This window comes from Tenrec ecaudatus, chromosome 14 (genome assembly GCF_050624435.1).
Source record: "Tenrec ecaudatus isolate mTenEca1 chromosome 14, mTenEca1.hap1, whole genome shotgun sequence".
NCBI lineage: Eukaryota > Metazoa > Chordata > Mammalia > Afrosoricida > Tenrecidae > Tenrec > Tenrec ecaudatus.
In genome coordinates, this window is record NC_134543.1 from 16,985,304 (window position 1) to 17,057,392 (window position 72,089).

Sequence of the window (72,089 nt, forward strand, 5' to 3'; positions counted from 1 at the left end):
GGAGGCCTGGTAGGGCTTGATAAAGAGCAATGTAACTATGAGGAATTGCTGAAACCCAAATGAAGATTGAGCATGATAGTGGGACAAGAGGAAAGTCAAAGGAAACAGAGGAAAGAACTAGGAGGCAAAGAACACTTATAGAAGTCGAAATATAGGCATGTAGACATGTAAATGTATTTATATATGATGATGGGGAAATAGATCTATGTGCATATATTTATAGGTTTAGTATTAAGGTAGCAGGTGGACATTGGCCCTTTACTCAAGTATTCCCTCAATGCAAGAACACTTTGTTCTATTAAACTGGCATTCCATGATGCTCACTTTCCAGGCATAATTACTGAAGACAAAGTGGGTACATAAGCAAATGTGGTAAAGAAAGCTGATGGTAACCAGCTCTCAAAAGATGTAGTGTCTGGGGCCTTAAAGTCTTGAAGATAAACAAGCAGTTTGAGAAGCAACAAAGTCTACATGGAAGAACCACACCTGTGTGCTGTATTATCATAGGGTGTCGATAAGATCAAGTATCAGGCATCAAAAAAATCATATCACTGTGAATGAGGGGGAGTGCAGAGTGGAGATGCAAAGCCCATCTGTAGGCAACTGGACATCCCTTTACAGAAGGGTCACAGGGAGGAGAAGAGCCTGTGAGGGTGCAGTCTAGCACCAAAGAAACATACAACTTTCCTCTAGTTCTTTAATGTTTGTTCCCCCCAACTATCATGATCCCAATTCTACCTTACAAATCTGGCTAGACCAGAGGATGTACACTTGCCACATATAAGAGCTAGACACAGGGGTCCAGGACCAATAAGTCCTCAGGACCAACAATGAGAGTAGCAATACCAGGAGAGTAAGGAGAAGGTGGGGGACAAAAGGGGAACCAGTCACAATGATCTACATATAACCCCCTCCCTGGGGGACAGACAACACAAAAGTGGGTGAAGGAAGACATCAGAGAGTGTAAGACAATGAAAAAACTTATAATTTATAAATTATCAAGGGTTTGGTAGGGAAGGAAGGTTGGGGGGGATGAGCAGCTGACACCAAGGGCTCAAGTAGAAAGCAAATGTGAGAATGATGATGGCAACAAATGTACAAATGTGCTTGACACAATGGATGGATGGATGGATGGATGGATGGATGGATGGATGGATGGATGGATGGATGGATGGATTGTAATAAGAGTTGTAGGAGCGCCCAATAAAAATATTTAAATATTTTAAAACTGTTAGATAAACCTGATTTTTTTAGGAATTTCTTCTGTTTTGTGCATCCTCAAAATTCCACTGTTATTTTCTTGTGGAATCTATTTTATTCTTCAATTTCATCTCTCTGTTAGATGCAGGTGTGATTGTTAGATATTGATTTCTTCTGCTTAAATTCACTTAGAGCCTGTTAAAATATTATGGAAAGATATTAGACCAAAATTTTTAAGCACAGCTGATATCGTTTCATTTCCCCACCTCAAAAACCACAATGTGACCCACCATCTGTGTTGTGTCCCTCTTCTGTTTAGTTCTGTTCTGTTCTGGTCATCAGAATCTGCTCTGCCACCAAATGCAGTAGTAAGACCATGTGGGCAAATGTTTTGCTGCACACCTGGATTTTTCTATCGAAAGGCCAATTTTAAGGCCAAAAGCCATATTGCACATCAGACATCAATACAAAAAATCCCTTTTCCCAAAGATATGTGAAAAGACACCCGTGAATGGAATTTAAAGTAAATCAAGAGTTCAAAGCATGACCTATCTCATTAAAACTCCCTCACTTTTTGAGGAGCAACATCACTAAAATATGAAGACTTGTTTTCTATGCAATAAGCAATGTTCTGAATTGACTCCAGTGTCGGTTTGAACGTAACCACTGAGCTGCTGTTACTAAACATGTTACAGTCACTGAAGACTTAGGATATGCCAGGCCTCTTTAGGAAATTATTTCCACAGAAAGCTTATGTAATCAGCACTTTTTTTCTTTGGGGAAAACAGCCACAAACTGGCCCCAATCCCCTGCATCTAGATACTTTAGACTTCTAAAACTTTCTCCATTTGCAGACCCTTTTCATCTGAAAAATATTTTTGTATAACATAAGTGTACAAATCAAATATTTGCTGACAATCAATTATAAAGGAATTTATTTTAAAATAATTTTTGTTGTATGTATAATTTTGCTGCTATTGAAGAGTAAAGCAAATTTACATACTAATGAGACAGATCTATTTATTTTCACACAAAGATTTAAACATTGGTGGGATAAGGCAGGATGTAGAATATCTTAAACATTTTTCACGGTTAGTTGAAATGTTTATTTTATAAGCTTCCATGCTGATAGCATTGGTTAGCGTGCACACACACACACACACACACACACACACATATTGTCACTGCCATCAAGTCAATTCTGGCTCATAGAAACGCTATAGGACAGAATAGAATTGCTCCTGGGAGTTTCTGAGACTGTAACTTTGTGGTCTTAGACTTTCTCCCACAGAGCGGACTGCTGGTTTGAATTGCTGACCAATATGTAACCACTCCAGGGCCAGGCTCCCTTTACACAAACAAGTATCACAGAAAGGCTGAAGTAGGTTTAGGGCTGATCCAGAAATTGTTGGAAATTCTGTTCTAATCTCAAAGCAAAAGTCACTTAACAATTTTTTAGGAAACTCAAATTTTAACCCTGTGCTGCTTGATAATGAGACATAGTCATCTTAAACTTTTGATGGAAGATGCTTCGTGGTTTTTATCCCAGTGCAGTATGTTTTATGACTCCAACATAACTTTTTAGAATCAAAATATGAAGGGGAATATTTCTGAAACTATGGCTCCAGAACTTCAGATGATCAACTATAATTCTTACCATTAAATCTTTGCTAAAGTTTTTTCAATTATAAAATCCACTGTAGCTTCCACCACCTTCCACCCTATTCTTCATACTTAAATTTTTATAGTAAAACTTTCCATTTTGTTTTTTAACATAAATTAGTTACAATTTTTCCTTTGAAGCAACATGTTTGTATCATTGAATTTTTAAAAACATGCAACAAATAATGGTTGTAAACCAAAATTCATTATGACAAAACAAACAAAATTATCTGTTGGCTCAGTCAAAAATACACAACATCATCTTCAGTGATGTGGTAACAAAACTTTTACTGTTACTAATATTGTTGCAACACCTGCATTCAGGTGCACAACCCCGGTGGGATGTCGTGACCCACAGTCTGAGAAGCTTTGCTCTTGACCTTACAGCTCAGACTGTTTACAGTTTTCTCCTTTTCCTCTCTCCTCTTCTTCAAATGAAAAGCAGTACAAATGCCAAAGAGGCTCAGTAGGACATAATTAAAAGAAAATACTTTGCTTTTCAGTGAGAATGATTACTGACAAAAATTGAAGATAGATGGGAGTTAAAAGTTCATACAGACCTGAGTCAGTTTCGGAATGTCAATGAATAAAAATAAATGTAATGACCAGTTATCAGAAATTACTTTGCAGATTCACATACACTATCAACCATAGATCTGGGAACAAATGAGAATGTCGAAGCTAATAATTTGTCATTTCTCATTAGACTGACATTTGAATATTTGTCTAAAGATTGAAATATTAACCATTTAACCCAAAGATAGAAATATTATCATCTTCTTTTTAAAATTTTTATTATCATCTTCTCTATTGCAGAATAATCATATTAAATCTAGCTAACCACTCAGTTCTGGACATTCCTTATTAAAGAGAAATATCTATATCTATATATCTATCTAAACTATATATGTATCATATAATATATATTATATGAAGTGGTATAAAGGTATTTATTCCCTTAAATTAAAATGAAGAGTTGATTGCTTTTCATAAGAAAAGGGCTATTTAGAAGGATAGCTCATATAACTATAAACTGAACCTACTTATGCATGTCTGTAATTTAGTTGAAATCTATCTTTCTCTAAGCTGATGATCATATTTGAGGTTTCATTAGAAAAGCACCTGAGCCATGGGTTACCTTCTTTTTACTAAGCTTTGCTTCGGAAGTTGGCCAAATATATACAACTTAATGGCATGCTTACGGCAAGCATAGCATGAATTCCGATAGAATGGAGTAACTAAATCATAAAATGAATTGGAGAAACCTTTGCATCTCCTCCTCTAGCCAGTATGCATAATGACAAAGGGAAAATTTATACTAAAGCGTTTTATGTTAAGAAGCTAAATTAATCTTTCCGAAATGGAAATGTTCATTACTATATACTTCTCTATTTTGAAGATAGCATATTTTGACCCTCCAAATGAAGTTGAAACACCATGAATTAATTCATCATGATTGCCAGAATGAATTTATTAATTTGCAATTATAAAATGTATGAAGTATTGTAGGAGCTCTTGTGGCATACTGGTTATCTATTGGGCTGCTAAACACAAGGTCAACAGTTCAAAAACTACCAGCCCCTCTGCTAGGGAAAGAGTAGGCTTCTATGCCCATAAAGAACTACAACCTCCGAAACCTCACACGATAGTGCTACCCTGATTTATAGGGCTCTTATGAGTTGGAATTGACTCGATGGCTGTGAGGTTTTCGTTCTTATTTTTGTAAGTATGAACATGAACATAACTTTTTTTTTCATTTAAACAAGAGCAGTCCTTCACATTTTCTCTATTTTTCAAGTCTCATGCTGGCCTTTGTTTAATGCCTCATGTACACAATGTAAATTAAAAAATTGGAAATGCCTCATTGTCCACTGTGATTACAAAGCTGATCCAGCACCACAGCAAATTCATTATGGCGAGGAGAAGAGTCATGAGACAGAGCTATTGATGTCTACACAATCCTAAATCAGGAGGATATCCAAATCTAGTTGACCTAAAACAGCTGTGTACAACTCCTGGGCTAAAAAAACTAAGAATAAGAGTCCACGCTGGGGACAACAATCTCAGGGCATTCCGAAATCTCCTTCTGGGGGTGGTGTGGTGTAGAATATATATATACATATACATATATGTGTGTATATATAGTATATATATTATATATATCGCCAATTCTTGAATGAGCACAAAACAAACATTTGGTATAATCATCTCCTATGCTGTTTGCTTCATTTTTCAAATGTCCTTTTTACTTTTCCAAATTACTTTGAACTTTTATAAAGGAAATCACATTTTCACATTAACAGTAGCCACAGTTTCCAGTTAGGTGGGGGATGCGGTCAGGAGCCATGACCCAGAAAATGCATGGAGGCCCTATTCCAAAGGAATGTTAAGAAGTATTTTGGTACTTTGACAAATAAAAGTAAAAGCCTCTGGATCTAATGATGACAGATCTCTGCTGTTAATTAATCAACTTGCCTCAAAATAGAGTTCAGCAGGTGGAAATAATTATCAGTTAATTGTCTTCTGTTTATTGCTCTTTAGAGATATAAATCCAACTACTGGGTTCATTTTACAGTATTTACTAAAAAGATTAACAAGGAATAAATCAGAAGCATGGATGTTGTTATGGTAACAATATTTATTTTCTTTATAAGGCAATGCAAACAGTATAAAATAACAATTTATTCATTTATTGGCCTATTGCATGTATTTGCTTTTTATTTTAAAAATGTATTTATCTTTTGTGTTTTTGATTTATCAACTGTTTAAATAATTTTTAGAAAACATAGGAAGGACTTTGAAGCATTATATATATATATATGTGTAAATATATTTACATATATAAATACATAAATATATATATATATACAGTATAAATCCTAACAAGAAGAGAAGGAGTGTCATGGTATTTCAAAATGGTGACAAATATACCCCAAGTATATACACCATAACATACAACTCTATTTTCACTACCTACTCAGGGCTAAAAATCAAAACTACTTTAAGTGTATGGATATTCTAATTAAATGCATGCATGTTTTGTGTATGTGATATTAATTCTAACTCTGGAATTTACTAGTTGTGTGACCTCAAGGTTCCCATTTATGAAATAAAGATAATAACCATCTTATGAGACTATAAAACAAGAATGCATCTAAATACCTAATGCAATTCTTAGTATCTAATACATTCTCAGTGGAACATTTTAGTATTATTATGATTATTATTCAATATTATTATAGTTTCACACACTAATTTTACAATAATCATAATGTTTTAAAAGTTGCCTATTAGGAAAATTCTTAACTTTATTGCAAAGCTATTAAAATAATCAGAACCAAACAACAGCTTCCTATCATTCATATTTTCTAAGAAGATAAACACGTAATCAAATCACAGAAGTGGACATATACCAATAACATATAGAAGCATGTCCATATATTTCCTACAAGAACTGTGCTGAGGTGTTTTACATTTACATCAAGACAAAACTATAACCTTTTCTTACTTCAAATATTAATATTGTATCTCTTCCTCAGTGTCTTATAGCATTATTGTATTTGGCAGGAATTCGCTAAATAACAACTGTGTTGGCTGAGTACTTGTTGAAAACAACCAAACAGAAAAATCTGAATATATCATCAGATCTTTGTACTAAAAGAAAAGAATATAAGTAAGATTTTTTGCCCTAGTCATTCTATAATAAATGAGTTCAGTTTGTGGGTATATATGTGTAAAATATACAATGGTTGCTCTAAATGCTTAGAAGTTTAAAAAGAAAAAGATGGCGGAAAAACATTAAGGTTTGTTTTGTATTTTTTATTTGACAAATGGATATTCATTTCTAAATTCTTTCAAATAAGACATCAAACCCACTCTCTCAATCCAAATGTCTATTGCTCCCTCTATGTAATTCTATGACACCTACCAAAGCTAACAGACGAAGTAAAACTTTCTTCCTATTCATTCTTACAAAACAGCCTCATTGCCATTCAGTGGATGCTGACTCCGAAGAGACCTCCAGGACACAGTAGACTGGCCGCTGGGGCTTTCTGAGGTGAATTCTTTCTGGCAGTCGAGAGCCTCTGCTTTCTCCCTCAGATTCATTAGCCACACAGTATTTGTAGTATAAACAACTGTATTGGGCATCAGCATGATGAAAGCATGAATTTCTTTTTCTCTTCGAACACATTATATCTTCCTCTAGAGGAGACATAGTGATATAATTCATAGGAAGCTATACAACATAGTTTATTAATTTAATTAAAAATTTTAAATGGACAAAATGAATGTTGTTTTAAAATACATATTTGGAATGAATGTGTTGGTCTTGTAGCTGTTACATCTTCAGGAAAATATGGCTATGAATGCTGATTTGCGTACTGCTTTACTACATGGATAGACCCTTTGGTTTCCTTTATTAAAGCTTGGTGTCCTTTGATTTGATAAATAATTATCTCAATCACATTATAAGATTTGTATAAAAATCCCTCAATGGAGTATGTATACAAATAACTACAAATTATAAATACAAAACTGTTGTTTTTGAGGTGATTGTTTATATATATATTTATATATAATTGTTTCTTAATTAAAAAATCATTCTATTGGGGGCTCTACAGCTCCTATAGCAATCCATACATCAATTATACCAAGCATATTTGTATATATGCTTCCATCATTATTTTCTAAACATTTACTTTCTATTGAGCCCTTGGTATCAGCTCCTCTTTCTTCCCTCCCTCCTCTCCCCACCCTCGTGACCTATTATAAATTATACATTATTATTATTTTCATATCCTACACGCACTGCTTTCTCCCTGCCCCCATGGTTTCTATTGTTTGTTCCCCTGGTGGTGGGAGGGGTTATGTGTAGATCATTACAATAGGTCCCTCCTTTCTCCCCTCCTTTCCTCTTTTCCCCACTTTCCCTTTACCCTCCAAGTATGTATGGCTCCTCCCATTCCTGATCCTGGATTCCTTGCCAGCTCTTTTCTCTTATCTGCACCCTTGCACATGCGCCACTCCAGGCAGCAGCGAATGGTAGGACTAGGGTCGTGATAGATGGGGGGTCAGGAAGCCTCACGGATCCAGAGGAATGTTGTGTGTTTTATCTGTGCTATACTGTGCCTGGTTGATTCATTCCTTCCTTGGGTTTGGGGTCTGTGTTCTGACCCCCTTGTTCTCAACAATATGTTTTTTGTTTGTCTGTGTGTTTTGGATTTTCTGATGTGGGTTACTTGTTCCTGTTGACACCTCATGATTGTATAGGCTGGTGTGCTTCTTCTATGTGGGCCTGTTGCTATTTGGCTAAATGGCTGCTTGTTTTCCTTCAAGCCTTTAAGACTCCAAATGCTATAACTTTTGATAGCCAGGCACCATTTGCTATCTTCACCACATTCACTTATGTACCTATTTTATCTTCAGTGATTGTGCCCAGAGGGTGAGCATCACAGAATGTCAGGTTATTAGAACAAAGCATTCTTGCACTCAGGGAGGGGAAGAACAGAGTACAACACTAAACATACAGGTTGGGGGAGAGGGGCCGGCATGCTAGGCCCACACAGGAAGCAAATCAAGAAGGAAAAAGAGAAAAGGCCTATCTACACCAGTGGTTCTCAACCTGTGGATTGTGACCCCTTTTGGGTCAAACGACCCTTTCACAAGAGTTGCCTAAAACCATCGGAAAACACATATTTCCAATGGTCTTAGGAACTGAGACACCATTCCTCTATCTGTCTCCAGGTGAGTCTGCCCACATGCAGATATGCCCACATACAGGTACCTACAAAATTTCATTTATTTGTAATTAGAAATAAATATTTCACAGTATAGAATTACATAGTTTTTGTGATTATCATTATGCCTTAGTTATGTTCAATTTGTAACAATGAAAATATATCCTGCATATGAGATATTCACATTACTCTTCATAGCAGTAGCAAACTTATAGTTATGGAGTAGCAACAAAAATCATTTTATGCCTGGGGGTAACCACCACATGAGGAGCTGTATTAAAGGGTCACGGCAGTAGGAAGACTGAGAACCACTGATATAGACCCTATAGTTGCACACCAAGCCCTCAGGATGATGTCCTGCACAGAGCTGCTAAGGGACAGAGAGGACTGTGGGGTCAACAACAGCTTGAGGCATGACGTTCCCTCACGGGAGCACACTGCAACAAAGGACAATACTGGGGACACACTGTGGGGAGTCAGTCCAGTCTGAATACCCACAGTGGGCAAAGCAGGGAGGGAAGATAACACATATGCAACGGGAGCAAAGCCAAGCCATAAAGCCCCTGAGGAGCCCCCAAAATAAACTTCAGGCTAGGAGGGGCAGTTCCCAGAATTCCCCCAGGACCAGTAGGGAGAATGTCATACAGGTCAGCAGACAGACCTGGAACTATGGATCCTTTTCTGTTTTGTTTTTGCCAGTTATTATTATCATTTTTTTCTCTTTTTAATCAGTCTTCTTTTGTTTTTTTAAATTATTTTATTGGGGGCTCGTACAATTCTTATCACAATCCATACATACATCCATTGTGTCAAGAACATAAGTACGTCTGTTACCATCATCTTTCTCAAAACATTTGCCTTCTACTTGAGCCCTTAATATCTGCTGCTCATTTTCCCCCTCCCTACCCACTCTCCTCCACCCCATGAACCCTTCATCATTCATATATTATTATTATTTTGTCATATTACACTGTCTGACGTCTCCCCCTGCCCTCTACTCTGCTGTCCGTCCCACAGGGAGGAGGCTATATGCTGATTCCTATAATCAGTTCCTGCTTTCTACCCCACCATCTCTCCACCCTCCAGGCATCACAGCTCTCATCTGGTTCTGGAGGACTCATCTGTACTGGATTCCTTGTGTTTCCAGTTGCTATCTGTACCAATGTACATCCTCTGGTCTAGCCAGATTTGTAAGGTAGTATTGGGATCATGATAGTGGTGGGGGTGGGAGGAAGCATTCAAGAACTAGATGAAAGTTACATGTTTCATTGTTGCGACCCTGCACCCTGATTGGTTCATCTCCTCCTCACAACCCCTCAGCAAGGGGTGTCCGGTTGGTTACCCTTGGGCTTTAAGTCTCCACTCTGTACTCACCCACATTTTCAATGATTTGACTTTATGTCCCTTGATGCTTGATACCTGATCCCTTCAACAACTCCTGGTCACACAGGCGTGTGTGTTTCTTCCATGTGGGCTTTGTTGCTTCTGAGCTAAATGGCCACTTGTTTATCTTTGAGCCTTTAAGACCCCAGATGCTATATCTTTTGATAGCTGGGCACCATCTGCTTTCTTCACCACATTTTCTTATGCATATGTTTGGCTTCATTGATCATATCAGGGAGGTGGGTATCCACTGATATGGTTTTTAGCTTTTTGATGTCTGATAACTAGTCCCTTCTGCACCTCGTGGTCAGACAGGCTCGTTTGCTTCTTCCTTGTGGGCTTTGATGCTTCTCAGCTAGGTGGACACTTGTTTATCTTCAAGCTTTTAAGAACCTAGACACTATGTCTTTTGATTGCTGGGCACCATTAGCTTTCTTTACCACATTTGCTTATGCACACGTTTGTCTTCAGTGGTTGTGTCAGGAAGGTGAGCACCCACTCATATGGTTTTTAGCTCTTTGATGTCGACAACTGGTCTCTTCTACACCTCATGTTCAGCCAAGCTGGTGTGCTTCTCCCATGTGGGCTTTGATGCTTCTCAGCTAGATGGCCACTTGCTTATCTTCAAGCCTTTAAGACCCCAGATGCTATATCTTTGGGTAGCTGGGCACCATCAACTTTCTTCACCACATTTGCTTATGCACACATTTTTCTTCAGCAATTGTGTCGGGAAGGTGTGTATCATGGAATGTCAATTTATTAGAACAAAGTGTTCTTGCATTGAGTAAGTGCTTGAGTGGAGGCCCAATGGCCATCTGCTGCCTTAGTACTAAAACTCTTAACTATATGCGCATAGATCTGTTTCCCCACAATCTTTTATTTTATTTTTGTTTGGTCTCAGTTATTGTTGGTCTGCCTACTTACTTTATATACTTGAGAATAAGCCAACCTGAATATCAGATGAGGCACCTAATTTTACAACAAAAACTACATTAAAAATGTGCTGGAATACTCGGCTTATACATGAGTATATATGCTACTTAAAATAGGCAATGGGAAGCAAGCTCAAGGAGAAAGCAAAGGGACTGATGGTTCTGGAGGAACTTAGGGGAGGAGAAGGTGGTGAGAAAACAATGCCATAGACAGGATAACAACTAGGGAATTAAAATCAACAATGAGGAGGATGCAAAGATCATGGGGTATTGAAACAATAGCAATCTAGCTGGGAGGAATTACTAAGAGGCAGAAGGGCGAACATGTTGGTGGGGTAAGAGGAAGGTAAAAGGAAGCAGAGGAAAGCTCTAAGAAGCAAAGCTGTCCCTGGGTTGGTCAGCGTCTGGGGTCTTAAAGGCTTGAAGATAAACAAGCTGCCGTCTAGCTGAAAAACATCAAAGCCCACATGGAAGAAGCACACCAGCCTTTCTGACCAGAAGGTGCAGAAGGAACCAGTTATCAGACATGAAAGAACTAAAAATCATATCAATGGGTGCACACCTCCCTGATATGATCAATGAAGACAAATGTGTGCGTGCATAAGCAAATGTGTTGAAGAAAGCTGATGGTGCCCACATATCAAAAGATATAGCATCTACTCTGCTAGGTGCCTGAAAGTCCCCAAATTCTTAGGTTTCCTCTACATAAATAAGTGTATTTATCTGCAAAGGATGCCTCAAGGGAGCCCACTCAGCTACATAAGTTTTTTGTGGTGGTTACGATCTAAGCCAGACCTTTCCACAGCTTTGAAATAATTGTCATTTTTTTCAGTTCTGGAAATCTCTTTTACATTTACTTGTACCAGAACCCCCAAGTCCAGATATTGTCCCTCTTCTATGGGGAATACCGTAATACATTTACACATATTTTAATTTCAAATTTTCTTCTGTCTTAAATCAGATATAATTTCTTCAGCAGGTTTCCATCCTCTCAGATTTATTGACTTCCATTTACTGTTTTCACCTCTTGTATTCTTTTCTGTCTTGTGTGTTCATCATTAAAAAAAATTACTATTGGTGGTTGTTCAGGGGACCTTCTGGCAGGAGGTGGGATAAAAACCAGTGTTTAATCTGTCATATTTTATCCAAGTGTGAATATTCCAGTCCCATGAAATATGGAATGCTAGTCACATTTCCTATAATACTCCTTCACTATCAGGCGCCTGATTAAGTTTCTGATTTGAAGTTTGGGGATAATGATCCTAATAACAATGGGTGCCCTTTTGTGACAGTGGCATGCGGTGGGTTAGATGAGTCAATTTGCTGCCAATCAAACCCTCCACAAAAACAAAATTATAATTTCAAGCTTCAGCATATCTAGGTTAAAATGTAACAGTATGCATCTAAGTCAATTAAATATGATGCATTTGTCACTTGCATGAAAACACTGGTTTATGTCATGGATCGAGGTGAGCAAACATCCATGTTGGGGTATGGTTAGGTCAGTGGCCAGGGTTGAACCACCAGTAACATCAAGAGAAGACATTTGTGAAGACTGGGTGTGGTGGGTGGAAATTAACAGGAAAATGTTGAATATTAAAGTACAGTCATAGAGACCCAAGTACATGTGGAAAATAAAATCACCACACTCAGATTATGCCATGCTAGAGGATATAAAATGTACACGCTTAAAAGTAGAGATTCAATGTCCATCAGTAGACAATTGGACATCCCCTTACTGAAGGGTCACAAGGAAGGGATGAGCCAACCAGAGTGCAGTATAGCACCGAGGAAACATACAATATTCCTCTAGGCTTTTAATGCTTCCCACTCCCACTATCATGACCCCAATTCTACCTTATAATTCTGACTAGATCAGAGCATGTACACTGGTACAGATAAGAGCTCGCAACACAGGGAATCCAGGACAGATAAATCCCTCAACAACAATAATGTGAGTAGCAGATGAAAAGAGAGAACCATGCAAATATATCTATGAGGATGGGGAAATAGATCTATGTGTCTATATTTATAGGTTTAGTATTAAGGTGGCGGAAGGATGTTGGGCCTCTACTCAAGCACTCCCTCAATGCATGAATACTTTCTTCTATTAAATTGGCATTCTATGATGCTCACCCTCCCGCCACAACTGCTGAAGCCAAAGTGGAAGAACAAGTAAATGTGGTGAGGAACGCTGATGGTGCCTGGCTATCAAAAGAGATAGCATCTGGGGTCTTAAAGGCTTGAAGATAAATAAGCGGCCATCTATTCCAGAAGCAACAAAGCCCACATGGAAGAACACACCAGCCTGTATGATCATGTGGTTCCGAAGGGATCAGTTATCAGGCATCAAAGAACAAAAAGTCATATCATTGGCTGCACACCTCCATGATATGATCGCAGAGGACAAAGGGGTGCATAAGCAAATGTGGTGAAGAAAACTGATGGTGCCCGGCTATCAAAAGAGATAGTGTCTGGAGTCTTAAAGGCTTGAAGGTGAACAAGCGGCCATCTAGCTCAGAAGCAACAAAGCCCACATGGAGGAAGCACACCATCCTGTGCGATCACGAGGTGTCAAAGGGATCAGGTATAAGGCATCATCAGAAAAAAAAAAATCTTACCATAGTGAATGTAGGGGGAAGTGCAGAGTGGAGACCCAAAGCCCATTTATCGACCACTGGATATCCCCTCACAGAGGGGTCTAGGGGAGGAGATGAGTCAGCCAGGGTGCGATGAAGAATACAGCTTTCCTTCAGTTCCTAAATGCTTCCTCCCCGCCCCCACTACCATGATCCGAATTCTACCTTGCAAGTCTGGATAGAACAGAGGTTGTACACTGGTTCAGATAGGAGCTGGAGGCACAGGGAATCCAGGGTGGATGATACCTTCAGGACTAGGGGTGTGAGGGGCGATACTGGAAGAGGAGAGGGTGAGTAGGTTTGAAAGGGGGACCCGATTACAAGGATCTACATGTGACATCCTCCCTGGGAGATGGACATCAGAAAAGGGGGTGAAAGGAGATGCCGGATAGGGCAAGATATGACTAAATAATAATTTATAAATTATCAAGGGCTCATGAGGGAGTGGGGAGTGGGGAGGGAGGGGAAAAAGAGGACCTGATGCAAAGGGCTTAAGTGGAGAGCAAATGCTTTGAAAATGATTAGGGCAGGGAATGTACAGATGTGCTTTATACAATTGATGTATGTATATGTATGGATTGTGATAAGAGTTGTATGAGCCCCTAATAAAATGTTTAAAAAAAAAGGAAGAACCAATCACAATGATCAACATATAATCACCGCCCTTCCCTCCCACCCCCCACTAAGGGCAACAAACAGCAGAAACATGGGTGAAGGGAGACAGCGGTTGGTATAAGTTATGAAAATAATAATTTAAAAATATATCAATAGTTCATGAGGGAGGGAGGGTGGGAAAGGGAAGAAGAAAATGAAGAGCTGATAACAAGGGCTCAAGTAGAATGGCAATGTTTTGAAAATGATGATGGCAGCATATATACAAATGTGCTTGACATGACTGATGTATGGATTGGTATAAGAGCTGTAAGAGCCCCCAACAAAATGATTGGAAAAACAAAAGAGCACCTGAATGAACCAAATGCAAGGAGAAAATTATTGAATTGTTAGATACATACATGCTAGAGTAAGTCTGCCTATTTCATACTTCAGCAGGCACACATAACAACTTCATAGATTTTGGACAGCAAAAAGGGGTAATGCATCACATCCACCTTCATTTATAAAATGAAGGTAATAATCATGTGTAATAGATGAGTCCTAGGGGCATAGTGGGTTATGCCTTGATCTAACTACAAGACTAGCAGTTCAAAACTACCAGCTTTCAGTAGAAAGATAAGGTTGTCTGCTACCATAAAGGGCTGTCATCTCAACTACCCACTGAGGCAGTTCTCTTTTGTCCTATGGGGTTGGTATGAGGTGGACTAGATCCCACGGCGGTGAGTGAATGAGTGAGTGTGAGGATTATCATTGTTGTTAAGTGCCATCGAGGCCCTTTAGATCAGTGGTTCTCCACCTTCCTAATGCCGTGATCCTTTACACAATTCCTCATGTGGTGGTGACCCCCAACCTTAAAATGATTTTTGTTGCTACTTCATCACTGTAAGTTTGCTACTGCTATGAATTGTCATGTAAATACCTGATATGCAGGATGTATTTTCATTGTTACAAATCGAACATAATTAAAGTATAGTGATTCATCACAAAAACAATATGCAACTATATGTTTTGAAATATTTGTTTCTAATTAAAAATAAATGAAATTCTGTCATGAAGCATGGTGTAGCATGGGTAACAGTCTTCACCCCGGTACTCGTATGTGGGCATATCTGCATGTGAATGGACCCTTTTGGAGATGAATATAGGCGTGATGTTTTAGCTCCTAAGACCATCAGAAAAATGTTTTCTGATGGTCTTAGGCAACTCCTGTAAAAGGGTCATTGGACCCCTAATGGGGTCACAACCCACCGGTTGAGAACTGCTGGTTTTAGATCCATAGCCACCCTATGCACAATACACCCAAACACTGCCCAGCCTGTGTCATCCTCCAATTGCTCCTATGCCTGAGCTTTACAGTCGCTGTATCAATTCATGTAATAATTAGGCTTTGTGTCAGTGAGTCAGGCCAGGGTCCCCCCATTATGTGTCTAACATAGTGTAATCAACTCTGTGATGGGGTCTTCAGTGAGGAAGTAAGCCGCTGTGTGTCTTCCTTTTGTGCTCCATCCCCTCTTCTCTATTTTAATATGATGGCTTTGTATTTCTCTCACTACAGGTCCCTATGTAGGAGTGTTCTCCGATGACATCTTCTTCTTTTTTGGTAGGGTTCATCCTGCCGGCTATGGTTTCAGTCCATGTCACTCGGAGTTTCCTTTGTTTTCATGACTCTCTCCATGACTAAGCATGATGTCCCTTTCCAGGAATTTGTCTTTCCTGAATCTAGGTACAGGGAAAGCAATTGCAACTCTTGGTTCCTTCTCTTCTAAGAAAACATTCTGACTATACATCTTCCATGATTGATTTTTTTTCATTCTCTTAAAATCATTTTAATGGGGGCTCATACAACTCATATCACAATCCATATATCCACCCATTATGACAATTCAATTTTTGTTGTTGCTAAAACTAAAATTTCAATGTGCAGACTCTTTCTGTATCTCTGCTTTTCATTGTCCAGATTCAGTGTACATAAGAGGGAATTGAATGCCACCTTGTCCATCAAATTGATAGTTATGTTGAGAGTATTTTGTTTTCTCCATGTTCGGCTGTGATCCAAGATGTAGTCTTTTCTCTGTTTTAGTAAATGTTCAGCATTGACTTCTGGCAGCCATGTTTGCATCATATGCATTTTCATGAAGTGTTCATGGTGGCACATTCTTCAAGTAATTTAACTTCTCAGACTAAAATTAAGTATGAAGACGGAGAGAGTAAAGTAACAGGATAAAATCTACTTGCCAATTTAATACAATTGAAACACTTATGTTGCTATTTTCAATTTCTTTTTGCATGCTAACCATCTAGTAAAATTTTGGAAATAAGTGTTGGGATATGAGTAAAAAGCAAATACCTTGACTGTGAATATTGATAGTGTTTCTTATTAAACCATCCTGGAGCAAGCAAACAAAACTCATAACAATATTAAAGAAAATGTTTAAGGAAATGCCCTTTAAAATATACTTTCAATTCAGTCATATATGCTCTCTCCTTATTTCATTTCCCACATGACTTAGAAAGGAATTCCCTGAAACAGAACAATCAGGCAAAACTTACTTGGACTCTCTTGTGTGTTGTAAATAAAAATACCCTTTTCTTTATTTGCTAGTGATTTTGATTTTTAATTATTGGGGGGTGGGGGCGGGAGGAGGAAACATTTCTAGCTGAAATGAGTTTTTGAAAGTGGCAACTGTTTTAAGTTCAATTGCTGTTCTTGCCTTTTTCTTTAAATAAAGGGAAGAAAGTTATTTTTAATGGTAATTGCGTGCAAATTTGGTGTTGGTGGAGTTGGCGGAAGCATCCATTATATAAAAATGAAGCATACCTGGTTGGGGTAACACAAAGGTGGTAATTTTATCTTTAGGTTCCCACTTGCAATTTATGCCTTCGACAACTTCGATGGAAATTACAGCTTGAAGCCCACATGGTGCACTTTATTTTCTATTCTTAAACCTGAGAGGGTAAGAGGGAGCTGAATTCATGACATGGAACCCACAGTGGTGCAAATGATGGTAAGGAACGAAATCTCGAGATATACAATTTAATAGAAGAACCCAGTAAGTTTCTTCCATTTGGGGGATGAATTTTCCTCTTACTGTTTTAACTTCCTACTCACTTGCTATTTTTATGACTGTCTTGTTGAAATTAGAAACCGTCCATTTTGATTGACAGGGCTTGAGTAATAGATTGAAGAGAAAACTACAATGATGTCGGATTTTATTTTTACACCAAATTAGATGTCTTGAAACTAGAACTGGTTTTGCACCTTCCTGTAAAAATACTTTTATGAGTAAAATGGGAAGAGCAGATACTCCTTAGAAAGAAAAGGCCAAGCAGTGCTGGTTGTAGCTCTCTTGATACTGACAGCTGGTTGTTCTGAGCTCGGTTCTGTAGGGCAGCCTTTGAAGGAGAACACTGTTATTTTCTTTTGCATCTATTCTAAGAGAGCAATGGCTTGCTAAAGTGGACCAATCTAATTTTGAGATCTGATGGCATATATCAATGATATATTATGTGAATCCCAATGTACAAATGGATGACATTTGGGCCAATTTAAAATAATGGGTTCTTTAAAAACTGAAAATTTCCACTTTAACTTTCGAACAAACATTTGCAAACAGTTACATAGAGCAAGTCTCTGGATAGCACAAACTGATGAGTTTTGAACTGTTGATCCAAAGGTAAGAAGTTGGCATCTACCAAGAAGCCCTTCAGAAGACAGGTCTGGTGAACTACTTCTGAATAACCAGGGACTGAGAATACATGGGAGCAAAGTTCTGCTCGGCAGTCTGTATGGAAGGCCACGGTGAAAGTAATAAAGGAATTTCCACACTTGTATTAAGAATTAAATTTTTTTTTCTCAAAAGTTATCCAAATAAAAAACTCTAAAAACTTTTCTAAATTAGAAGCTGATTAGTGTAGTCTTTATGGATTGAGACATTTCCCCCAATAAGGTATGTTGAGTCTCTCCCTTGTACTGGTGAATGAGACCTTAGAAAAATGGGGTTCTTTCAGAGTATTATCTGCAAAATAATTTTGGAATCATACGCAATTCTAACCCATTTTGATGAATGTTTCCATAGGTCAAGGCACACAAAAGGAGGAAAAATTCATGGACCAGATGGGGGCAGATGTGATCTCTAAGAGCAAAGAAATCCTGGGGCTACTAACCAACAGAGACCACGATCTTCTCCTAGAACTGACTTACATATAGCGGTCAGCCCTTCTGATGGCCTGAATTCGTACTACCATCTAGTTTAGAAGGCAGGGTGCTATACTGAATTATTCATTGGGCTGCTAACCGCAAGGTCAGCAATTTGAAACCCTAGCAGACCAGTAGGTCTGGGAGAGAAAAGGGCAGTTCTACTCTGTCATATGGGGTCACTATTAGTCAGAATCAACTTGATGGCAGCAAGTTTGATTTTTGTTTCTTTAAAACTTGTACTCTGTTATGGCCTACCAAGGAAGCTAAAGAAGTGGTAGCATTTATTTTGAAAATGGGGAAAAACAATTTCATATAGTAAATCTGATTTGTTAAAATATTGCATCTTACCTCGGTACAGGGTAATGACCTAATGTTATACATAATTATTATATATATTGTCTACTCATATAAAAAGTCCTTACTATGAAATGGTAAATAGAAAGTTACAAGTGAACTTGGATATTCAGTATAATTACAAATTAATGCAAAACCAAATGGAGAGAAATTGATGAAAATGAGAACTGACTATATATTGGTTTTATTTTAGTGGATTGAATATGGTTAATTTATTTTATTTGCCAATTTTCAATGCATTTTTATAACTATATACATCTAGGTTGCTACCTGAACGTGAAATAACCATACTTATTTAATTGATTAGTTCAACATTGCCTTTTAAAACCTGCTTATTTGTGTTTTCCTATTCTGCCCTTTTATTTCTTTCAATGGGATTACTTACCTGTTCACTTTCAGGTATTAAAAAAAGTGAGTTTGATTTTGGAGCATAAACATCAGCCCCTTTTGTAATTTGAAATTTTGAAAGCAAAACGAAACAAGACAAATCACTTCCCACCAGAGGATTCTGACTCACAGTGACCCTGTAGCCCTTGTGACACAGCCAGCGGGCTACACATTGAATCCCAACATTTGAACCCACCAACTACTCCACGGGCAAACGGTGAAGCTCTCTGCTCTCATAAAGATTCAGTCTTGGAAAACCGGATGGGCAGTCCTAGTCTGATTTGTTAAGGTCTCTATGAGTTCCCTCTGCCACGTGGGTCAGGTCACCAGAGGATACCCACTGTAGAGTAAGGAAGAGTCGTTTGCTTTATCGAATTTTCCAGATGTTTTGTCTTCCATAAACACTCACCATAGTCCCGTTCTTTCCATCCAGCGCCGAGGGCAATGGAACGTGGAAACAGCAGAAGGCAGTTTTAGAAGGCAGTTACCTTCTTCAGAGGGAAGCCTCTGATGAGGTGAAGGCTCACTGCTGCATTTCCTTCCATGGGCTGATTTATATATAGATATGCTGCCCTTAAGGATACCTTTCCTGGAATGAGCCAAGCAACCTTCAATTGATCACATAGGACCTCCTTTCTGAGCTTCTGCATCTTTATGTTGAAGCCCCCTTCAACCTCAGGATATATTGTAGCATAGTGGTTACACATGGCGCTGTGATCCGCATGGGCAGCAGTTTGAAACCACCAGCAGCTCTTCTAGAGAAAGGCTGGGCTTTCTTATCCAGTAAACAGTTATAGTACCAGAAACCTACAGGGAGTCACTAAAAGTCAGCATTGACTTGATGGCAGTGAGTTTTATTGTATAAGACCTTTCCAAGTTTGGCTAACTTTCATAGATTCTCTTTCATTAAACATAAACATATATTGAAGAGTGTCACTGTATCTGTGGAAGACTATCTTGTTTCCCTCCAAGCCCTTATGCTCACTAGCCAAGCAGGATGGCAGGATGACCCTCTCCTCTTCAGTCCCAGTTGTGACTCTGCACCCACCACCCTTTGAACTTGCTGCTTTCTGGTTCCCAATCCTGGTGCCATAGGCATGAGGCTAAGTGAGTCTGAAGAGATATTTATGGACTAGCATGAGATTTATGGACTTGAACTGAACTGAGCTGCGGTGCGTTCTTGATCTATAGTGACTCTTTGATATAAAGTGCTTTCTTACACATAGACAAGGAGTCTCACTGGATGTGGCACTAGGAAGCCCAGCCCACCACACTGTTTGTCTAGTAAGCCCAGCCCACCACACTGTTCTAGCGTCTGCCTGTTGTTACAATCCAATTTTGGAGGAAGTGCCCTGTTAATTGAAAGGATTCAGGTCACATTAAGTCCCCACTTTAGTAGAAGGAAGAGCCTTACTGGTACAGTAGACGCCACTCCTCATGGGAGCATCCAGGAGTGAAGCAGTTGAGTTCTAAATCAATTTTTCCCAGAAGAAATAACTGGAAACTGATCAATCCATTCTCAACCACCAAGTTTTTAACCCTTACCATGCCTTTTTATACAAACCATTCCACAGAAATTTCAAAGTAAATACGTTCAGAGTTAAATAATATAATTTAAATAAGAAATACAATATTAAAAAAGGTTTTAAAAACTACATTTTTAAAAACTCATATTTTGAGATTGAAGAGAATCCTGATCTGTGGACATGGATGTGGAGAGGAGGTATGGAGAGAGTCATTGTTTAGAAAGGAATTTCCCATCCACAAAAACCCCTGGTAGCTGCTTTTCAATTTTTTCTCCTCTTAGAATTTTTTCACTAGAACCTGGTTGACTTTCTCTTTTAAAAAAAAAAAATCTGTCTAATGTAGTCTGCTGTTGGCATTTCCTTAACTGTTTTCTAAAAGGGTTTATTAAATTATCAGTATCAGTAACATGGTTATTGATTATAACATGGTTCCTTAATATAATGATTCTTTTCAAAAAACTCTTTCTTAGGACCCATGTTTTTTAGCTAAAAATGGTACAAAAACTAAGACTATTATAGCAAAACATGTGGAACACAGTTGCAAAAGTTTTCAACAACGCCTATTACTAACAAGGCCTACTAACCCCTAGTGACCAAAACAAGAACTTCCTTTGTTTACAAAATCCCGTGTGTCGGGTCAGAATCTAATGTTTTTGTTTGAGCTCCGATGCAAAAATTCCCCAAAATTTCTTGTCAAAATCCAATTATGTTGAATACTGATGCAGTCAAGTACCAGGGATCTACTGTATAGTGGTGATGCATTGGACTATGGTCCTCATGGTGGGCCATTCAAAACCATTAGTGATTCCTCTGAAGAAAGACTGGGCTGTCTACTCCAGTAAACAAGAACAGTCTCAGAAACCCATCCTGGGTCACTGTGAGTCAGCATTGACTGGATGGCAGCGAGTTTGGTTGTTTTTTGTTTTAATAGAGGGTGTGAAACAAGTCATCACCTTTGTTTCTTTGGAGGTGTGGTCTGCCGAGAGACAAACACAGCACCTGCAACAAAGCCATTCCTCTGTGTAGAATGGCCACATCAGACACCCAAGGAATTTCTAGTACCCATCCGAAGAAGAGCCACCCATGTAGCATGCAAAGACAATGGAACTAACCCAGAGCGTCAAAGGGTAGTTGGGATTCCCTAGTACCTGTTCCATTTTCCGGGTCTTCCATCATAGTTGGGTTGTTGATGTCTTATGTTTGCACAACTTCCAACTGTTGCAAAAGTAGTGAGTTCCCAAACAATCAGCTGTGCAGTGCTTTATAACTTATTTCTAGAGGCCCAGGTGAGAAGAAATGGATCTCAGTCTCTCAGTGAATTCAGTCACACAACTTTAGGGTCCCTCAATTTTATATGAAACATGGCTGCAATACTGTGTTTTTGTTATGTTTTTCCTTCACTGTGTCTGCATGATTTTACCTTTTCAAACCTCTATATGAAAATGAAGCCAAACCTACTGCCATTGAGGCAATTCTCACACTATATCTTCTGGGTTTCACTATTTAGAGGAACTGTGCTAAAACAGAACTGCCTTTTTGGAAGCAGTAAATATGAGACTTTATTATTTTCCATTTTGAGTCAGTGACACTCATAAATGTGTGAAAATAGCTTTATAGCAAGAAGTAATAATATCAAACAGGTATGCCAGCCCAGTTCCACCTAAGCCCATAGGTCTCATGCTAGCCAGAGCCCTGAGTTGAACTGCACAGAAAGGTGAAGCTAGATGCAAGAAACCTCAGGGTCAGTGGGCCAGATGGGGCTGGCTTTGGAGGCAGACAAGTCCTAGCAAGCAGGAATGGGCTCAGAGGGAGGGGAAGGGTTGCCAGTGTCTCCTTAGAAAAAGGCCACATTTCCCAGAAAGCCTCATCAGACTGCGACCTGATTGACAGGTTGGATTCCACCCCTACACAAGTCTGCACAAGTGCATGTTGACATAAAACCATACTGCTACCTGCACCATCCCCTAGAACTCAAAGATCTGGAAGCTGGTCTCGGTTAGAAGAATGAAGTTGTTTTTTGGTTATTTGGAGAAACATCAGAATAGCCAGTAAGTCATTTGCTATTCAAGTATATGGTAGTCAATGAGGTATCCTTGGGCCACAACATGGAAAGCAAAAAAAAAAAAAATTGGAGAATTGCTCAAAATCATAGAAGTATAATAAACAGATTAGTGAAAAGACTGAAAGGTTTAATAGAAGTAGGATAAGATAATATTATGCATTAATTTATGTATACATATTCTTATCACAAGGGATCTTTCTTTTAAAAAATCCGTGAATTAACTGCAGTCAGCTCTGCTTGCTGCCCCCTAGCGTGTCCTCAAGGCCCAGCCTCCCAGCTCGTTAGGGGAAAGGTGAGCCATGACAGTTACCTTTCATCGAGAAATGCCATCACTGAAAGTGATTAAATCTACTCCTGCCCCCTCTCCTTTCTCCTCATTCTAATTCCCTAGGGTCATTGACTCTGAAATGAGCTAGCGACATTATTAAACTTATGGAAAATAGAGAGGAGTAGAGCTTTGACATAGAAAAAAAGTACCAATGAATTGTTTTCTTTTTAATGCACAATGAGCCACACATACTTATAATTTTTTTATTACTTTCTATGCTTCTCAATTTCGTTTCGAGCAGGTTTATGTTAAAAACAATAAACAAGGTGCAGGTGCAGGAATGTCTTTTCTAATTTGAAAAAAAAAATTAAAAGTTTGAACAATTCCCCAAGATTTTTTTCTCAATACAACAGCACTACCCACTCACCTGTCAACCTCCCCACTGCTGAGGGTGGGCTGTGGCCCCACATGCACCCTTCCCCTCCCAGCACTCACTTGCCGAAACGTTGCCGACGATGACTCCCACCCCCCCGCGCTGAGTGGTTTTGTCTTATTTTTTTTTATTTCTGTAAGCCTTTCTTTTGTACGAAGGTTTTCAAAAGTCTATTTATAATCAATATGCTGTAAATTGATCTTGACTCCTACCTTATGAATTCTTATAGGATGCATGCATGTGTGTGTGTGCGTGTACGCACCTTGGGATGTTCTACATGTAGCACCACGCTATTTGTAAATAAAGGCAGTTTCGCTTATTGCCCTCGGATTGGCGCTTATTTTGTTTACTTTCTTGCTTTGGGAAGAGGAACTTTACAAAATGAATAAAATTGAGGAGCGTTACTTTTTCCCAATTCTAGGGAATGTGCACTTAGCTTTTCACAATTAAAACATGTTATTAGCTGTAGTATTTTGGTCAATATCCTCATAAGGCTGAGAAGGTTCACAACTATTAATAATATTTTACAATATTTAATTTTTTGTATTAGGAGTTGGATATATATATATATATATATATAAACCTATATATTTATATATACATACATATTCTGGATTACTTTATACTAACCTTACGATAACCATGTGTTTTTTATCACTTTTGTTTGTTTATTTTCTTCAACATACTTATGCAATTATGAGGGTGAATGATGATGCATTGGCACGTTGAGCCAGCAATCCTATGTTAAATCCCACTTATTCATGATTTTAAAAAATATTTAATATAATTTTATGATTAGTTTAAAAACACTTTGTTGAAAAATTTTATATAATCAATTAAATAATACACTGTATTAAATGTTTGCTGCAGAAATGAATGAAGAGAGAAAAGTATACACTGGCTTATAGTGTCTTATAGACATAAAAAGCATAAGATACCAAAACGTAATAGTGTGTAAGTGGCCTACAGATTGTGACTTATTAGTGCCATCCTTCAAAGGGAAGGGATCTAGAACATGCACTATCCGATATTTCAGAGTATTAGTAATATGCTTTTTATTGATTGGTTGATAGATTGTTTACTTTCACCAGGAAATTCTTTTTTGAAATTACCAGAATGATTAACAACAGACTGCCATCTTCACACAGGAAATACAAGAATATATGACTTAAAAACGGCTCAGATAATTCAAGCTCCTTATTTTGTTCTGTTTGTGTCCTAATATAGCACACAATGAAACCATCCTTTCATTAAACTATCAGCAGCTGCATGAATTCAACCCAAAACAGAAAAGCAAGTAAGCAAACAAACACGCTTGATTTGAGCTCATTTGAAATGTGAAGGTTCCGGTAAAATTTGTGTCAGGGTTTGGTGCAATTGGGTCACACCAATAAGTATGAAAGGATGTTAGGAAGAGAAGGCACTGAGACAGTTGGGATGATGGCATCATGTTGCAATCCCACTTAAAAGGTTCCAAACCAGGTAGTGCTAATGACTATCTAGATGTAAACATGGTCTTTATACTCAACACACAAAGAATGTCTTGGGAGATTATGGTGCTTTGCAAATGCAAATTCCTCCTTGAGGAGAATGAGGAGTTGTCCTGGCAGGAGCATCCTCCCTGCTCATCAGGAGCATTTTTATCACCTTGAGCATCTTCACTACCTGAGATTTTACAGGGCTCTTTGGCTGCTCTGAACTGTGGGAAGTGTATATTGTTGGTTTTTCCCCTGCTCAGTGTGCTTAGGAAAAAAAAATGTTTTTACTAGTGTTACATTGAGGGAACAGGGGAAATTTGGACTCCAAGAAGACCATGGAGTATCTATCTCACAAAAGGTACTTTTTTGCACTGAGTAATAATAGCAGTTATTGTTAGGATGAGTCTAACTCATGATGATCCTCTCTGTTACAGCAGGACTTTGCTTCATCGCAGTTTCAGTGGCTAATTTCCAGGGCTAGACTGTCATCCAAGACCCTCCTGAGTAGACTCAACCAAGTTAGCAGCAACCATTTACATCACCCAGGGACGTCCTCTCCACATGTAACCCATTGCTACTTTTCATTAAAAGTGTTCAATTCAGATCCCAGACACTACATCTTTTTATAACGGGGCACCATCTGCCTTCTTCACCACATTTGCTTATGCACCCGTTTTGACTTCAGCAATTTTGTCGGGAGGGTGAGCATCTCAGAATGCTGATTGGTTAGAACGAAGTGTTCTTATATTGAGGGAGGTTATGAGCAGAGGCACGAAGTCTGTCCACTTCCTCAGCGTATTGCCATTTACATATATGTACATAGGCTAGTACCTCTATTTTTGTGGATTAATGCATTTACACCTGTACACACCTATGCTTATACTTCTATCCATTGCTTTGCTTCCTAGGTCCTTCCTTTGTTTCCTTTTACCTTCCTCCTGCACCACCATCACTTCCTCCCTATTTCTGCCTCTTAAAATTTCCTCTTAGCTAGTTTGCTGTTGCTCCAACACCCCCCCCCCCCCCCAGGATCTCTATTTCCTCCTCGTTTTTGACTCTAATTACCTAGTTGTTCCCCTGTCTGTAGTGCTGCATACTCACTGCACCCTTCACTCACCTCCTTCACCCCACAGGTATCCCCCCAACGGGGACCATTGGTCCCGCTGCTTTCTCCTTGGTGACCCAGTGCTGCTTCTCAATTCAGACAAGACTGAAGCATGTACAATGATATAGAAAGGAGATGGGGCTCACAACACACAGAATCTAGGAACAGGAATAGGAATAGTGAAACCAGAAGGGTGGGGATAAGAGGGGGAGAGGAAGGGAGAAAGGGGAACCAAACGCAATGCAACACATAACCATGCACCCCTCTCCAGGGAGAAGAACAGCAGAAAACACAGGGGAAGGGAGACAGTGGTCATTGTAAGATGTGTAAATAATAATAATTTATAATATATCAAGGGGATATGGTGGGGAGGTAATGAGGAGCTGATACCAAGGGCTTAATAGAAAATAAAAGTCCAGAAATGAATGAAGGCAATATATGTACAAACATGCCTGATGCAATCAATGCATGGATTGTAAAAAAAGTAGTAAGAGTCCCAGTAAAATGATCTTTCAATAAAAACCAATAACAATAAAGTTAAATTAAGTACAAATAGCTCATTGGAGCCAAAAGGATGTACAGCTTCTTAAGGTACTGAAAAATCTCTTAACATAATAATATCTGACTTTTATAGAGATTATTTTTTAATCATCTACAATCTTCAAAGCAGATTCATTAAAAATCTGGATCCTTCTTTGAATGTTAACACCGAAAAGAGCCCACCCACTTACAGGATGGTAGCTGTAAAGTGGGATGTCATGGGAGATCACCTTCTTAATGGATACCCTGAGATGGAAGCGGTGTTCTCCGGTCGTATTTTCTGGAATGTATTCAAATTAGTCCTGAGATACCAGAGCTACATTCATAGAATCAGAGGAGCTGAGTGGTCTGTACCTCATGTTTCTTGGCTCTACCTGTTTTCCAAAGGGCAATGTAAAATGCAACAGTATGCAGATTAGATTGAGAGGAGAAATGTGACAGACTGAAAATAAATTAGTTGTCCAGTAATGTCTCCAACTGCTGACTGCAGCCTGGCAAGATCAGGAGCGGAGGACTATTACCTATGTATCGCTGATAGCTCTTCCAAAACTCAGCTATTCTTTGACATCCAAGTTGCTTCTCTGCATTTCTAATGTGATAATCATACCCTACAGTTATTGTTAACTGCCAAAGTGTTACTTTAACATTTTAGTGCTTTTTCATGTTACAGGGGAAGACTCTGTATGATCTGTATCCTCTCAATAAGCAAGAAATGGCCTGATTAACAAAACTAAAACACAGAAGCCTGAGACAACATACATGTTACTATCTGTGTCTAATGTGGATCAAGAAGAAGTACAGACAACAGTTCACACTCGGAATCAAGGAGGAAACACTGTAGAACTTGAACTTTAAAAAGGAGTTAATAATACCGGCTGAAAAAACACAAACCTATTTCCAATACCCAGAAATTATGTGGTGCACATGGTCAATAAAATAATAGGCTTGGGATACGATTTTTCCATTCTTTCTTTCTCTGCTTTTCCTCTTCATAAATTTCCAGGATATGTGAACTAATGTGCTGTTGTGTTTGTTTTAATAGCATGCAAATGAAAGACAAACATTTCAAATGAAAATGACCCTCAGCAGGAATAATAAAGTGTGCAAACATCTTATTTGTTATACTTGGATAAAAATTGTTTATGAAACACATGGCATGACCCTCTTGTCTTCATTGCTGCCTAATCCAGTAAGTCTTCCACAGCCCTAAAAACTCTTAACCAGGATAAGCAGCAAATCTATGTGTGTCTTAACTATGTAATTAATTTTGCCCGTGGGTCCAAGCGACAATGTATTAATTTGAGCTGAGGCTTAAGAAGCATGGTATGCACCCAATCTTGTGTTCCTGCTATTCTCAATATATCTGGAAAAATTATGGCGCTCGGGAAAATGAGATATATTGAACAGAAGTGACCAGAAAGTATTCTCTGGGGTTCAGCCCAGCCCTTTGTAGCTTTGATCAACCAAGCTCCAGCTAAACCAGAGAATCACAGCCTGAAGCCAGCTGTCTAAATAAAGCTGAGAACTCAAGAATAAAAACCTGTGGATTTAAACCAATGAATATTGGGTTGGCTTGTTACACAGCATAATTTTGAGCAGAGTTTATTGATCCTGCTGGCTTTAGCTAGTCCTTTCAAAAGTCAATTTTGTCATGCATTATCTCATAGCTCACTGATATGTGGCATGATGGAATATCTCTTCCTCCCATTTATTATTAGGAAAATAAATGCTTATAGAAAGTAAGAGAGTGTGTATTAGACCAAAGAACAAATGATTCTGGCTTTTTATTTATTTAATATTCTGTTTAATCAAGAATCTGGGCATATTCTCTATAGCAGAGAGCCTATGTTTGAAATTCTGACATCTGTCATCTGCTCTCCATGCTACTGAGTACATTTTGACTCAGGCAAGGGTAGAACCACTTGACATTTTCTGAGAGTGTAACACTTTATGAGAACGGTAAATCTCTTCATTCCCCGCACATAAAGCTGAAGGTTACAAATGCTGACTTTGTGCGTGGCAGGCTAACTGGTAACATAGTATGACATCAAGCCTCCTGAAAGGGAGGCCATGAAGCACTTGGTGACCAGGATTGAGGACTGCAGCTTTCAGTACGGATTACAACTAAGTGTAAAGAAAGAAAGAAAAAATCCTAACAAGTAGACAAGTAGGTTACATCATGAAAAACAGAGAGAAGGTTCATCTTGCTTACATCCACCAACAGTGATCATGGAATACGGGAAACTGAGAACCAGGAAGAGAGTGTATGCCAACAAATTCTATACTCTGATAAATACTGTATATACTCGTGTATAAGCTGAGTTGTTTAGCACATAAAACTGGGTTTAGGCTTATATATGGGTCAGTAGTACCCCAAGGAGGTATAAAATCTCACTGGCACCCCCCCACCCCCCACCCTCAGGTAACAGGACGAGCGCCCGTTATCTCTCGGGTGATTGCCGTTGTTTCTCCAGTGTTCATTCAAAGCCCCGCTGACACTGCAGGACTTTGAATGTTTGGTTACTCACATCTAACCAATCAGAGCCGTCCTATGACATGTATCTTTGAATAAACCTTTTAAAGACTGTGTGTGAAGGATGTTGCATGAATGGATGTCATCTGGTCAAGCCCGAGTAACAAAAGGAGGAAATCTCAGGAAGCCTGACATAGAGTTAATAGCAAGTGGGTACGAGATGCATGGGAAGACATTCCAGAAGACATGGTGTGAGGTGCCTTCCAGAAATGTAGTATTAGTAATGCTATGGATGGCAGTGAAGACTGCGCTTTGTATGAAAATGACAGCAGTGATGGTGATAACGGCGATCTCAGTGAGGACAGCGTCTGTGATGACCTCACACCAGCTGAAGCTCTGCATTGGGATATGGATGATGAGGAGGAATCCAGTTTTGAAGGATTTTAACTCTTTCATTTTATCTTGGTTGCTGGTTGAGGTCAGGGAATAGTACTCTTAGTATAGGCAGAAGACTCATTAGACGAAAGGATGGTAAGATTTCATCTTACATACTTTGAAAATGTTCTCAGGAAAGACTGGTTCTAAGAAGGACATCATGCTTAGTAAAGTGATAGGGCAGCAAAAAAGAGGAAGGTTCTCAAGGTCCTAAAAAAATTTGTGAGGATGGTGTTGGAGGGGATGGTGTTGGAGAGAATGGTGTTGGAGGGGATGCTGCTTCCTTCTGTTTAACATTGGGTCAGAATTAGTTTGAAGTGACTTGACAGCAGCGAAAAAGGTTATTTGCTCCCCACCAGTCAACAGCCATGGACTTCAAATGTTTTTCGCCTCTCTTTATTTCTTGGCCTCTCCACTCCCAACATTTGAGCAAGAGAAAGAAACTCAGTGAGAAAAGCCTGAAAAGCAGGCTGTATTTATCTATGATATACTTATTAATAATGATTCTTACTGGTAAACCATTAGGTGGTTAAAGGTAAAATCAAGGATTCGAGGATCCCTGGAAGAAAAATGAAGCTCTTTGTAAAGACTTACCGCAGAGTATCACTAAGAATTGACTCACTAGCAGTGCTCTGTTGTCATTTTAGTGTACTTAGTAATGCTTAGTTTCCTATCATCTTAAATCTTTTCTAAAGGTGTGATGTCATCTGTATCAAGGTATTCATAAAACTGAATGTAATCAGGAGCTGACCTCAGTCAAAAACAGGTTTAGAAATATGAGAAAAAGAATAGGACTCATAAAAACTATCTCCACCATTAATGTATTTATATGTGTGTGTTGGTTCTAATAGCAGAAATTTTAAAAATATGACTTTCATGACATTGTATTTCTCCCATAAAATATTTGCCAGTTTATATCAATTGTTTGTTTCTCCCTTTAGTTGAAATTTTACTTGTATCTTTTAAATTCCAGCTTTATGCATTTCAACAGATTCATCTTACCATATGTTACTGCCCTTTGATCTAAATTTTCAATCATTCTGTTTTACTTTACTGTTTCTTGGTTTCCACCACTTTCATCTTTTCAGGACTGTGCATGGAATCAAAACCAGGTAAAATAAAATAATAAGCATTATGCATTTGCCATTCTGTCCCCAAAATGTTCTACAGGCAGATAGTGGGTACCATTCACATTCCCAAGTATTTGTTTAAATATCCATATTATTCTAAGTAAAAATCCAGGTATTCTCATCATTTATACTTCAATGGTATTGATTCAAAAATATTTCCAAACCTTTTTCAATTATCTGTGGTCCCTGAGTATATTTAAATGAAAGTTCCCCTTCTCCCTTTCCTCTCATCACTAGTAACCATGAATGATATTTAGTTTCTATATATATGCTTGGGAATCAGTTTGTAATTTTATTTGGTTATATATTTGCTTATTTCATATCATTGTTATTTGTATAGTATTTAAAACATTTGTGACAGACATATTCCGTTATTTTTCAGCTTTCTCCATATTAGGGCCTGTGTCATAAATTGAGCTTTATTTAAGTCTACATAATATCCCATTGGGTACACATATGAGGTACATTTTGATGATCTGTCTTTGTTGTTTTAAGTTCGAGGATATTGTTAATAGTGCTACAATAAGCATCGTGGCTCACATGTTTGTTCATATCACTGCTTTCAAGTCTCATACTGTGAACACATACATGTAAAATTGCTGGTCTAATTATACATCTATTTCCAACTTTTTGGAGAACCACAAAACTTGTCCATAGTGACTATATTATGTTACAGTCCCACCAGGAATGGATGAGGATTTCCATAGATTTTTGGATGTCAATTTTGTATCTTGCCAACTTGATAAATTTATTTATTAGTTCTAGTAATTTCCTAGTGAGTATCTTCAGATTTTGTACTCATCCTTAAATCCTTAAATTTTTCTTTATAATCTTCATACTTTAAAATTTGCCTGCCACTGTTAATGGTCTTGGGTAGAAGTTGTAATACAATGTTCACTAGAAGTATGAATAGCCTTTAAAAGAAAAAAAAAAACCTGGAATAGTGTACTTTCTCCATGGCAACCCTGGCAGGGGGAATCCATGTTTTTCTTAGCATGTTGCAGTACTATGGAGCTTCAGAGCTAACTGTTTATGAGTACAGACGCTATGAGCAATAATGTGGATCTGGTTCCAGATCATTGCAATGAAGCAAATAGCGCAATAAAGAGAGTCACAATGACTTTTGCGTTTCCCAGTGCATATAAAAGTTATATTTACACAATATTCAAATCTAAGGCATGTATAAGAGCATGGTGAAAATGTTTGACATATTGTGAGAATTACCGACGTGTGACACAGAGACACAAAGTGAACCCATGTTGCTGGGGAAGTGGCTTGCCCCTGTGAAACCATCAACCTTCAATTTTTGAAAAGGGCAGTATTTCTGAAGTGCAAAAAAGACAAATGAAATAAAATGAGACATGTTTGTCTTCTTTGCCTGATTCACCTGCTGTGTCTTGTCTTTTGAAGGAAAACTGGGTAAGAAAGGGAGTCTTAGACTTGAACAAGGAAGGGTACAAATAAGAAGCAACACTGCGGTAGCTTACATGCCATAGACTCTTACTATTCTTAATGGGACTGAGAAAGATTTCTTGAATGTATATTTGTCCATTTGAAGGATATAAACTTGAAATGGCTACTTTGGAGGGAAAAAAAAACCTAGTTAATTACTTTGGAAGGGAGAAAGTCTTACTCTGCTAAACGTGCTTTTAGGAGAAATAGTGCAGATTTCCGGGAAGATGGCGACTGATTAACACATACCAGAGGGAGTCCCAAAAAATCAGCCCAGGAGAGTTACTAAGAGGGAAATTTAGCACTGCTGGATCACAGAAGGAGCATCTAAAGATAAGTAGGCACAGATACAAAAGTTTTTGAGGCGCTTGGGGCTTTTGGCTTACCACTGTGGAGACTTGCTAGGGTTTAACCTTGGCCTTCCTACTGTCTCAACTGGAGCCTGTGCCAATTAGAGCCTGCACAGGGGCTTAATGTCAACACAGCCACAGCTTGCTGCCACCTTAGGCAGGGACAAAAACCTTGCAGCTTCATGGGGAGGGATCAGGGCTCAGCTACATTGTAACTTTTGTTTTCCTCTCTTCTCTCTATTCCCCCAGTCTCAGCAAGCTTACTTTTAATTTTTTTTCTCCTCTTTGTCTCTTTCCTCTTCTCTCATACTCCACTGCCCACCTCCAGACCACTCCCCTTAGCCTAGGGCATTTATGACTGACCCACACACAGCAAGGCAAGCTCTCCCCTGTGCAGCTAGCCTCAGGCTTGGAAAGCCCTGCTGACCTCCACCAGGGGATATACCGCCCAAATTGTTACTGGGGAAATTCCTGCCTATGTGACTGGGGGAGCTCCCATTTTTCCTCTGTTGTCCCGCTTGACTGAGGGAATTTCCTCCTTCCTAACTTAGTGTCTCACACTGCCTAAGGCAGCTAGGCCAACACTGGTCAATACTCCAAGTTGCTACAGGAACCTCTGATGAACCTCCACAGTGATCTACCTCACCAGTCCAATTCTGCCCAGCATTTGCGGTGTTATACACCAAAGCAGTCAACCCACCAGCCTTCTGGGGAACTCTACAGAGAGGAAAGCCACAGGAGGATAAAATGGTAGGTTAATCCCATAGTGAAATTAGCTTAGTTGTAGGCATTTGAAGAAGCATTCCTACAAGTCTCCAAGAGAAAGCCATTGTTCTGCAACTGCCTGGAAAATTGCACCTGGCTCCTCTAAAACAACGCAACGCAAACAGCCATCAGCCCCAACGACCTCAACGAAAAAAAAAACAGGAGAAACAACCGCAATGGCAGAAGATGTCCCAAACATAGAACATGCATAGAAGAGATAGACATTGAGCTGCCACAGAAAGAAATTTTCAGAATGCTGCTTGAAGTCATATAGGATACGGGGAAAACAATCCAGGAAAAGGATGAAATGATCGAGGAGATAATGTCCATACACCAGAGGGAAATACAAGAGCTTAGGGAGGAGAGAACAAAAACCAGTAGCAGACACATGGACCCCGAGAATCAACTGGAGGAAGCAGAGAACCGCATCAGTGACTTGGAGGACAGCCAAGCAGACTTTAACAAACGCGAGCTAAAATCTAATCTGATCATCAGAAAAGATGAAGAAAACGTAACTGCTATGTGCGATGCTATGAAGAGGAACAACATTAGAATTATTGGATTACCAAATGAAGACACAACAAAGATGTCATCTGCAGCAATAGTAAGATAATTCTTGGAGGAAAACTTCACCAGCCTAATGAATGAAAATCAGACAACCATTCAGGAGGCTGAAAGAGCACCAGCTAGACTTTATCCCAGGAAGAAGTCACCAATACATTTACATTACATTAATGTAATACATATATAATGGTTAAACTGTCCAACTTTGAGGAAAAGGAGAAAATCATGAGTAGGTAGGGATAAACAAATAATCACAAATAAAGGTTCCCAAATAAGAATATGCTCAGACCTATCAGCAGAAACTATGAAGAAGAGGAGAGAGTAGAGTAACATATTCCAAAAATTAAAGAAAAACAACGCAAACCCAAGAATACTCAAGCCAGCCAAATTAGCAATCAAGATGGATGGAGATGTAAGAGTCCTCCCAGAGAAGGAAAAACTCAAAGACTATGTTAGAAGAAACACAGCCCTACAAAAGATCCTTGCTGACACAGTATGGGCAGAAGAACAACACTCACCAAGCATAAATAAGAGACCACCACATAGAACAACCTCACCCAGAGGTAACAAAGAGAAAACAGACCCCAAGATAATATTGACTTAATGATGGAAAGAAGTCATGAATGATGCAGAAACACACAATTGCACAACACGCTAATAAGAAAGGAAGGTAGGAAAACACCCCCAACACAAAAGGTAGAAGATGACATCACAGAGTCTGCAGTTGGAGATAATAACCCTGAATATCAATGTCCTGAAATCAGGAATTAAAAGATTGAGTCTAGCAGGCTGGCTTAGAAAACACAATCCACCAATCTACTACCTACAGGAGATACATCTCAATGCTACAGACAAAAAAATAGACTGAGAATCAAAAGCTGGTAAAAGGCATACCAAGCAAACAGCAATGAAAAAAAGCAGGGGATGCAATCTTAATCTTGGATAAAATTGACCTCAAAGTGCAAACCATAAAAAGAGAGAAGGAGGGACACAATATAATGCTCAAAGGAGTGGTAGACAAAGAACCACTAAGCATTGTAAACATATATCCCCTAATGAGAGACCGGTTGAATTTGTCAACAAAACACTCCAAAAGATTAAAAATTAAATCATAGCCTGAATAATTATAGTGAGTGACTTCTATACACCACTCTCTGAGAAAGATGTATAACAGGAAAATAAACTAGACAAGGAGGTTAGAGATGTAAACACTATAATTAGACAATTTGACCTGATAGATCTTTACAGAGCTTTTCATCCAAATACAAAAAATGCACATTCTTTTCAAGTCTGCATGGAACATATTTGAACATAGACCACATGCTGGGGCATAAGCTGACTCTACAAAATTTAAGCACAGTGATATCATACAGACTTCTCTCTCTAAACACAATGCCATAAGGCTGGAAATCAACAAAAAGAAAACAAGAGCAAACATTAGAGGATGAATAACTCTCTTCTGCAAAAGGAGTATGTACTGGTGCAGATCAGAGATGAAATTAGGAAATTTCTAGAAACCAATGAGAATGAGCACATGATGTACCAAAACTTATGGGACACAGCAAAGGCATTTATCAGAAGAAGTTTCATAGCAATACACACACACACCTGAGAAAGGAAGAGAGACTCATGATTTATAACTGGCACAAAATTTACAACAACTAGAGCAGAGTCAGTACAACAATCTTACTAATACAAAACAAAAATAAATAATAAAAATCAGGGCTGAGATTCAGGAAAGGGAAAATACGAAAACTATGGAAAAATTTAGTGCTGCTAAAAGTTGGTTCTTTGAAAGGATAAACAAAATTGGCAAACCCCTGGCAAACCTAACCAAAGAAAGGAGGGAACAAATTTCAATAGCAAGAATAAGAGATGAAAGAAGGGTAATTACAATAGACCCTAATGAAATCAAGAGGATAATTACACAGTACTATGAAGGATTGTACTCCAATGAATTCAACAATTTGGAAGACATGGACAAATTCTTGGAAAACAATCCCTCCCTAGGCTATCCTTGATGGACTTCAAGAATCTCAACAGACCCATAGCAAAAGAAGAAATGGGCAAGGTTATTAAGGAATTACCAACGGGGGGGGGGGGGGGGGGAGGGGGGAACTGGACCAGATGGCTTCACTGGAGAATTCTACCAAGCATTTAGGGATGAATTAACTCCAATCCTATACAAACTCTTACAGAACATAAAAAAAAATGGCAAACTCCTGGACTCCTTCTATAAAGCTAGTACAACTCTGATACCAAACCCGGACAAGGATTCCACAAGAATTGAGAACTACAGACCAATATCCCTAATGAACATTGATGTAAAATTCCTTAACAAAATATTGGCCAATAGAATACACCATGACCAAGTGGGATTCATACCCAGGATGAAGGGATGGTTCAACATACGAAAGAAGATTAGTATCATTTGCCACATTGACATGAAAAACTATAAGAACCACATGATAATATCAATAGATGCAGAAAAAGCATTCAACAACATCCAGCACTCATTCTTGTTTAAGATACTTGAGAAGATAGGAATGGAAGGAAAATTCCTCAAGACAATACAAACTATATATGAAAAACCAACAGCCAACATGGTAGTCAATGGAGAAAATGTGAACACAATTCCACTAAAAAAGGGGACCAGACAAGGATGCCCCTTGTCCTCACTCTTATTTAATACCATGCTATAGGTTTTAGTTAATAGCATAAGGCAAAGAACATATATCAAAGGTGTTTGTCTGGGAAAGGAATAGTTGAAACAATCGTTATTTGCAGATGACATTATTTTATATATGGAATATTCCAAAAGCTCCCCAAAGGGAGTATTGGAAGCAATAAAGGAGTTTTCCAGAGTGTCAGGATACAAGATCAACAAACAGAAGTCCATTGGACTGTTCTACACATCAGATAAGACCACGGAAGAGGAGATAAAAAAAGTGGTACCCTTAACAATAGCCAAACACAAATGGAAATATCTAGGGATATACACGACTAAAAAACAAAAGATCTATATGGGGAAAACTACAGAACACTATTACAAGAAACCAAGAGTGACCTCAACAAATTGAAGAATATCCCATGCTCGTGGATTGGAAGACTCAATATAAATATAGTCAAGATGTCAATTCTGCCAACAGCACTATATAAGTTTAATGCAATCCCGATAAAATTATCCTCATCTTACTTAAAAGAAATGGAAAAACTAATTACCAACTTCAGATGGAGAAGGAAGAAGCCCAGAATTACCAGAGAACTCCTCAAGAAGGACACAGTGGGAGGGCTTGCTTACCTGACTTAGCACATACTATACAGCCACAGTGGTCAAAACCGCATGGTATTGGTACAATGACAGAGACTCAGATCAATGGAAAAGAGCTGAAAACCCGGAAATAAAATCATCAGCATACAGCCAACTGATGTTTGATAAGGGCCTAAAAAACCTCCAATGGGAAGTAGATGCCCTCTTTAACAAGTGGTGCTGGAAAAAATGGATATTTACCTGCAGAAAATGAAGCGAGACCCTTATCTCACTTCATGCACAAGAATAAACTCAAGGTGGATCACAGACCTTGAAGTTAGACTCCAAACTACTAGGGCTATCAATGAGGGAATTGGGACCAACTTGAGAATTTTGGCACAGGGAATAAATAGACTATCAGAAATAGGGAAGGATACAAACACAGGAGGCACAAATGGTTAATGGGATATAATGAAGATAAAACACCTGTGTAGTTCGAAAATATTCACTAAGGGAGAACCACGGACTGGGAAAACATCTTTAGCAATGACACATCAGACAAAAGCCTTACTACTAAAATTTACAATACTCTGCTAGATTCCTATAAGAAAAAAAAACACTAATTGCCCATTTAGGTGGTGGGCAAAGGACCTGCACAGAAGTTTCACAAGGGCAGAAATCCGAATGACAAACAAACATATGAGAAAATGTTCCCAATCTTTAACCATAAGAGAAATGAATATTAAAACAATGAGGTACCAACTAACACACTCAAAGATAGCCCAATTCAAAAAACCAGAAAGCAAGAACAGTTGGAGGAGCTGTGGGGAGACAGGAACTCTCATACATTGCTGGTGGACCTGTAAGTATGTATAGCCACTATGGAAATTGCTCTGGAGATATCTAAAACAGATTGAAATCGAGTTACCATAGGTCCCAGCAATCCCCCTACTGGGCAAATAACCAAAAGAGGCAAGAAACAAACCAAGGCTAGACATCTGTGCCCCAATGTTCATTGAGACACAGTTCATAATTGCAAGAAGTTGGAAACAACCCAAATTTTCATCAACTGACGAGTGAATACAAACATACAATGAACGACTACTCATCGCTAAAAAGCAGTGATGAACGTATGAAGCACATTGTTGCATGGGAAGAACTGGAGGAAATCATGCTAAGGGAAGTAAACCAAGCATAAAAAGACAAGGACAACATGAGTCCGCTGAGGTAAGCTTTAAAAAAAATGCAAAAGGGCCATAGGGAAAAGCTACTGTATACAAACATTCCTGGGGTGAGGACCAGGTAGTAGGGCAGGAGCCAGAAAAAAATCCAGGGATACATATGGTAGCCAACTAAAACGGAGGTGAGAAAAGGAAAAAAAAAATAAATTGGTAGTGGGCCATTGGGCACTAACCCACCCAAGAGGAGGTATTGTTTATATCTCCACAGGGAAAGAGGGACCAGACTTCAACCTAGTGCTCCAAGATGTGAATGCAACATGCTGGCATGGAGTAGGGAACCAGTGGAGAGGTCTGAGGGGACGGCCCCAATCCTAACTATGTGGACACCTGCCCCTCCCCCCAGAAGAATTTATTTCAGAGGACAGCACTGAATCCACAGTTCTGGGAGGGGACATGTCTGATTAGAGGACATGGGAGAAAATGAAAGGGGAGGAAGAGAAAGTGACGCACATCATGGCCTACCAAGCCTTGAGGATGATATTCCGCTCAGAGCAGTCAATCCATAGAGAGGACCACATGGCTTGCCCCACTATGAGACATGACTTCCCTCACCGACCCATAACCCTACAGGGGACAACACTGGAGACACAATGTGGGAATTCCGCCTGATCTGATCCCACCACACCAAAGCAAAACACTAAGGGGGTGCAACAGAACAGCAAGGGAACAGAGCAATGAAATCCCCAGGGAATACCAACAATAGACTTTGGGGCCAGGGCTTGGTGCCCCAACAGACTGGACTAGAAAACACTCCTAAAGGCCAACAAACAGTCCTTGAACCAACTACAAGCTTTTCTTTCTTGTGCTTTGTTGTTGTTGTTGTTGTTGCATATATTTGTCTTATTTTGTTGCTTGCTTTTGCTCTGTCTTGTTTACACACATGTTATTATCTCTACGGGTCTGTGTATATAAGATAGGATGGATGAACAATCTGGAGGCGAAAACAATGGGACCCACAGTTCCGTGGGGATTTGGGAAAGGGGAGGTGGGGGGAAAGGTAGTGGTGTTAACAAACCCAGGGACAAGGAAACAACAAGTGATGCAAATTGGTGTGGAGGAGGGTATAGGAGGCCTGGTAGGGTGTGATCAAGAGCAATGTAACCAAGAGTATTTACTTAAACCCAAATGAAGACTGAGCATGATAGAGGGGCAAGAGGAAAGTCAAAGGAAATAGAGGAACAAGCTAGGAGGCAAAGGACATTTGTAGAAGTCTAAATAAAGGCATGTACATATGTAAATATATTTATATATGAGGATGGGGAAATAGAACTATTCTATGCACAAATATTTGTAGGTTTAGTATTAAGGTAGCAGATGGACATTGGGCCTCCACTCAAGCTCTCCCTCAATGCAAGAACATTTTGTTCTATTAAACTGGCATTCTTTGATGCTCACCTTCCTGACACAATCACGGAAGACAAAACAGGTGAATAAGAAAAAGTGGTGAAAAAAAATTAATGGGTCCAGCTATCAAAATATATAGCATCTTGGGTCTTAAAGACTTGAAGATAAACAAGCGGCCATCTAGCTCAGAAGTAACAAAGCCCATATGGAAGAAGCACATCTGTGTGCTGTGTGATCATGAGGTGTCAAAGAGATCAGATATCAGGTATCATCAGAACAAAAAAATCATATCATTGTGAATGAGGAGGGCAGTGTAGAGTGGGGACCCAATGCCCATTTGTAGGCCACTGGACATCCCCTTACAGAAGGGCCTTGGGGTGGAAATGAGTCAGTCGGGTGTGATGTAGCAACAATGAAACATATAACTTTCCTCTAGTCCCTAAATGCTTCCTGTCCCACCCCCCACTATCATGATCCCAATTCTATCTTACAAATCCAGCTAGATGAGAGGATGTACCACTGGTACAGATAGGAACTAGAAACACAGGGAATCTAGGGCACATTATCCTTTCAGGACCAGTGGTGGCAACACTGGGAGAGTGGAGGGAAGGTGGGTTGAAAAGGAGGAACCGATAATAAGGATCTACATATAACCTTCTCCCTGGGGGGATGGAAAACAAAAAAGTGGGTGAAGGGAGATGTCGGACAGTGCAAGATATGACAAAATAATAATTTATAAATTACCAAGGCTTCATGAGGAAGGGAGGAGTGGGGAGGGAGGGGAAAAATGAGAAGCTGATGCCTGGGGCTTAAGTGGAGAGCAGGTGTTTTGAGAATGATGGGGGCAATGAATGTACAAATATGCTTTACACAATTGACGTATGTATGGATTGTGATTAGACTTGTATGATTCCCTTATAAAATGATATTTTTAAACGAAATAGTATCAGCACATATATTTATGTTTCAGCTATTTTCCTTTTCTCCAATTCTTTCCAAATTGCACCCTTTAGATCAGAGACATAGCTCTTTCCCCGCCATCAGTGATGTATCACTCGCTCTGAAGTTCAGCGTGACAGACTTTTCTCTAGGACCAGCATCTCATTCATTGCCCGACACCATTGCTATGATCCAGAGGAATCTCCAGAGAGCTCTCTACTTCTAGTTTTGATTGTTGTTCGCTTCTAGTATCCCAACTACCTTATCTTGACTACTGATGGCTTTGTAATAGCTATGGAAATCATGACATTAAAATGTTTCATGGCACAAGCTCTACTTGAAAGCCTGCCACTTTCAGGAAGTTGCCCAAACTAAATGAGAAAATTTACCTATATGATGACTTCAAGTTCGCTTTTCCCCCGAGTCATACACACCCACTGTCCTCTAATTTGTTCCCTTAAAAAGAACCATTCATATATTTTCTCTCTGATCTATCTTTCAGCTGCTTAGATATTGAATGGAATTTTCTTTTCTCTCTTAAGGAGATCATTACATATTGATTCTCCCCACGAATTTCTTCATGTTCATCTCCATTTGTTTATTCACATTTCAGCACTCCTTCAGTCAGTAGTCTTGTAACTCTGTGTAAACAGTTGAGCACAGGAAATATATTTATTCTCTTTAATTATTTCCATGTACATTGTTAGTCTATCTCTTCCCTTAAGATTCTGACACCCCAGGACATTTATGCTTGCGTGCAACAATTTACAATTAGCAATACGATGGAAGACATTAATTTGATTGTGTACTATGAATAGAGTATCTAGGTAAAGTACATTTGAAAAATTTCAGAAATGTATGTTATTTATAAGAAAGAGTTTGGTTGTTGTTCTCTGGAAATAGTATCACATAGAAGAAAATATGTTTTACTGTTAAGAAATTTGGATTCTAATCCAAGTAAAACTTTTTAGAATCACAAATTAACAACACTGACTGGAAGAAAGAAACATATATTGCATCTAGTTGTCTTATATTGGGCAGGCTACTTAATATAATTGAGGCTATATTTCCACCTCTAAAAAAATAGTAATAATAAATCTAGATCCCTGTGTGAAAAGTTCTCTCCTTTCTGTATTGTAGAAAATTGCCAGTTATGGCTATCCATTATTGAGTGGTTGGTGTCAGACACTGGCTTGCTTCGTTGTGGAATGACCTTCTCTCTCAATCCCCGTGATATGTGACGTGTACTCTGGAGAAGATTGCATTTGGAAGCTTTTAACACAGCTTTCTTATAGATGGCTACACCACTTCTCACATTAGTGCCTTTACTGTCAGGAACTTCCTCTTTTATTATTGCGCCATTTTTTCAAGTTTTCAGTAAAATAAATGTAACCTAGGTCAGCCATAGAATACAATTTTCAAAGAGGGGGAATTTGATATACTTTAAAACTTAATGCATTGCATTTTGCTTATCTTATTCCACCCCCAACATCCACCACACACAACCTTTTTAATATGTTCAAGACTGATCTTTTCCAGCTTGAAATGAGGAGTGGAGAGGTGGTGGAGCCAAAAGCAACACTGAAACTAATAAGGAATCCCAATTTGTCAAGTCAGTGTGACCGTTTGCCAAACAATGTTTTAAATGATTTAAAGGCCCAGTGTGTATTATAGACCCGTTCTTGAGTTATGTTAACCTGTACGCTGACAAGTTATATGGATTTTCACATACTAATGTACAAACTCACGACGAGAGAACTAAGGAAGAGATGTATCTTTTCATTCCTTACAAGTAAGTTATAGAATTATTTTACTGACAACACATTCAACTTAGTAACCACATCAAGCCAAAGCATATCTGCCATATTAGTCTCTGTATCATGTTACATTGAGAATGTCTCTGTATAACACTCTATAAACAGTCTCATATGTGTGCCATAAACCTGTGTTATAATGCCAGGCTGAGAAAGAGCAGAGGAGCTCTGGGGAGGGTCTTGTAGTCCCAACTCATTTGTTCATAGTTCAGTCAAAGGATGAACAAGGGTGTTTGGGGAGGGGAGGCTAATGGATTCAACAGTGTTATTTTCCCAGGAGACTCATAGAGCTAGATGCCAGTTTGAACTAAAAAGTGAGAAACCAGAAATTATAATGGGCAGCCATACTGCGGCAGGTAATGAGTGAACTGTGTGTGCTTCATTATTCAGTACAGCAAGGAATTCTTATAAGATGTATGCTGCTTTCTAAGGTGGCGATCTTAGAGAACTTACAGAGACTTTTTTTAGATAATTGAGATTTAAAAAATTCATTCTGAATTTAAGAGCTAGTGGAAATATCCATTATTGATCCTTGGAATACGTTCCATTCCCAAAGCAGAAGTGATTGTGACTACCAATTAGGACATGATGTCTCAAAGTTGAATCTAGTTTTACAAATTTTACACATCTGTAGGGATATGACACTAACCACATATCTGTTCAAGTCATGCCATATGCATAGATACCACAGCTGATAGAAAGGTTTGTGTAGGAATAAATATGCCATTGTCTTCAGCAAAATTATAAAAAGCCAAACACATGGTCCTTCTCCAGTCAAGGTATTTGAAGGTCTGATTGCTTCTGAAGGGGCTCTGGTGGATGGTGTAGTAATTATGCATTGGGATGATCATCTCAAGGTCAGCATTTTGAAATTCACAGCTGCTCCACACAAGTAAAATGAGGTTTTCTACTCCCGTAAAGAGTTACAATCTTCAAAACCCACGGGGACCATTCAGCCCTGTTGCTTTGTGTCACTATGAATTGGAATCCACTTGATGGAAGTGAGCATTGAAGTACCATGGCTGGGGTATGGTGCATCTTAGTCCTCCAAGTAACATCCAAAGTAATATGTTTGCTTTTCTACACTTCAAAGAGTTCCACCGCAGTAGATTTGCCTATTGCAATGTATCCTTTGATCTCTTGAGTGAATGTGTCCACAAGCATTGATTTTGAATCCAAGCAAAATGAAATCTTCTACAACCTCTAACAACACTGAAAAAAACTGTCTGCGTGGATGTGGATTTTACCACATGAAATACACAGAAATAAACTGGAACACATGTTAGGAAGAGATTATGGAGATGCTCAGTACCAGGAGCTAAAACTAGGCAAGGGGTCAACTGTGGAACTGACCTTCAATTGCTCAATGTAAGTTCAGGTTGAAGTTAGAGGCAAAGAAAACAAGTCCATGAAAGTCAAAATACAAACGAGTCCGGTAAGTGTCAGAGATGGTAATTCTTTACGAGAGTACAAAGTCTCATCTTTCTCTTTCAAAGTGGTTTCCAACTTTTTACCTTGTGGTTAGAAGCTAGTAGATTACTCCCTAACACCAAGTATTAATCCTCTCATCATATACAAACTCAACTCACTGCTATCAAGCCAATGCTGACTCATAGTGATACACTGTGGGCTTCTGGACTGTAAATGTTTATGGGAGTAGAAAACCTAGACTTTCCCCCATCTCATCATATAGCTGATATCTAATAAGAATGCATTTTATATCTTTGAAATATATACACTATATAAATATATGATTTATACATATAAATATGCTAATGGGTATCAATCATATATATGACATGGCCCTGTAGTTGTGAGTCAGTCCAACGCACAGTGACCCCATGAACAAGAGAACTAAACACTGTACACCTGCTTCTGTGCCAAGCTCACAACTGCTATGTTTCAAGCTATTGTTACCGCCATTGTGTGAATCCATCTTGTTGAGGGTCTTACTCTGTTTACTCTGCCTCTACTTTAAAGTGTTGCCCTTAACCGGGGAATGGTCCATCCTGAACATAAGCCTTGAGTATATAAGATGAAATCTCGTCATCTTAGTGTCTAAGGAGCATTCTAGGTATACTTATAAGATAGATTTGTTTGTTCTGTCAGTCCATAGTACTTTCCCTATTCTTTATCAACTATATATTTCAAATGCCTGGTTTCTTCTCCTGCCTTTCTCACTCCTCATCCTGATTCCTTACTTTTATCCAGCATTCCCATTGTGATAGAGTTTATGTCAACTAGACAGTCCTGGGTATAGGTAGGAGTGGGGCCCAACCTATCAGTCAGGTCACAGTCTGATAAGATCTCCTTTGGGTTGGGGGAAGTGGACTTTTTTTTTTTTAAGAAAGAGATCTTAAGCAGAGATGAATTCTCTTTGACCTTCACCTATCAATGTTGAATTCATTTGGCTAACATCAGATTATGGGGGAGGACCAAAAAATGGATTTTTCTTTCAAAGCTATGAATTTAAATATACATTATATATATCACCTTTAAAATACACTCCATTATACTTAATGTGTCAAATCTGTGATTCCATTGTTGAAAACATTTTTCACACTCATCTGTTGGATTGCTGATAGCACCTCCCTTGTTTTTTCTTCGCCTCTTCTATGTCATCAAACCACTGAACTTTCAATTCCCTCTGCATTCATGGAAACAAAAAGAAGTCACAGGCAGTAAGGTAGATGAGTAAGGTGCATGGGGCATGAGAGGCATGCTGTTTTTGCCAAAAACTGGCACCCACTGAGATGGCTGAGTGAGCAAGTGCCTTGTTGTGATGGCAAAACCAGTCCTCTGTCTACCATAAATCAGGCCTTTTTAGTTGCACACTGTTATGCAATATTTTTAGAACCTTTAAATAGAAAGCTTGATTAAAAGTCTGACCTAGTGGGATGAACGCCAAATGAACTGTGTGTCAACATTTTCATCCATTACATGAAGATGGTAGATGGTAGATATTCAGAATGAGATTTATCATCAGTTGACTTTTCACCTTTTTTGAAACAAGAAAACCACTGGTATACTAGATTCTCTCTCCCCCTCCCCCCCAAAGTGCTGTCCTTGGAAGCTGTGTTGGACATCACAACAGTTTCTGTGGCATTTTTCTTGAGCAGGAAACAAAATTTCACAGCCATACACTATTATCGTAATTAAGCATCACAAAATTTGAGCTTTGAGTGAAACCTCTTAAAACGAAAAATTCACTGTGACCATAGAGAACCTTCTCAGGGGATGTCATTGGGCGCACTAACTCTGTACATGTTGCTCAATGCTTGCCTAGAGGGAATAATGGGTACTGAACCCCCTCATAATTCAGCTCTGCATCCACCAGCCTGTGCCTCAGTCTCCTCCCCCTTCATCATCCTGTTTACTGTTCATCTATTGCCACAACTATATGAGTCAGGAGAAGCTGAACTTGAACTATGCTGGATTTACGTACTTCTACAACCATGTAAGCCACTTCTTCATATAAATCTCTTTCTATGTATAAACGCATATAGGCATCATGCTTTTGTTTCTCTAGAGAATCCAACTTAACATAGCCATTAATTTGCTGCCATTGAAAAGAGTATGGAATGGGTGAGGCATATCTCAGTCTTCGTAAGTTTGTTAAACAGGTCTTTTTTTTCCCCCAGATTACTTCAGTGCAATTTATCATTTGATTTCTTGACTGCTACTGCCATAATTGTTGGTTGTGTATATGATTAAAATGAAATCCTTAAAAACTGCAATCTATACCTCATTTATAAAAAATGATGATTGATTCAGTTATGACAATATTAAACACATTTTATGTAGTCATTGAACAGCTCCCACCTCCCCCAAAACCAAACAAACACGTTGTTCCATCTCCTAGTGACCCTTTGGGTAGGGTAGAATCATCTCAGGGGGGTTTAGAGATTGTAACTCTTTACCAAACTAGAAATCCTTGTCTTTCTCCCACAGAGCAGCTGGTCCTTTCAGACTGCTGACTCCATGTGAGGAGCAAGCCAAGGCTTAACCAGGGCTCTCCAGTCTTTGTAAAAGCAGTAAATAATCAAGGTACAGTGCTGTCTGTAATAGGATAATATCTATATACAAACAATAAATTCTAGTCAATACAACTGTTATTCAAAATTATGCACTAACTACTAAAATGGATGATAAAGCAGTTGAAGAATTTTAACATTTCAGTTGGAAACTGATCAAGTATGCACACAAAATACATTGATAACTATTGGCAATTTGAGTGTAAAATTTGAAACAAAGAGGAAAGAAAAGTAGTTGGAAATATGGCCTTGGTTATAGAAACGAAGCTGGATAATGATAGGATTTTGGAAGACCAATGAGTTTCTTCATAGAAAATAGCTTTTCCAGCAACACAAACTGCAACTGTCCACATTGAATTCTCCAAATGGAATACACAGAAATCAAATTGACTACATCCATGAGATGTGGGAGAAGAAATGTGTATACTCAATAAAAATTCACTGACGTCAAGTTGATTTTGACTCATAGAAACCATATGGGACAGAGTACAACTGCCCCTGTGGATTTCTACAATTGTAATTATACATAGGAAAATGAGGCCCCATATTTCTCCCATGTAGCAGCTGGTAGTTTTGAACTGCTGACTTTGTGGTCAGCATATCAACACAACCACTATGTTACTAGTGCTTGCTGATAAACTCATTATCAGTAGATAAGACAAAGCCAGGAGCTGAATGTGGAAAAGATAATCAATTGCTCATTCAGCTTCAGGTTGAAGATGAAAATAAATAAATCCGCTAGAGGCAAATTATTCCCCCTGAATTTCAAGAATCAATTTGACACAATGACATATTGACAATTGATATGATGAGCTGTGAGATGACCTCAAGCACATCATACGTGAAGAGGGAAAACAGTTCTTAATAAGACCGGTGAGAAAGAGAAGGGCCTGGGGAAATAAGCTGTGAAATGTCCTCCTAATTATAGAGGAGATAAGACAAATGGAAGAAATGATGACCTTGAAGAGCTACACAGAAAGTTTCAAATGCAGCTCGGTTTGAGAAGACAAATAAAATATTATAATGAAATGTGTGCAGCCCTAGAGTTAGAAAACCAAGAGGGAAAGCACTCTCCCCACAATTTCAGCTGAAAAAACTAAAGAAAAAAATGAAAATTTTGAGTTGTCATGCTGAAAGATTCTATGCATTGAATGACTGCGAAAGCAGCAAACGAAGATGGAAAGAATTCAGAGTCACTTTACCAAAAGAACTAGTGGGTATTCGACCATAGCATATGTTCCCCACCCCATGATACTGAACACAAAGATACAAGTTGCAGTGAAAGAATGAGCCAAAAGCAAGGCTCCAGGAATTCCTGGACTACCAATTTAAAGGTTTTATCAAACTTATAAACACTGGAAGCACTCACTTGTCTATGCCCAATATTTTGGAAGACAGTTGCTTGGCCAACTGACTAGAAGAGATCAATGATTGGACCAATTCCAAAGAAAGGTGACCCAATGGAATGTTTAGCTTCTAGAACAAAAACACTGATATCAAATACAAATAAATTTTTGCTGATGATCATAGAACAATGTTTGTGGCAGTACATTGACAGCATCGAGAGGTTCAGGTCAAATTCAGAAACGGGCACACTGACAAGGAGGATATCATTGGTAAGTCAGATGAATTTTGTTTGAAAGCAGAGAATATCCAAAAGATGGCTACTTGTGTTTTCTGGCATTAATTGTGGGAATAATAATAAGCTACAGACTGCCTTACATAGAATGGAAATTCCATCACATCTAATTTTGCTCATGTGGAATCTGCATGGATCCAGAGGCAGCTTTATGAACAAAACAAGGGAGTCCTTTATGGCTTAAAATGAGAAATGGTGTGCGTCAGAGTTATCTCCTCTCTTCATTTTTACTCCATCAGTATGATGAAGAACTAATTGGAGAAACGAGATGAGATGAACAAATCAGCTTTAGGATTGGATTTTCAAATGCCACCACCACCTTGGTCGCTGAAAGTCAGGAGGACTTGAAGCACTTGCTGATGAAGCTCAAGGATTACAACCTTCAGAATGTATTACAACATAAGGTAAAGAAAACAAAAATCCTCACAACTAGACAGATAATTAACATCATGATAAACAGGAAAAACTGAAGTTGTCAAGAATTTCATCTGGCATAGAGCCAACTGAATGCTCTTGGACCCAGCAGTCAAGAGATCAAGGGACACATTACACATATTGTATCTTCTTCACAAGACTTCTTTACAATATTGAAAAATAAGGATAGTACTTTGAGGAATAAATTAATCTGTCAAGTCATAGTATTTTCCATTGTCTAGTATGCATATGAAAGTTGGATATCAAACAAGGAAGACTGAAGCAGAATTTATGCATTTGAATTGTCGTGCTGGCAAAAAAATATTGTAAGCACCACGGATTTCCAAAGAACAACAACAAAAAAATCTGTCTTGGAAGAATCACATTCCAAATGTTCCTTGGAGGTCAGAATCACAAGATTTGTCTCCATAGTTTGTACATGCTCTCAGGAGAGACCAGTCCCTGGAAAAGGACACCATGGTTGTTACATTACCAGGGCAGTTTAAGAGCAAGTTCTTCGACAAGCTAGATTGACACAGTGGCTGCTGCAGTAGTACGAGGTACAGGACTGGGCAGTGCTTTCTTACACTGTGCTGCTGAGAGTCAGAACTAACAACAACATGTATAATACACATTTATGTATATACCAGTAAACCACATAAAATTATTAACATTTGACTGTTTTTGATCTATAAGAATATTGTTCCCACATGCTACATAGACACATATTTATACACAACACACATTTATTCTCTATCTTTTCATCAGCAATGGCCAAGACAGATAGAATATGGCAAATCAAATCACAGTTGAAAAAAGAGGGAGGAGACTTTTTAAATTATGTTAATTTTATGCGGTCAAGGTTCTTTTCAAGAAGAGCGTGCTTCCACTCAACTTTTATAAAACCCAATTCACAGGGTCAATAACTTATTATTCACTGGTTATGTGTGTGGAATTCTTTTTATTTTTTGTAGTCACTACTGAGTGACTCACAAACATCACTAGTTATACCATAAATTTATGGAAAGTGCTACTACTTGTTTTAAAATTTGGGACACATACACATTTTCATTAGTAAAATCCCGTAGAGGTATTAAGTCACAACACAATCTAATTTCAGAGATGTCCAAATCACACATCTCCATTTGATTGTCAAGTTTCAAAAACTGGCAAGATGATTGAACCACCAGAAGAAATATTTTTGAGACATCAATATGCTGGTTCCTGAAGGAAGTACTTCTCTGAAGTGCTTTCTTAATGACTTTAAAAAGAGAGGCACTGGAAGCAATGGAGACATCTCCTAAGTGTATCACCTGCGTTAAAATAGTTTTCAAATTTTCTTTACCCTCCTTCCCTCGGCTGCCTAAATGTAGGAGCATTGTCAGCACTAAGGGGCAATTTGGGCAAACTATCACAGGAATCAGTGAAAGGCAACAGGGCATGAGCCTTGATTGACGTTCCTCTCCTGGATCGGATCGTGTCGCTTTCATTGTGTTCAGCTTGTTGGACAGGATAGAAAGACACACTGTAACAAATACGTTCCTCCAACAATTTTGAGTGGGGGGGGGGTTAACCCACAAGGGATTCTCAGAATCCTAAAGTTTGATCCTTCATTTTTGTTTATGTTTCCTCGATACATGGTTTTAACCAAGAACTTTTGGTACTCTTAATTTGGAAAAATGTAGGATGACACTTGTTCGTCACAATTTAGATAAAGCGGGTCATGCTCGCTGGCTCTCCTTCAATAGGAAACCAGTATTGCCACACTTAAATGTGCCCACAAGGTCCGACAAAGTCATTATCAAACAGATGTCGACCCCGCCCTCTGTGGGACATTCATGAATGTAGTCTCATGCAAACAGATCCCCCATTTGGAGATTGCTCTGTGAAAGAATATTTTTATCAAATGCCCTTGCATCCGTTCTGTCTCATAGTCATCTGATGTTAAAAAACAAACAAACAAAATCTTGTGCCAGCCTCAACACCTGATAGAGAATGAATGCATCGTGAAACCTGGAGTTTGTGGTAAATCTGATGTCTAAATGAACTTAGAGAACTTGAACATTCTGTCACACGGATGAATCAATTTGATTTACTCATTCCAATTCTTCAAACATTCCTAAACACCTACCAAATGGTTTTATTACATTCCCCTCTACCATGTTTCTCAGTCAACAAGTCATCCGCATGTAAACCAGATTTCTACTTGGTGACTACATCCGAGTAACTGAGGGAGCTTGGCGAAAAAGGTGTCATCCACTTTGTTTTCGAGTTATGGGCATAAATCTGTAATGGACCTTCAACGAGCTTATTCAGTCCCACTAAGATCTCTCAATGAAATGACTGTTCCAGTCACTAAAGCAATGATTTTACACTATCTCCTCTTCAAGAACTTTCAACAACTTACTTCCTTTGGAAGACAATAAAAGAAAGAAGCTATAAGACATATTTCATACCGCATAACTAAATCTACTGTCTCAACAATTTCTTCTGGCATAATCTGATTTTCCTTCCACTATCACACACAGATACTCCATGTTTAAAGGAATTTAAAATTAAATGCATGTCATTTCTCCTAAACATCATGCGCTGTAATCTCACTAAACGTATATTTACTCTCTCCAGAAAATAAATAACTTGAAGTTAAAAAATAAAAATCCCAATATCTTACAAGTACTTCTCTATCTTCCTGTTTCTCTGTAAAAATAAAAGTTTTAAGTACTGTCTGTCCTCCCTATCGTCCTTCTTTTTAATCTTTACCTTTGTGATTAACCACATTCATTTGGGCTCCTCATTAAAACTTTATTTTTTTAACAGTAAAACAGGTGATTCGGGGTCCAATTGTCTCCAACATGTAGCGACCAATGAACCCCAGAGAAAACACTGAGCAGTCCCGCGCCATCCTAACAATTGTCTGAGCACACTCTTTCAGTCATGGCGTCAATCATCTTCATGAGGGTTTTCCTCTTCGTTCGCTGTGCATACCCTTTACCAAGCATAATGTGTTCCTCCAGCGACTGGTCTCTCTCTCTCTTTTTTTTTTTAACATTTTATTAGAGGCTCATAAATCTTATCACAATCCATACATATACATACATCGATTGTATAAAGCACATCTGTACATTTTTTTCCCTAATCATTTTCAAAGCATTTGCTCTCCACTTAAGCCCTTTACATCAGGTCCTCTTTTTTCCCCTTCCTCCCCGCTCCCCCCTCCCTCATGAGCCCTGGATAATTCAAACATTATTATTTTGTCATATCTTGCCCTATCTGGCATCTCCCTTCACCCCCGTTTCTTTTGTACATCCCCCAGGGAGGAGGTCACATGTGGATCCTTGTAATTGTTTCCCCCTTTCCAACCCACTCACCCTCTACTCTCCCAATATTGCCTCTCACACCCCTGGTCCTGAAGGTGTCATTCACCCTGGATTCCCTCTGCCTCCAGCTCCTATATGCACCAGTGTACAACCTCTGCTCTATCCAGACTTGCAAGGTAATATTTGGATCATGGTAGTTGGCAAGGGGAGGAAGCATTTGGGATCTTTGGGAAAGCTGTATTCTTCATCGGTACTACATCGCATTCTGACTGACTCATCTCCTCCCCTAGACCCCCCTGTGAGGGGATCTCCAGTGGCCGACAAAGATAGTAAGTTCAAAGTATGTAATTCTGAATCTTCCGGTCCTTGCCTCTTAGGAGCACTCTCATCTAACTTCTTCCAATACAGATCTCTTCATCTTTTACTAGAACTTTTAAATGTTCTTCCCCAGCACCACACTTCACATACATTGATTCTTCTTCAGTCTTCCTTTTTTAATATCCATCATTCACATGCATAGGATGCAATTGAAAATACCATGGCTGGTCAGGAGCACCTTAGTCCTTAAAGTAACAGCCATGGTTGTTTTCAGTACTTTCAAATGGTCTTGTGTAGCAGATTTTCCTAATACAAAAGGTCTTTTGATCTCCAGACTGCTGCTTCCGTGAACATTGATTGTGCACCCAATCAAGACAAAACCTGGCAACTTCAACCATTCTTTCCATTTATCATGATGTTACGCATTTGTCCAGCTGTGAGGCTTCTGGTCTTCGTTACATTGAGTCTCAACTCAAACCGAAAGCTGCAGCTCTTGATCTGTATCAGGAAGTTCAAGTCCTCTTCTCTTTCAGCAAGCAGGATCGTGTCATGTAGTATTGCAGGTTGTTAATGAGCCTTCTTCCAATTCTGACTTTGCATTCCTCTTCATATAAGCCAGCTTCTCTGACTGGCTCAGCACACGTATTGAACAAGTACGATGAGAAGATACAACCCTGACACGCACCCTTCCTGATTTTAAACCATGCAGTGTTTCCTTGCTCTATTCCCACAACTGACTGTGGATTTATATCCAAGTTCCTCACGAGCACAACAGTGTGTTCTGGAATGCCCACTCTTCAAAGGGTTATCCACAGCTCGTTATGGTCCACACAGTCAAATACATTGGCACGATCAACAAAACACAATTAACCCCCTTTCCTGTATTCGATGCTTTTAACCAAGATCTGTCTGACGCAAACAATGATATCCCCTGTTCCACGTCCTCTTCTGAATCCAGCTTGAACTTCTGGCAGTTCCCTATTAATATAGTGCTACAACCTTTGTTGGATGACCTTCAGCAACATTTTATGTACAGGCAATCACACATGATATTATTCTATAGTTTGAACACTGTTGGGTCACCTTGCTTTGGAATGGGCACAAAGTTGGACTTTTTTCACTCAATTGATCAAGTAGCAATCTTCAAAATTTCCTGGTATACACGAGGAAATGTTTTTGGTACTTCATCAGCTTACTGAAACATTCCAATGGGTATTTTCATCAATTCCTGGGGCATTGTGTTTTCAGATAATGTTTTTGGTGTAGCTTAAACTTCTTCCTTTGGCATCACTGGTTCTTGCTCATGTGCTACCTCCTGCGATGGTAGACTCCGTTGTTCCTGGTACAGTGATGCTGTGCATCCTTTCCCTTTTCTTTTGATGCTTCATGCATCTGTTAATATTGTGCCACAGGATCCTCCAACATTTCGACTTGAGACTTGACGTTTTCTTGAGTTCTTTCTGTTTGATATATGCTGAGCATGTTCTTCCATTTGTTTTTTAATTAATTAATTAATTTTTTTCCATTTGGGTTTTTAATACTAGGTTGTTGGACGTTTCATTGTAATGTTTGATTTTGTCTTCTTGAGCTGCCCTTTGAAATGTTTAATTCAACTTTTTACTTCATCATTTCTTCCACTTACTTTAGCAACTGTATGGTTAAGAGTGAGTTTTGGAGCCTCTTCTTATAGCCACTTTGATCTTTTCTTTTTCTTGTCTTTTTATGACTTTTTGCTTTCTTCATGAATGATGGCCTTGCTGTCCTCCCATGGTACATCAGGTTTTTGTTGTTAGTGTTCTATGCTTCAAATATGTCCTGGAGATGTTTTCAAATTTCAGGTGGGAGAGACTCAAGGTCTTATTTGAATATTTTTTAGTTTTATCCTGAATTTATATATGTACAATTGATGGTCTGTTCCACAGTCAGCCCTTTCCCTAGTTTTATCTGCTGCTATTGAGCTTCTCCATTGTGGGTTCCAACAGATGGAGTCAATTTGATTTCTATGTATTCCATCTGGGATAGTTCATGTGTATAATCCAGTGGTTCTCAACCTTCCTGAGACTGCGACCCTTTAATACAGTTAGCTCCTCATGTTGTGGTGACCCCACCATAAGGTTATATTTGTTGCTACTGCATAACTATAATTTTGCTGCTGCTATGAATAAAGTAAATATCTGATACGCAGGATGTATTAGACAACCCCTATAAAAGGGTTGTTCAACCCTCAAAGGGGTCACTACCCACAGGTTGAGAACTGCTGAGAAAATCAGTCACCTTTTGTGTTGATGAAAAAAGGCATCTGCTATGGACAAGCCCTTGGTATTTCAAAGTTTTATCATGTGATCTCCAGCATCTCCAGCATCGTTTCTATCCCCAAGGCCATATTTCCTAAATATTGTATTTTCCTCTTTGTTTCCTACTTTTGCATTCCAATCTCCAGTGACTGTCAATGCATCTTGATTGCATGTTTGATGAATTTGCAGTTGAAGTCATTGATAGAATTCTTCGCTTTCTTTATCACTAGCTTTGGTGTGGTGTATAAATTTTAATAATAATTGTATTGATTTCATTTCCTTACAGACAGATAATCCTATCACAGACACCATTGTACTTCATGACGGTTTTGCAGTATGTTTTTTGATAATAAATGCCATGAAATTCCTCTTGATTGTGTTATTCCCAGAATAGTTAAATCATATGATTTCCTGATTAAAAATGTCCAATACCAGTCCATGTCAGTTCACCCATGCCTAGGATATCTATCTTTAGGTGTTCCCTTTCATTTTCACTTACTTCCAATTTTCCTAGATTCATATTTCATATATTCCAAATGCCAATATTTAGCAGTTTTTTTGCAGCTGTTTCTTCTTACCGTCAGTAAAGCTCCATCAGTAAATGAAGCTCCTGAAGGCTCCACTTTCTCAAGCATCGCCCAACTCTTGTTATCATGATCCACTCACTCTGAGAAACCAGCTTCTCCTCCATCACAATTTGAGTGTCTTTAACACTGTATCTGACAAAGTTCTGCTTCCAATCTTTAGGCCTTTAGCAATTAACAAAGTTTTGAAGCTATGCACAAAGATTTGAGAGCCTACTTCCTTTGAAGTGGGGAGTGGATGCCTGCTTAATTGTCTGGTCTTAGTCTGGAAGCTCAGCTGAAACTTATTCACTTTCATTGATCCCACTAGTGTTTGAAATACCAATTCTGTAGCTTCCAGCATCACAACAACACAGAAGCCACCACAGTATGACAAACTCCCAGACAAGTTATATTGACACATAATTCACATATCATCCAACTCAGTAGCTCAATCATATAATATTTTTAATATCTGGGTAAACTTCAACTTAGGCATTACAAAAAACAATGACCTGTTTAAAGTCTTCATCTCATTATTATTTTTGGTTGTATCAAAAATTCCTTTCACAATTTCTAATTCAAAGAGCCTGGTGACACTTAATTGAGATGGATGGAAAATTTAATTTCAATTAATGCTGCTGGTAAGTGGAATACATGAAAGCTACTTAACGCAGTATGAAATGCAGATGACACAAATTTGCTTGCTAAAGGTCAGGAGGACTTGAAGCATTGCTGATGAAAATCAATGAATGCAGCTTTAGAATTAGTTAAAATTCAAAGTAAAGAAATAAAATTCAGAAATGGACCAATAGACAACACTATGGTAAATAGAGAATAGATTGAAATTTTCAAGGATTTCATTTTACTTGAACCCACAATCAATGTTCATGGAAATTACTGTCAAGAAATACAAGATGTTGCACTGAGCAATTTTCTGCACAAGACTTCTTTAAAATGTTGAAAAACAAAACATGCTTTTGAAGACTAAAGGGTGCTTGTCCGAAGCCGTGTTATTTTCAATTACCTTATATTCATGTTAACGATGAATATTGAATAAGAAAAACAGAAGAAAAATCAATACATTTGAAGTGTGGAGATGATAAAGAATATTGAAATTACCAGACAGACAAATGTGTGTTAGAAGAAACACAGACATACTGCTCCTTAGCAGCAAGGATGGTGAAACCTGGTCTCCTGACCTTTGGGCAGGTTATCTATCAAGAAACCCCCTGGGGAAGGACGCCCTGCTTGGTAAGAGAATATGCAAAGAAGAAGCCTATCAAAGAGAGCAATTGACATAGTGAGTGCACTGGGAGGCTCAAGCATAACAAGGATCGTGTGAACCGGGAAGTTAGCTGTGTTGTACGTAGAGCTCCTATGAGCTTAACCAACTTGAGGAAACCTGATCACAGACTTGTACTTGGGCGTTTAAGGCAACAGCCAGGTTTGCTGTGGCTTGGCAGATCAAAACCACAAGACAATGATTGGTTAGCTCAACAGAATGATGGAAATTTTTTTAAAACTGTTTAATAAAAGTGTGTAGGAAATGATGTCGACCAATCCTATAAAAAGCATATAAGTATTTTTTGCTAAATTGATATGATTATTTATTGTTTAGCAAATATGTGAAGCCTTTGAAATATATTTTGTAAGGATTTTTATATATTTGCAATGAATCTCTAGTATGAATGAAGTCATACCTACATGTACATCATTAATAAAAATGTTTACTTAATTCTGGTTAATCTGTAAATAAATATGCTGAACAATACTTTTTGACACCCATCACCCATAATGGTGTCTACTAGCTATGTCACTGACTGTGAAATATAAGAAACATTAGTCAGTTGAAAGAGAAATTGTATGTATTTCAAAAATGAGTACTTCATACAGACTGTATTGATCAAAATCACTTACAGGTACATTTAGTTCATCGATATAACACTCTGAAAAATATAATCTATGATTTAGATAAAACAGTTACATTCATTTTATTTACTTTTTAAGTATCTGTGCATGTATAATTTTTAAACAAATAGCTTATATGAATTGTGGCTCAATTGAAAAAGAATAAATTCATAACAGTAAATTTATTCCAGTTGGATGGCAATGTTCTTAGATGTTTTAACATTTCATTTCATTAGATCCTATAATCATTTTGCTTATTTATTTTCCTTCAGTTCAAGAAATCAAGGATATGTTTTTGGAAGGTTATTTTGTCAAAAATGAATTACATGCAATACTTATAAATAGTACTGTAAATTAATAAAATATTATAAAAATAATGTTTGAGTAATAAATTTATGAGCTTAGAGAAAAGAAAAAAGTAAATTCAATTCTAGATAAATTTTTGGTATACATAAATAGTTTATATAAAAATGTAAAATAAATATATATCAATATATTGGGGATACACATAAATGAAAATTATTAGTACTAGAATACGTAAAAATATATATTGACCATTAACAATAAAAACCACAAACACAAATTTGGGGCAATAGACATAAATGAACATTTCAAAGGTTGGAAACGGGCATGGATAGTGGCATGTAAAAATTCAATCTCATAAGGGTTTAGCTATGGAAGAGTTAGAAAAGAAGGAGGGATGGGGGAAATACAGGGAAGAAGTGGGATAGGATGTTACCTTGTGAAGATTGCAACCAATCTCTCTCTCTCTCACACACACACACACACACACACACACACACACATGCATGAATTCTTAAATAAAAACTAACTGTTTTGTAAACCTTCACTCAATAATTAAAAGCTAAAAAAAGAGTCTTTTGTACTTTCAGAGTCTAAATCATTTATATTGATTAGAACTTTTATCATGCGATTTATATACAGCAAGAAATGAAAAAGCAAGTAAGAAAAATGTAGTCATAGAATGTCTTTCACTTTGTTCCTCTTGAGATTTGGACTATATAAATAGTTTTTAAATGAACACTTGCTTAAAATTTGAACCAGTTAATTCCTTCCATATTTATGTAACTGTGATAGGCTTCACTACAGAGAATTAGTGACATTACAGAGACATTTTTAACACTGCATACCAGATGCCCATGTGTTTATAGCTGAATTATTTGTAGAAAATCAATATAAAAATAAATAGCATAAAATACTATGCTCTTGTAAAAATAAATATAGAGAATTGCATATATCAATCCAGGTACACTCCCCCATCTACCCGCCCCCTCCCCACCAAAACTTAACATTTAGCAAAAGAGGAAGGTCACAGGTGAATGAATGAACTATGTGTGTTAATATGGAAAATCAATTATCTATATTGCTAAATAATTTTCACAAATTGAAACCAAAAACGTCAGATTGTAGGCACACAATTCACTATGATCATTTCCTCTACTATGGAAAGACAATATGACACCATAGAGATAGGTAGGTTCAGTCTCTATACAATGATCATCATTCTTTAATCTGAGTTATATAATTGTTATATGAACATTTGTTATAATTGTCTTCATACATTTCATTCCTCTATATATTATGTTTCATTTTTAAAAAGCTTACTGCAAAAAATGAGAATTTTAGGAGATTTTAAAATTAAAATAATAATTCTAGTATGAATATAATCATATCTTTTTACCTCCAATATCACACCTATGTCAAAATTGTGGAGATAAGAAAATCAATTAAAATAAAAAATGCAAAAGGGTATAATACATACTTACAAGGAACAAAATTTATCGAGATGTGGTGTGAGTTAGCATCTGTTGATGAGAAATGATGTGAAAGTACCATAGGAATAATAAGAGAAAATATCCATAGGCTTAGAGTCTTAAACGTCTTTACTTTCTTCATGCATGATGTCATCCCACGGTCATGAGACACACGGGAAGGAAAAGAAAGGTCAAAGTGGATGCCAGGAGAGAATCTGAAACTTACTCTTGATTGTGGAGCAAATGAAAGAAATGATGAAATAAGAGAACTAAATAGGAATTTTCAAAGGGCTGATCGAGAAGATAAAATATTACAATAAACTGTGTAAATATTTGTAGTATGAAAGCCAAAAATAATTTCTAAGCTCCACTTCAAGTTACAAAACTAAAAAAAAAATTCAAGCCTCAAATTGCAATATTGAAATAATCTATGGAAAAAATATTGGGCAATTCAGGAAGTGCCAAAAGAAGATGCAGAAAATGTTCAGTGTTGTACCCAAAAGCACTGCTTAAAAGCTACCATTCCAAAAATAGAACACCATCAAGAAGCAATGACATTGAAGAAAGAAGGCCAAACTTCACTGAAGACATTAGCATGAAACACTACCGGAATGAAGTAAATAGCAATTGAAATGTTTCGACAAGCTGATGAAGCTCTGGAAGAGCTCATTACTACGTACCAAGACATCTGGAAACAGCCACCTGGCCACGACTGGAAGAGAGCCACATGTATTGCCCATTTTAAAAGTTGACCCAACAGGAAATCACCAAACAATATGTTACTATCACATACAGGTAAAATTTAGTTGACAGTGATATGACTATGGTTGCCATATCTACTAGGAACTAAAGCTAGATTCAGAGCAGAATGAGGCATGAGGGGTATTATTGCTGATATCAGGTGGATTTTTGATGAAAGAATACTATTCAAAAATAAATGGAGGCCAGAAGACTTTAATGTGCTCATTTGGAATGTGCACATAGACTAGGAAGTAGGTTTTTAAACAGAAAAAAGGGAGTGCTGTCTGTTTCAATATGAGGAAATTTGTGTTTCAGTTTGTATCCATACCCCGAATACATGATTTGTTTGCTGAGTAAATAATCTGTGAAGCTGGACTATCTAAAAAATAATACAAAGCATCAAGATTGAAGGAAGTTTGAAATATGCAGATAAAACAATCTATCTTGCTGAAACCAATGAGAATTGGTAACATTTGGTGATTATCAAGAACATCAACTTTCAGTAAGATTGTAACTCGGTGTAAAGAACAAAAAAATCCTCACAAGTGGACCAATAGATATCATGTTAAACAGACACATGACTGAAGACATCAAGAATTTTATCTTGCTTGAATACACAATCAATGTTCATGGAAACACTGGCAGAGAAAAGAATGCATTGCTTTGGGTACATCTACTGCACAGACCTCTTTAAAGTGTTAAGGAATAAGATATCACTGTAAGGTCTAAGATATACCAGATCCAAGTCAGGGCATTTTTAATATGTGGAACTTGGACAATGAATAAGGAAGATCTGAGAATAATCAAGGAATTTGAATTATGGTGCTGGGAATGAAGGTTGAACGTACCAGGTAGAGCAGTAACAAAAAAGTCTGTCTTAGAAATACCGCCAGAATGTTCTTTAGGAGGCAAGGAGAGAGTGGAGGAGGGGGAGAGGAGAAGGAGGAAGAATATGACAGAGAAGAAATTGTTGTTAGGTGCCATTGAGTTGGTTGTGATCTATAGCAACCCTGAGCACAACAGCTTGGTCCTGCAGCATTCTCACAATTGTTCCTATATTTGGGTCACTACTGCAGCCATTGTGAAAATCAACTTTATTGAGCACCTCCTTCTTTTTTGCTTCCCTTCTGTTTACCAAGCATGATATCAGATCTCTCCTGACAATATTCCCAAATATATAAGATGAAGTCTTGTCATGATTGCTTCCAAGAAATGTTCTGGCTGTACTTCTTCCAAGACACATTGATTTGTCCTCTTAGCTGTCCAGGGAACTTTCAATATATTTCTTCAGCACCCCAATTAAAATACATTGATTCTTCTAGTGTCTTCCTTATTCAATGCTCAACTTTCACATGTGTATGAGGCAACCGATAACTCCATGTCTTGAGTCAGGCACATCTTAGTCCACAAAGTACTATCCTTGCATTTCAGTACACTAGAGGTTTTGTGTAGCAGATTTACCAAATGCAACTCATATTTTGATCTCTTTACTGTTGCTTCCCATGAATATTGATTGTAGATACAAGAAAGACTAATTCCTGACAACTTCACGTTTTACTCCATTTATCATTTTGTTACCTATTGTTCCAGTCTTAAGGATTTTAGTCTTCTTCTCATTGATTTGTAATCCATAAGAAAGGCTACAATCCTTGATCTTCATCAGCAAGTACTCAAGGTCTCTTCACTTGCAGCAAGCAAGATTGTATCATCTTCATATTGCAGTTGTTACCAACCCATATGCCAATCCTGATGCTTCCTTCTTCTGCATATAAGCCAGTTTCTCTGATAATTTGTTCAAGGACGGGAAGAGAGAGACAGATGTGAGAGAGAGAGAAGTGTGAATGTCCAGGAAGTTCCTTTAAAATGACCTCCATTCCCTAACTAAAAAGGAGGGTAGTAATTAAAATAAATGAAGTCAGTGGAGAAGATATAAATTATCATTAGAGTCAACAGGGAAGATATTACTCAGAAAAATGAAAGTGATATTTTCAGAAGCTATGTTTTCTGTCTTTCATCAGGATGACAAATGTTATGCACTTTAGAAGTTTAGTGGCTTTAGAACTATCAAGAATGTCAGATGCGAGAAGATATTTTAAAATCTAAAAATAGTGCAGAAGGAAAATAAGAAATTCCAGAAGTGTAAATGTGAACACTTCACAGAGGAGGGAATGAAGGTCGGATTTTAAGTTTTAAGCATAGAAGAAGTGGTAGGAGAAGGAAATGCTTTCCAGTCAGGAAGAACTGGTAGCTACCAAGGCAGGAAGACAAAAAGGAGCATAAAATGTGTTGTTTGTTTGCTTAGTTTTGATTTCCATCTTGTCATTTAATAGACCTAGGACACAAAATATTAGATTTTATAAGTATAGAGATATGCAATACTTCACCAAAGGATTTTGTATCTATAGATACACTATGTGTGTTTGTAGTTGTGTGTGCATATAATTATGTCCTTTGTATCACATCATTTATCCCATTTAATGACAATGCACTTTCTCACACAGCTGTTAATAAATAATGTGGGCTTGGGTTTTCTGTCTGTTTGTTTGCGTGCACTTAAAAATAGCGTAGACTGGTGGTGTGAGGATGGTGCAGGACTGAACAATGTATTTTCATTCATTGTTACTCATATGGTCTCATGAGTCTGAGCTAACATGATTATTTCTCAAGTAACCATCCATGTTAGTCAGGGTAGACTAGAGGACAACTTCATTGACACTCATGTGTATAAGAGAGAGTTTTATATCAATGGTAATTGTACATTAAGAAAGCATCACTACCCAGTCCAGTCCAAGTCCATAAGTCCGATATTAGCCCATATGTCAGATACCAATCTAGAAAGGCCTCTTCAGACTCACAAAGCACATGCAATGATGCTGAGTGCAGGATGATAACAGGCCAGTGGGTAGAAAATATTTGGATCGAGTGGCGTTGTAAGCATCTCAGTGCTGGTAGGGGTCTTCACGTGACTCCTCCAGGTCCCAGGGCATGGGGTCTATCAGTGTAGTGCCACATGTCTTGTCAGTAGAGCATCATTCAGGGAGTTAGCAGAGAGAGAGAAGTGTCTCCCACCTCCAAGGAGGAAAGTACAACTGTTCCCAGAATTCTCAGGAAAGCGGCATGACCACACAGAGGTCTCACTGGCTATCTCTGGATTAACAGGCTATACTCCACCCCTACATTCTTAATCCCCAATTGACACCAGATTATGTAACTACCACACCATCAAAACAAACATCAAGGGAAAAAAATAAAATTATTAGGATGAAATTATAATCTGAGTGCAAAAATCAGCTCTGGGGTGGAATCAGAAGAGAGGAGGGAACATGACTTTGGGAATACACGTCCTTGAACATTATTGTTCAATATTTACCAAGAGCCTTTGCTCCATAATCCTTTTGTGTTCATGAAATGTGCTGAAACTTATTAAAAATGCATGTATATTGATGTGTTTTATTTTACACTGCCACTTATATGACCTCATTCATTGTAATTTATAAATTTCACAAAGGAATAATATGCCAAAATGCATAAAGTGAGCTAAATTGTATCTTTATACAAACTGCAATTTCTTTCACCAATTAAATAATTTTATTGGACAGAATACATGGAATAATTTATAAGCCAATAAAATTATAAGAATACAAAATGTGAGCAGCATAATTATATGAGTTCTTTGGAATACAGTTTCTAATATTTTCTAATCCATGGAGAATTACCAGATTTTATTTTCAGTTATAAACATTAATGTTTTACATTTGCCACTATGTTATACCAATGCTATTTAATACTTGGCTAACCTAAAGGGCATCCCACCAATTTTTCTTTTTTCTCTCTTTTTCATTAAAGATTGTTCATTTAGACCCCCTAACTCCAGAGAAGCAAATGCTTCTGACAGTGACCTAAAGGTAAATCTTCTTCAAAAATCTTTTTCCATATTAATCTGAGCACTCTCTGGAAAATGGATTTATCACTAATTGTCAGAAAAGGATTGAGGATTGGGTAAGAGAGTGTGTATTTTACCCATTAACATAAATACCAGAAAAAGCAAAGCCTTTCAAACCTTATAAGTATTAACTCTCTTTTGCTCATTCTCACCTGGCAAATATTATATCAGCAACTGTATTGCCTATGAAGTGGTCCATGGGACAAAGGAATGAAAAAGGTAAGAGAGTCCACCAACTCAACCTTTGTCTGCCTCTGGCTCAGATGTGTTTTAATGGTAAGCTATTATTAATCCACTGAGTAGTGAGCCCCGATGGCATAGTGAGCTAAGTGTTGGGCTGCTAACTGCAAGGTCAGCAGTTCAAAACCACCAGCTGTTCAGTGTGGGACTGATGAGGCTTTCAATTCCGGTAAAGATTTACAACTGAGAAACCCACAGAGGCAGTTATCCTCTGTTCTGTAGAGTTGCTGTGAGGTGTTTTTGTTTCAAGAAACCCTCAGTGTTGCATTTATAAAATTATAGCATTGAAGCAGATCCATGGATTCCAACTACTGTGCTATGGAATTCAATGTGTTCCTTGTAGTTATATTGGAGGCAGGATAAGACTTCACTCTGATCCAACCAGGGTTTTTACTTAAGTCCATCTGTCTTATAAATTGACCACTCTATATTTATTTGTTTATTGAAAAAATTTCCACTGAAAAATGAAATATTATTAGCAAATGGTGGATAGAAAATGTACTGTAGCGGAGACACCCTGCGCTGATATCATCATGCCTTTAAAAACTAGACCTCACCGTATCAGAGTCTGGCTTGCCTGTAATGGCCTGGGATGTTCTTTTTGATGGTGCTTAGAGTGCTTTGGTCTTATAATTATAAATACCAGCCTTCAGTGTCATGCATAACTTGTACTTGAATGAAGTGAGATTTATTAGAATAAAACAAGGGGGAACTTCATGGTTTAAGAATTGAGCATATGTGTAACAGAATTGTACTATTTCAACTTACTTATTCAATCCCTGCACCTAGCAAGTAATATAACATACTGTACAATATGAAGAATGAGTTATTAGTATTGCAAGATGACTCATCAATAATCTGAGATATGCAGATGATTTGGTGACATAACTTTCATTACTGAAAGTGAGGACAAGCTGAAGCACTTACTGTTGAACATAAAACACGTAGGTATGATTAAACATTGTTTTTGTTTATTGAGTCAGCTATTGAGCTATTCAGTCAGCTCCAACTCACAGAAATCCTGTGCACAACAGAAAAAAACCCTGCCCGACCTTATGCCATCCTCAATTGTTGGTATATTTGAACTCACTTTACAACAGAGTAATTATGCATACTATTGAAGACCTTCCTCTCATTCATGGACCCTCTACCATACCAGGTTTGATGTCCTTTTCCAGGGATTGGTCTCTCCTGAAAACATATCCAAAGTATTTGAGATGAATTCTTGCCAAGTTCACGTCAAAGGAGTATCCTGATTATACATTTCCTACAAAGATTTGCTTATTCTTTTGGCAGTCCCTAATATTAAATATCCCTGATAGTTGTCCTTGCATGTCTTGGAAACACAGAGAACATAGCTTCCAGTATCACAGCACAAGCAAGCCACCACAGTAAGATAAACTGACAGATCATTGTTTAACTATATAGAAATAAAACAATGCAGTTATTTAGAATTATACTAATCAATAACAGCTTGAATATTGGTAGATAAAGTTGTCAAAGATTTTATTTTTCTTGCATCAATAAGGAATGTCTATGGAAGCAACAGTCATGAAATCAATTGACATATTGCATTGGCAAATCTACTGCAAAATACCTCTTTGGTGTGTTCAAAGCAAAAATGTCATGTTGAAGACTAACATGAAGTTGACACAAGCCCAGGACTTTTCAGTTGCCTCATCTCCAGGAGAAAGCTAAACAATGATGCGTGAAACCAGAGGATTTAGGTTTTCAGACTATGGTTCTGGTGGAGGATATTGACTATAGTATGAACTACCAAGAAAATGAATCTGCTTTCAGAGGAAGTGCTTCCAGGATGCTCCTCAAAAGTGAGGATGCTAAAAAATTGTCATCTAAATGGTTGGCTCTACTCCCAGAATGGAGTGATCGCTGGAGAAAAATGTTGTTATGGTTATGAGCAGGTAAAAAGGAAAGGATACCCTCAGCGATATGGATTGGCATAGTGCCTGAAATATTGGGCTCACACACAGACGGTGGTGCAGACGGCACAGGATTGCAAACACCTCACTTTTTTATTTTATCGGTGGTATCAGTGTGAATCAAAAGTGACTGGATGAAACCTAATACCAACAGTAACCCACTTATCATTAGAGTCACTTCTGTCAGGTGATAAATGAAATGCTATTTACCAGGTCAATATCAGTATCAAAAGTTTCCTTAAATAATGTTAAGGTTCTATGGCATTTAGATGACTTTAGACGCACTTGAACATGAATGGAAATGTAGGGTGGACTCCAACTGGTGATCAAGTCAAAGCCTCCTTGTGGGGGCGGGGCTCATATAAGTGAGGGAAGCTAGGAACCTCCCACTCCATCTGCCCTTTGCCCTCCTACTTGCTACCCTGCCAATTGTTGGAGCCTTGCCACGTTTCTACTAGCTTTAGATCCACCCAACTCTACCCGCACTGGCCTGTGATCTTCCTGCCTCCAGGATCATCATTCTGCAACACTGGTCTGTGACCACATGAGTATGAAGAGGGATTTATGGACTAGCATGGACTCCCGAACTCGGACTGGGCTGAGATGCCTTCTGAATATTTAATGACTTCTTTAGAGACAGCTATTCTTGTATATAGATGAATGTCACTGGAATTCTTTCTTGAAACAACCCGGCAACACAATTCTCTATACCTGTTCCACCAGTAATTGATGAGTTAAGGATCCATGTGTGGTAAGCTCATAAACTGACAACCTACCTTTGAGTTTCTATAGAACTCTGATTCTATCTCAATCTACAATTCAAATTTTGGGAGTGATTATGTGAATGAAAGAGTATGCATTGCCACACCCATAATTACAATTTATCAACATTTCTCTGTAATTATCTTTCTCCAAATACTGTTGCTTAGAATTAATTGCCAAAGCAGGATGCCTTCCAAATTAACATATTGAATATATATGCACAAATAATTATTTCATGTAATTGTTCGTAATAAGTAATATTAGATTGGGGTGTGGGAAGCAAAGTGGCTGCCATTAATTACCATTTAAAGAAGGCTGTAATATTAAGGGTAGTAATAAAAAACAAAATTAGCCGTGTATACTGACATCACTCAGAAAGGAGATACTTGGTGGAATATCTTATTAGGAATGTCATAAAACAAAAACAGAACAACAACAACAACAACAAATATCACTTCTACAGAGTTCATTCTGATTTGACCAATCTATACAGTAGAACCGTAGACTTCAACGCTAATCCGTTCTAGAAGGAGCATTGAGATGTGATGCCGTTGAGTTTCAAATCATTTTTTCCCATAAGAAATCACTTCAAATAGTGATTTCTAGACCACCAAGTTTTACCCTAACCTTGAATTTTTATACAAAGCTTTACACAGAATTTTCAATGTAAATAAGTTCAGAGTTGAAATATCATTTAAATAAGAAGCATACCATTAAAAAGGTTTTTAACAACTACAGTATGGCCCCTACCTTGAGACGGATGTGGTTCAGGATCTGCGGACACGGATGTGGAGAGGAGGGATGGAGAGAGAGTCATTGTTTGGAAGGAGAATCCCCTTCCAGAAAATCAACTGGTAGCTGCTTCTTGGGAGTTTTTCCTCTCTTTGCCTTTTTTCACTAGGACCTGGCGGGCTTTCGCTAAAAAAAAAAAAAAAAAAAAAAAATCAGCTGATCGTGATCAGCTGTTGGCGTTTCCTTAACTGGTTTTTTAAACGTTTCATTAGGGGCTCATACAACTCTTATCACAATCCATACATACATCAATTGTGTGAAGCACATCTGTACATTCATTGTCCTCATCATTTTCAAAGCATTTGCTCTCCACTTAAGCCCTTGGCATCAGGTCCTCTTTTTTTCCCCTTCCCTCCCGCTCCCCCCTCCCTCATGAGCCCTTGATAATTTATAAATGATTATTTTCATATCTTGCCCTGTCTGACGTCTCCCTTCACCCACTTTTCTGTTGTCCGTCCCCCAGGGAGGAGGTCACATGTAGATCCTTCTAATCGGTTCCCTCTTTCCAACCCAACTCTCCATCCACCCTCCCAGTATTGCCACTCACACCCCTGGTCCTGAAGGTATCATCTGCCCTGGATTCCCTGTGCATCCTACTCCTATCTGCACCAGTGTATATCCTCTGGTCTAGTCAGACTTGCAAGGTAGAATTCGGATCATGATAGTGGGGACGAGAGGTGGGGTTGGGGGAAGCATTTAGGAACTGGAGGAAAGCTGTGTTCTTTATTGGTGTTGCATCGCACCCTGCCTGACTCATCTCCTCCCCTACACCCCTCTACAAGGTGATCTCCAGTGGCCGATAAATGGGCTCTGGGTCTCCACTCTGCACTTACCCCTATTTAAAAAAAAAAGGTTTACTAAACGTTCATCAACAATATTGTTTACTAGTTCCTTATCATGATAATTTTCCCTCCAAAAACTCTTTGTTAGGACCCATGATTTTTACTAAAAACAGTGCAAAAAGATACAAAAACTAAGAAAATTATAGTAAAATGCTTGGAACACAGCCGCAAACAGTTTAAACATCGCTTACTAACAAGCTAACGCCGAGTGACCGAAACACAACTGATGTAGTTTACCAAAATCACGTGTGTCAGGTCTGATTTCGACGTTTTGTTCAAGCTCAGATGCAAAATGTTCTTAACATTTCATGTCGAAATCTGATTATATCGAGTCCTGATGTGGTCGAGTACTGGGGTTCTACTTGTCGAGGATTCATGAAATTGCAAATCCTGGCTAATGGGGGCACACAACCTCATTTATTATCATCAGAACATCTGATGAGCTTGACTCGCCCAACTGTGGTTCATACCCCCATGCCGAAAACCCAGCGCCGCCTCACGGAAGCTGAACGTCTAGCTTTTCAGATTTTACGTAATAAACTGGGGCATCTTGTTCTACACACCTACTCACCCACCCACCCACCAACCCACCACCACCACCACCACCACCTCCACAACCCCTTAATTTTTTTCAGCCATCAGGAGCTCAAAAAATTAACAATTCCTGAAACAGGTTCAGGAGGATATGCACAAAACTACCCTTCGCAACTGACTAGGAAAAACCGCTCCTCCAGCATACAGATGAGCACAAATCCTGCTTTCCCATGATTTCTCTCTCTGTGTCTGGTGAGATGAGCCACCAGGTCTTTGTAATACTTCCTTTTCGAAACGCCCTTCCCTGGAACTTTCTTTATGACAGACTCTAATTTTATCTGAGTTTAAGTTCTAGTAGCTGTCAATTAAAAAATAATGATATATGATACAGCAATATTACTGGTAGAATTATGGTAAGTGTAAAGTTACCATAATTCTAGCTTTGTTTATTTTGTGCAGTGTTTGTTTTAGGATAATTAAATTGGATAATGTACATTGTCTATATGTTCACTGAGATCATAACCATCACATTATTATCACTGCTTTAAAGACAAACAAACACAAAAAAGCAACGTGTTTCCCTAGATCGAATTAGACTACTTGATATCATAACTGGGTGTTTGTGGATCGCAGTTGTAGTAATAGCCTTTATCACAATGCTATAGTGGAGACAGACACAAAAGCGTTGGCTGAGTGTTATTGCAAAGGTATGGGAATGGGACATAAAAAATATACATGAGATACCAAAGTCCATATTTCTCCAGGTAGTGTCTGGCGACTAGATTTCTGGGAATTAGTGGTTTCTACCTACTGATTATAAAAGGAGACACACACACAGAAACAAGCATGCATATGGTTTGCCACCAAGAGGAAAAAACCTAATTTAAAAAGACCCTACTGCTATAGTCAGGGTAACCTGGTTTAAACTGGAGGAGATTAATCACCCATTTCAATGTCTTCACATAACAGAGATCTAATTTTCTTACTCAATATAATTTTTCACAAGACAGAGGTAATGAAAGTCGTCATGAATAGTGTTTCTCCTATGTCTTATATTCTTAGTACAATTATAATAGAAATATCACACAGGGGAGGCTTTACTCCCCATCGAGAGCTCTGAGATCCGAATTCAGGGTGTGTTTTGTATGGGAGATGCTCTGTCTGCTCTGTGGGGAAGCCTTCAGCTGCTCTAGGGATCTTGACCTACCATAGATCTTTATTGGTACCTATCTTTTTCCTGTCTGTGTGATTCGCTTCTGTGAGGAGTCTGCTCCTTTTCTATTACAGATGTGCATTGGTAGGAAAGACTAAACGGGGTATTGTTTATTAGCATGACACAAGTAGGCCTCTTTGGATGACATAATTCCCTAAAGAGCAAGCACCTCTGGGTCAATGCTGATGGTAGCCCTGGTATCTTGAACCTCTGACTTCTTTTAAGGACTCAATGGGGGAAAAGGACAATGGTGAACTTCTTGTACTCCATACTTTGTCCCCTAAGTAAATGCATGCCACCTGACACATAACTCACTGGCCAGGACTAATCAGAAAGCTTTGCTTAACCCCAATGTACTACAATGTATAGTTTTTATTGTGTTCTAAAGGATAGTGTAACCTGCTCCTGAAATATGATTCTGGTTACAATCTAAATAATAATTATAGCCTACACAATAAAATTCTTTTGAAGTTAATGAGAAAATATTCTGATAAAAAAGAGAAATGATAAAAATTTTAGAGAGAGAGCAGAAATGAGAGAGCCTAATCTTAATAAATTTTAGATTGTTTTATAAATAAATAATCATAGTTAAAATATATTAAATAGATCCAAATAGCTGGAGATCGATAGAAAAAGTTTAATTAAAAATTGATTCAATTTTATAAAAGTATCAGACAGATGGAAGAAGTTATCATAGATGAATAGTAAGGCAGAAATGAGTTAATAATAGAATTTAGGAAATTAGATAATCATTCAGAAAAAATCATTCAGCTCTTATGATATTATAGATAAATATATAATAGATAAAAATAAAATTAGCTCTAAAACCTAAATCAACAAATTGATTCCCAGATAGGAAGGATATCCTAATATTAAATTTAGTGCAACATATAGCAAATAAAAGATTATAAAATTTTAATAAACAAAGAATTAAAAAATATTTAAATGGGTGATTCCCACTCATTGCCATTCTACAGAATGTCCCATAGGACACTGTAGAATTCAAAAGGCAATATCAAGAAGTAGAGGTAAATAGATGAAAAACATAGAAATAATATATTGTAAATAAAACACTTTCATATGTATTTCAAGTATTTTATATGTGCAAACACTTTAATAACCATCCAACAAATAGGTCAAAAGGAATATGAGCATCTGATATTTGTTGGGAAAAATATTAAAACTCACTAATATATTAGAACAAACTTTACTTTTATTTAATTTCTCTAAACTAAAAAGATTGAGATGGAATAATGCTCATAGAAAATATACACAATAAACTAATATGTGCACTTAAGTTGCAACAAAATTATATTTATATATATACTGTAAAATATCGATTTTATTTTGTATAGAAATTCTCTTTATATGAATGTAATACAAAAACTTAATTGATTATATATGGCCCTGGTTTATTTATGTTTCTGTTACTTATAGCCACCAAACTTGGTGATATTAAAATCCTATAGTAGGAAAATCATTAACTTATAGTATTATGTTCAAACAATATATGTTAGATTAACATAATAATAGTAAGTTCTTAAATTACCAAAATTTAAAATCTCAGACTTAGGAAACAGACTTAAAACATTATGCTGTAACCAAAATTTTTGAAAATGGTACACATTCAGAAATAATATGCAAAATATGGTTGCTGAATCTGATGAGTACATGAATAACTTTTTTCTTGAACATTTTCATATCTGCACGTCAGACAAATTACCTTTTTATAATCTTATAGAAGGCCTACAATTTAAGTTTTTTAGCAGCATAGAAACCTAAGAATAATAATTAAGATGTGATCTCAGTAGTTTGAGAAAAAGAGGTCATTATCTTCCTCTCTTTTTCATAATTCCCCACAAATTGCAGTCTCAGAATATATTAACTTATTTTAGAGTTTCTTAATCCTATTTTATGTGATTTTGAAATTGTCTCTTCATTTTAAAAAATTACGTGGTAGAGTAATAAGGAGTTTTCTTGTTGTTTTCATTGATATCTTTGGTCATACATATTAAGTCAATACATCACAGTTTCTGTAACATAGTTTCTAATACTATTTTATAGGAATACAAGTAGAGATCAGTTTCCTTTAACCTGAAGCTACTTGGGACTTTACACCGACATTATGGTGGTGAGAATCTTCTGATGGTAATCTTTTGATTACGTAAGTCTGCGGCACAAGACCCCTTTAAACTGTTGAAAAGCAAGGATGTTACTTTGAGGACCAAGGTGTCCTGATCCACAGCACGGGATTTTCCATTAATCCTTGAGCGTGCAAATTGGACATCACATGAGGATGACCTAAGAAGGGATGCATTCGAATGAAGGTGCTGGGGAGCATAATGAACACCCCACGGACTGCTAAGAGAGCAAACAAGCACCAGGCAGAACGATGGCAAGACGTGATGTCAGGAGAGACTGGTCTGTGGAAGAAGACTTGGTAGAGGGGCAGCAACCACCAGGAGGCCATGGAGCAGATGAGTTGACTCAGTGGCTGAAGCACTAAGAAAAAAAGAACGACTGCGCACTGGATCTTTCGT